Here is a 60,948-nt window from a genome sequence, read left to right as displayed (position 1 = left end):
AGACTTTTATTAGTTCATCCAACCGTCTATACAAGCATCTATTAGTCCAACCACTCATCTATACAAACATATGGTGGTCCATCGCACAATCTATCCATCAATCTAACCATCTATACAAACAGTTATTAGCTCATGCAACCATCTACCCATCCATCCAGCCATCTACACAAACATCTACCAGTCCATCCAACCATCTGTACAAACATCTATTAATCCATCCATCCATCCATCCATCCAACCATGTACACAAACATCTAACAGTCCATCCATGTAGCCATACATTCATCCAACCCTCTGTAAAATCGTGTAACAGTCCATCTAATGATCTATCCATCCATCCATCCATCCATCCAACCATCTACACAAACATCTAACAGTCCATCAATCCATCCATCCATCTATCTATCCATCCATTCAGTCACCTGTACAAACATCTATAAGTCTATCCAATTATCTTTAAAATCATCTAACAGTCCATTTAACCATCTATCCATCCATCCAACCATGTATACAAACATCTATTAGTTCATCCAACCATCTACCTATCCATCCAGCCATCTATACAAACATCTATTAGTCCATCCAACCATTCATTCATCCATCCAATCATCTTTACAAACATCTGGTAATCCAACCATTAATCTATCCATCCATCCCACCATCTATACAAATATCTATTAGTCCATCCAACCATTCATCCATCCATCCAATCATCTTTACAAACATCTGGTAATCCATCCATTAATCTATCCATCCATCCAACCATCTATACAAATATCTATTAGTCCATCCAACCACCTGTAGAAACATATTAGTCCATCCAGGCATCTATAAAATCATCTGCCAGTCCATCCAACCATCTATCCATCCATCTACACATACATCTAACAGTCCAACCAACTATCCATACATCCACCCAACCATCTATTTAAGCATCTAACAGTCCATCCAACCATTCAGCCATCCATCTACACATACATCTAACAGTCCAACCAACTATCCATACATCCATCCAACCATCTATTTAAGCATCTAACAGTCCATCCAACCATTCATCCATCCATCTACACATACATCTAACAGTCCAACCAACTATCCATACATCCATCCAACCATCTATTTAAGCATCTAACAGTCCATCCAACCATTCATCCAACCAAGCATCTATACAAACATGTAGTGATCCATCCAACAATCTATAAAACCATCTAACAGTCCACCCAACCATCTCTCCATCCATCCAAACATCTACACAAACATCTAACAGTCCATCAACCATTCATTCAACCAACAGACACTTTTTAGTTCATCCAACCATCTATACAAATATCTATTTGTCCATCCAACCATCCACCCCCACAAACATCTAAGTCCTTTCAACCATCTGTCCATTTATCCAACTATTCATTTGTTGATCAGTCCATCCGACTATCTGTCCTTTCATCCAACCATCCATCCACCAAACCATTTATCCATCCATTAAACCACGCATCCGTCAAAACATCCATCTATCCAACTATTTAATCACAAAAATCTATCCATCCATAGAACTCTCGTTCCATTCATCCAACCAGTTGACTATCTATATATCCTTTAAACTTTTATCAATGAAGGTACTCATCCATCTACCCATCAACTACAAACGTCAATCCATCCACCGAACCAGCTGTTCATCCATCCAACCAAACATCCAACCATCTATTCGTCAATCTATTCATGAAATCATTATGCAACACTCTATCCATCCAAGCATCCATACATCAACCTGTAAATCTGTCCATCTCATCATTTAACCATCCACCCACTTAACAGAGTGGTAAGTTGTGAACATATTAACTTCAGATATTTGTACACATCCAACAAAGAAGGCTGCAGAATGATGTCGAATACCCTAGTAGAACATAGCACCTGTTTATAGCCATTTGGTTATGCTGTTCTGCTCATATTGGGTCTGTTTGGCAGAATTGAATGTTTTAAGTGCTTCAAAGAAAAATGATAAACTCATTGTGGCTGCTGCTCGAGGTCACTTCTTCTTCCTCTTGCGTCTTTATCTCACAGAGTGTTTGAAGAAACTCTGATAAACTTGCACTTTTGTGAAGAGGCCTAAAGAAAGAGAGGAGGAATAATCTGAAAAAAGCTATTCTTAATTAAAATATGCATTAGCGTCATTCAAATGGCCAAATTTGGTACCAGGAAGGTTTAAATGAATAAGGGATGTACTCAGCTGTCTTGTCGCATCACAGCAGGATAGCTACTTTTTACCGGTTCAGCGTTTATGACTGAGGTGTCCTTGAGCAAGACACCTAACCCCCAATTGCTCCCCGGGCGCCGTGAATAGGACTGCCCACCGCTCTGGGCAAGTGTTCGCCCTATTGTGTGTGTATTCACTAGTGTGTATGTGGTGTTTTACTTCACGGATGGGTTGTGTAATTAAAAATGTATAACTTAACTTCATGGATAAATGAGGGACCTTTATGAGGTCAATGGACCTCTTTTATACCTCAGTCCCTCACCTTGCCTTCTGAAGGACAGCAAAGGGGAGGTTGGTTAAGGACGAGAGAGAGAGAGAGAGAGAGAGAGAGAGAGAGAGAGAGAGAGAGAGAGAGATTTAGCACTAATTCTGATTCGCGGCTGCTCTGACAGAGTCATTCCTGATCCATGCTCTCGGAGTTGCGTGTGGATTTCCTTTGTCAGGAGCTGGGCTGCCTCGCGATCTCCACAACAAACCACAGATACGGAGGTAAAAAAAAAAGATACAGAATTCCTTTTTACTCTAGATTGTTTGCTGGTTGACCAAGGATTTGGTTCTGGTGTTTGTGCCATTAACCCTCAAAGGTCACCCCCAGTGTAAACGCCTCTGATGGCTCTTTCGTTACGTTGAATTGTTTCTGACTCGTGGCTGAGCTAAACAAATGGAGAAATCATGTGGAAAGTGCAGATTCTCAACATTCACTCTTCACCACGTTAGCGTTTGTAACTACCGTTTGATGATTTGAATTTGATGAATAGTTCATGTTGTCCTTGACGTTTTTTCCATGTTCTTGTGATCTTTTTAAAACTTTTTTTTACTTTTACCAAAAGTCAGAATCAGATCTCTGGATAGTGCATGTGAATCGAATCGAATTATAACGAATTATGTAACTGGTTAAGGAATTAATTATGTAATTACATATAAATACTTACGTAAGGTGAAGGTATGGTAAATTACAGTTAAATAAGGTTTAAGAACCTTGCTATAAGTAACGACTGCTTGGCATTAGCAGGACTGTAGTTGCGTAGAAGGTTTTATAGGTCTGGTAAACCAAAGTGGTGAAAGCTGATGCAGTTTTAGTGTCTGTATTTAACTGGTCTGTTTATAAGAAACGCATTCTTTTTACCAGCTACTAGTTTCTCAATCATTTGTCAATTTTCACATCCTTCCGTTTCTTAATGCAATCATGCTCTAAGTTAAAGGAATTGGGATGCAGATCAGAAGGAAAACACTTAACAGCTAGAATTGCCTATTCCTATCACAGGCCACAACATACAAGAGAAGTGATGCACTAATATATGTGTTAGTGCACAATTTCTATTTGATTGCTGAGACTAACTTACCAGAAAAACGGAAAATATAAAATGTACCATGACATTTGCACAGGCCACATTTTATGTTTTATTTCATCTTACATTTAGCAACTAAACAGTAACTGTGCGTTAAAATGTGCAGAAGTGTGTTTTCTGTAGAGGAACTTGTTCTGCCTTAGAAATTCAACACATAAGTGGAACGTGACGGGGGTGCCAAAACTTTTGCACACAGCAGCAGCTTGTGGGCGCCATGCATGAAGTCAACACTGAAAACGCATTTGGGACTTTTCACTGATCTTGGACTTTAGTCTTTTTTACATTTATGGCATTTGGCTGACGCTCTTATCCAGAGCAACTTACAATTTGATAATTTTTACACAGGTAGGCAAAGGGCAGTGTTAGGAGTCTTGCCCAAGGACCATTATTGGTATAGTGTAGGGTGTTTACCCAGGTGGGGATTGAACCCCAGTCTACAGTGTAGAAGGCAGTTCTTTGAGTGACTCTGTGCCTTAATTCTGTTTATTGTATTAAAACAAATGATTCGACGTTCCATTTCGTCCCTGCCGAAACGATCATGACGCCACTGAAACTTTACCAGACGTTTCAGTAGTGACTGTTTCGGAGACAAGTTTGGCTCAGTTTGAGCTCAGAAACACAACGGACACAGCTTTGAACAGCTGTTCACCCATAAGATCATCATATTTTTCATCACAATAAAAAAGAAAGTGTGTCCCGAACTGATTTCCATACTTTGGGACAATGGGGTCTAACTGCTCACCTTGTGGCCATGAGGGACAGGGGAGTCAAACTTCCTGCTCTAAAATGCAGGGGCGTGGCTAAAATAAGGCTCCACCTATGGACTAAAACTCTGTGTTTCGGTAGCGACGTGAAAATGTGGGACAACAGTTTGTCAATTTTAAAATGAAACTTGTGTTAAATCTACGTCTTTTAACTTTTAAAGAACTAAAAACGATCTTTCGAAAACAATGACATTATAAAAAATGTGCTGTTTTCAAGAGTAAATGTAGGGTTAGAGGTCTGGATCAGACACCTGCCAACAGAAAGGGCCCTATAAAAGATGACTTTATATGTATTTAGCCTATTACTAGACTCTCCAAAAAATTGGTTCTTCAAGAGCTCTTTAGTAAAGCAAATGGTTCTACATAGAACCATGAACGCTTAAAGAACCCTTAGCATGATTAAAGGGTTCTTTGCCTCATGAAAGGCTTCTTCAGATTGATGGAGAATGTGTTGCATTTGAAAAGGGCTCTATGTAGCACCAAAAAGGGTTCTGCTGTTGTTACAATGTCAAGCTTGGATACAATAGCAGAACACTTTTTGGTGCTATACAGAACCCTTTTTAAAATGTTTCTTAATAGGACCATCCACAGCACAGTCTCCTTCAAGCTGAACAACCATTTCATGATGCGAAGAAGCTGTTAATTATGCAAAGGGTTCTTTGAATGCTCATGCTTCTATGCAGAACCCTTGAAGAACCATCTTTTTAAGAACGTATCTCTCTTAATGCCTTGCGTTTAAATAAGTCATAACATAATCCTTTAACTACCTAAGATCTGAATACCTCATTGCTCCATGTATGTATGTATATGTATATATATATATATATATATATCACTGTTGTCAGAACAAAACCTTATATCTCCAAAATGGTAACTTTGGTAACTTTACAAGAGAAGGAAAAACCTTGTTTATTTTCAATGTAAGTCAATGGAGGCAGACTTTTTTCCAAGTCATTTTGGGTCCTTTCTGTTGGCCCATTAATCATGAAATTTACACACAATGTAAAGAGCACTAGACATTTTCAAATTATGACAGAAACATAAGACAGAGTGAAAGTGAAGTGCTGTAAATGAGGCTCAGGATGCTGCAGAGAAAGTCAGGATATCAGCAGCTTATTGATCGGATTAAATCGTTAGGCCGACAGATGGACACCATGTGCGGTTTTGCTCTTTCTAACATAGTGGACTGCTTACTTCACAGTGGATTGCTAAAGTCTGCTTACTTCTGAATTTTTCACTGTAGTGATTTTCATTGTTACTTTTCAATAAAGTAAGAAAAACCTTCAGCACTCAGGGTATCAAGGTATCTTCCTCTGTAAGAAAAGCAGGTTTTAAATAAAGATTTGACAGTTTTCTTTTTTAAATTATTTTTTAAAAGCTTATACTGATGCCTTTTTGGCCCAAAGCTGGTTTAAACACCTGAAAGGCTTTAAGTGCTGAAGAGTGCTGACATCACAACAAGGGGATAACATGCAAGCCATTATTCCCAGGGTGGGGCTTCTGGCAGATGTTCCTGCAAGCTTTGCAAAAAAAAAAGACCAAATTGAAACAGCTTTTTATTTAAAATGATAAAATTAGTGCAAGCTAAGAATGAGAACAGGGCTACATATCTCAAAATATTTGGCAGGTGACATACTTTCCTGCCCAACTGGGTTGCAACCCAATTCCAACACACCTGACCCAGATAATCAAGTAATTATCTTGGCTGGGTGTGTTCAGTTACAAAAGGAGAGGTCAGGTTAGAGTGTCCAGAAATAAAGAGGTGACTGCACATGAGTGTTCTGATGCTTTGCTATTATTTGGTGCCAATGCTTTAGAACAAATCTAATGATCTGACTCCAAAGGTGCAAGTTTAAGATAATTTAGGAAAATGTGTTGGCCAAGTTAGAGGCTGCAAGTTAGAGTAGTTTACTTTTATCATTAATTTAGGAGGTAAAGAAGAGCTCACTTCTTTTGTAAATCCAAAATTTCTCATTTTCTTTCTACAATTCTTTCAAGATTTGTCAAATCAAGTCATCAGAGAGGCCATAGAAGAACCATTTTTGGTGTGAAGAACCTAGGATCTACAATTATTTATCTTAAGTGTTATCACCCACTAACGTCAATAATATCTGGAAGAATTTCTATAATGTGTTCAGTGTTTGCAATGTAATCACTAATACTTAAAAAAAAGTACATAGTTATGGTGAGGAATGCAAGTCTTGACCTGCCGACAGTTGGCTTAGAATTGAGTCAAAAACATATGACCAAGTACTTCAGTGCTGAAACTTGTCGAGATGAGCACATGACTGGAGATTAGACAGAGGCCAGCACTACTGTATCAAGCCACATGAGCCTCCCTCACATGAACACTCGAAGTTACTAGGTTACAGTAGAGTACTTTTAAAATTTTAAACTGATAATTCATAACTTGCATGATGTTGCAGTGATTGCTGCATCACATAAGAATAGAAAACGGTTGTGTAATGGAGGAAATCCGTAAGTTGCTGAACTGGGTTTAAGTTGATTAATTGCATTCAGCCTGTAAGACTTCAAGTTCACAGTCTTATTAATGTCAGTGGTAATATAGGGCAGCCCTGCAAAGGTCTAATGTAGTGAATCCCAACCCTGGTCCTGGAGGACCCCTTGCCCTGTACATGTTAGTGTTTGTCCTGCTTCCAACACATCTGATCTAACAAATCCCTCCTTGAGTTAAAGTGGGTTTGTTTTCATGGGAAAACATAAATATGTGCAATGCAGGGGATGCTCCAAGGTCAGGAATGGGATGAATATGTGTAGGTGAGGCTGAGGTGAGGTTTCCCACAACATGCTAAAATCTCTAGTGTGCACTGCACACTGTAGATATTAATAGAGCACCAGAGAGTTTGTTGTGAACACATTTTATTGTAACCTCATGTTAAGTCTGATGACTTAAGTAACAGGTTCCTAAGTTCTTGGTATGTATGGAATGTCTATGGAACAGTTGAGCAGTGCACCAAGAGCTTTTCTATACTCTTAAAAAAATATTGTTCTTCATGGGGTTTTCAGGAAAGATGAAGGGTCTGTATAGAACCATATGGCACCAAAAAGGGTTCTTCTATTGTTAGAAGCTTGACATCATAACAATAACAAAAGGGCTTTAAATACAACACATTTGCCATCAATCTTCATATATGTTTATATATATATATATATATATATATATATATATATAGAACCATTGTCATTGTCATGACAGTGTACCATAGAAACAAACTATACTGGTTATTTTGTCATATTTCATTGGTGTAACATTGGGTAGACCAGTATTAAGTACCTGGTGGTGTCAGTTTTGTGCCAGTATGAGGTCAAGTGACACCGCTAGAACCTTGAAGAAGTCTGGAGTCAAGGCTACTCTTACTCGTACCTTAAGTCGGACTCTTTAAATAATGGTGGCAAAGCAATCCGTTCAAGTTCATGTACTGCAGTGGCCACTGTCCCTGCTCCTGGAGATCTACCTGAACTTCCTGTAGAGTTCCTACCCTCACCCACCACACCTGGTTCTTCTGACTATCTTCTGAACACATTGAATAGATGGACCAAGTGTTTGAGATATGGCTTAGAAATAAAACCTGCAGGAGAGTAGATCAATCTCTAGAAGAAGTGTTGGTAGGCATGGATCTACAGTTATTTATAATAAGTGTTATCAACCACTATCTTCAATAAATTATGCCAGAAGTTCTGTAATATTTTCAGTGTTTGCAATGTAGTTACTAATACTTATGTAAAAATTATATAGTTATGATGAGGAATGGAAGTCTGGACCTGCCAACAGTTGGCTTAGAATTGAAAGAGACAAAAACATATGACCAAGTATTTCAGTGTCGAGATGAGCAGATGACTGGAGATTAGGCAGAGGCCAGCAGTGCTGTATTAAGCCACATGACCCTCCCTCACATGGACACTCAAAGTTAATAGGTTACAGTAAGGTGACTGACAGCCCATCTGCTCACCTTTCACAGATTAGACTGAGAGCAAACAGCATGAAGCAAAGGACACATGTGCCATAGGTAACATTAACATGATTGAATTGGAAATAGTTATCATGCAGACCTTTGCTTAGTTTAATTTGCATCAAATTATGGATTACAAAGAGGTCAGTGTGTTTATTTTCATCAGTATGTGAACTAATACTCTTCCTCCTCTTTTCCTGTTTTCAGGTATTATTATGAGGAAACCATTAGAGGATCTCGACCCTTCGTGGAATCAGGGAGTCCATCCTTTCAATTAGGTTTAAGTGTAGGTGGGGCCATGTCTGGCACTCCATAGATCTAAGGGACTGCACTGGACCTCCGCTCGTCAACCATGGTTCCCATGTTCTCTTGCGTGGAGCTGGGACCAGAGCTCGCCTCTGCGTTGCCGAGTAACAAGCGGCACCTGAGGCAGCATGTGAGGAGGAAGCTGCGTCCTTCACGGATTCTGGGCTTCGTCCTCAGCTTCTGCGCCCTTGCTCTGCTCCTGTGTTGGAGTGCCTTCAAAGGAACGGCCATGTCTCTGTTCGGAGAGCCGCTGTCCCACAGAACTCTGCGCTCCACTGATGGGGATCATAATATTTCAGTGGACGTACCAGTTGCAATGGCATCTGGGATTGAGGGTCAAGGAGACTATCCTGAGGACCTGTTCAGCCTGGAGGAGAGGCGGCAGGGAGCCGTGGTTCTGCATATGTTTGGCATGCTCTACATGTTCATCGCACTAGCCATTGTTTGTGATGAGTTCTTTGTTCCTGCGCTCACTGTCATCACTGAGAAGCTTGAGATTTCAGACGATGTGGCTGGTGCCACCTTCATGGCTGCTGGAGGCTCCGCACCAGAGCTCTTCACCTCTGTGATTGGCGTCTTCATCTCCCACAGCAACGTGGGTATTGGGACAATTGTGGGCTCAGCTGTCTTCAACATCCTGTTTGTGATTGGGATGTGCGCCTTGTTCTCGCGTGAGATTCTGAATCTCACATGGTGGCCCCTCTTCAGGGACGTGTCCTTCTACATCATGGACCTCATAATGCTCATCGTCTTTTTCCTGGATAACTACATCACCTATGTGGAGAGCATTGCCCTCCTAACAGCCTACTCTTCCTATGTGCTCTTCATGAAGTTCAATGCCCAGGTGGAGGGTGTGGTCAAGGGCATTATGAACAGAAACCAGGTGGATGAAATAGAAGCTGCACCAAAGGTGAGTTGACTCATTTAGCCTTGCTTGGGAATGTGAACATTTGTCTTGACAAATAACTCTTTCCAATTAGCCATCATGAAAGAGTCTAGTGTAATGGTGCTCAATTCTGGTCCTGGAGCTCCACCACCCTGGAGACCTCAGATGCAACACACCTGGCTCTAATTGTCAGATGTTCCTGAAGGCCTCCATTACCTGGATCTAGTGGTTCCCAATCCTGCTCCTTGAGGAGCCTTCACTGTCCAGTCTTATCCAACTAATCAGCTAGGTCACAAACTGTTCGTGAGTCGAAGTGATTGTGTTTAGCGCAAGAAAGATCTGGCAATTTGTAAGGCAAAATTCCTACAGGACCATGGCTGAGAACCATCTGACTAGGCATCAGGTGCTTGGCCAAAGAATCACAGACGGGCAAGAGATGGTCACCTGTTTTATCACACGGCCCCGCTGGATTAGGCTTTGGCACATGCGTCATCTGGAACAGTTGAGGAAGGCCTAAACACCTGTTGGGCATGGAGAAGAGGAAAGATAACCTTACATAGAACAAAGCAAGAAGGGGTTAGACTTCTACACCATGGTTTCCCAGGTCCTGAGGTACCCCTGCCCTGCACATCCAGAGTTGTTGTGGGTGTCTTACAGCTGGAAAACACTAAAATGTGCTCGGCAGTGGTACTATAGGACCAGGGCAAGGAACCAGTGTTCCAGACAACCTAGTTGTGCATTTCAGTAACAGGGTACCAGGGTCATCCATATTTGCTCCTAAGTCCTAAGTTCAAGTTATTACTTCACCAAAAGCCTGAATGTTTATATGTAGATCTGATATGAAGTCTATGTCACTCATGTTTTGAATAATAGCTCAATGGTCAGAGTCCTACAATTATTGTGTCTTAGCATCTTCATTATGTCTTAGCATGTCTTAGCATGTCTCAGCCCAAAGGTGAAACTTGCTTCTGTCCTTCTACTCAAACTGTCTCAACTCTCGGTGGGATCTTTTCTTTTCTTTTTGTTTATCAAGTGTTTTTGAAATGCTTGTATTAGAGGGTAGCATTAGCACTAGATTGCATATTAAATGTTTATTCTGCAAAAGACCAATGAACAGCCTATTGGAAAAACTCAAAGCTAATCAAACCTCTGTATTTCAACACAATGAATTCAACTCAAATGAATACATTTGTCAAAGTACAGAGGACTTTTGTCCCCATTGTGGCCTAATCACACAATCAGAAACAGAATGCGAGATTGTGTATTGTGGAGTGACATTCTTAGCATTTGGTCAACTTTTTGTTATTGTTTCAAAGATATAGTAAGGATGTGCAATGACTTTGCCTCTTGTACTCATAGAGTTTGATCAAAAAGCAAAAATATCCTTTTTCATGATATGTAGGGACCTGTATGATGGTAGGCTGGTAGTTGCATAGCTAATGATTGGAAACCAGCCTAAATAAGAGGCTATAACATAAGAATACGATTGCACACTAAGAAAATGTAATGAATGTACGTTTTTATCTTTGTTTGAAAGCTAGTTTAAACAATTTATTAGCATTAATTCCAAGTGTTTGTCTATTGACAGAAAGGTTCTTAAGAGGCTCTGAAGTTTGTTTTTTAGGCTGAGTCTTGATCTGTCCAACCTGGTCCTTTATCTGTCACACAGCTGGAGTCGGATTTGTTGCTTTCCGATGTGGTGTGTCCTTCTTATGGAGCTCAGGTGACTCGAGCTAGCCCCACCGTGCTAGGTGTAGCAGGCTTATAGACGAGCATAGGGCTTAATACCCACAAAAGATTCCTCAGTAGTTATACATCTAAACCCACATTCGCTTTTACCAAGCCAGCATCGTTAAAATTGGAGATCTGAGAATATGATTCCAGCAAGCAGTACTTTTAAGATTCAAGCTTCTGACTAAAGTATTCAAATCAATTGTTAGCGTCTTTCATGGAGATCAATAATTAGTTGAATTCATTCATTATTGCAGAATCTTTATTAGTTTTTCAAGCTCTAAGCTCAGTTTATCTTTGATCTGTCACATTTCGTCTGGTGAACTGAAGTACTTTCATTAATTAACTGTCATATACAAATTATTCAATTTCAGTACAGCATTTTTGTTATAAGTTGTAAATATTGATCTCTACAGTGGATTCTAATAAGAAGTCAATATTTGTAAGTTCAAGGTCTTTAGCATCAGAAGAAAACATTGCATCTTGATTTTTATTGGTTTACCTCGTTTGAAAAGCCGGCTGATCTTTAGATTCTGTCAAAAATCCATGAGAAATGGGTGAATAGAATGGACCAAAGTTGCTAATAGTATTATTTACCACATTATCTTCCATCATTATTTAATAATTTTTTTTTTACTTCTCCTATTAAGTTTATATTTTGGAGCTATATAGTTTTGATCTAACAGTGACAATTCCTATACTTCTAAACTGAAACATTAGATGTCTTAATTCTCTATATGCCACTTTCTCAGTCCAAGAATAAGCCTTAATTAAGACTTAACAAGATTTGTGTACATGAATCATCACCCTAGAAATATTCGTTCTGACAATTTGTCAACACTGTAACTAAATACTGTCCTTTAAAAAATGTTTTGAATTGAACTGAAAGAGCGAAAGCGAGAGACTTATGAAGAGATAGAGGTGAAGTCAGAGAAGCTGAGAGAGGTTTGTGTGTAGAGATGGAGATGAGTGGAGCTGGTGCAGGCAGCACGTGTGCCTTTTGCTGCTCTATTAGCTTCAGCTCTGGGCTAATCCAATAAGCGCGTTAGATCCTGTTAGCAAAGCTAAGTATAGCCAGGTGTCACCTGGAGTCGAAACAGCATGACCCCGTCCCACCGCAGCCAACAAAGCACCTGCTTTTATTCGCCTTTCTGGCGCGTCACTTGCAGGCTCGTTTCGGTGCTGATCGGGAGCCCATATTTGGGTCCAGAGAGTAGAAGATGCGGTCAGTTTCCCTCACCTTTGCCCAAGCCTCCTGACCACCTGCTTGAAATCCCTTTGTAATCCAGAATCACCTGCTTACCGTGGGTGACGACGGCAGCCAAAATAAAAAGACTCTTAGTGCTTAAGGGAATGACCTGCCCACCAAGGATGACATCTCAGAGACACGAGTCTCACTTACGAGAAACGCTACACTCTTAAAAATAAGATGGTTCTTCTTCAAAAGTTCTTTAGTGAAGGCAACCATAGGTTCTATATGGAACCACTTCGTGCTTAAATGGTTCTTCGACCTGTCTGGTGAAATGGTTCTTCAGATTGATGGAGAATGTGTTGTATATGGTTCTAGAAAGCACCAAAAAGGGTTTGTCTATTGTTACAAGCTTGATATTGAGTCTGAAGAACCATGACACCCTGCAAAGAACTATTTAAGCATGCAATGGCTCTATAGAGAACCAGTCCTTGTGCTAAAGAACACTTGAGGAACCATCATTTCTGAAGAGGTTAGCTCATTATGGGTCTGTTTGGCTGTCTCATGCTTAGATTCCAGTAGAATAATGCTAATGTTAAATAATGCTAACATGCTAGGTGAAGCTCTCTCTATCCATCCATCCATCCATCCATCTGTCTGCCAGTATTAGCCTATTGCTTATTTTCCACCTGTAGTCCCTGACTGAGACCTGTTGTTAGCAACGATTCAGATTAACAATAGATAGATAGATAGATATATAGATATATAGATAGATAGATAGATAGATAGATAGATAGATAGATAGTTGGACAGATAGAGAGGTAGGTAGGTAGGTAGGTTCAGGAGACTGTAGCGAAGCAGGCGCTGTCATGGTTAAGGCCTAATGAAGGCCAGTCTGTGGGGCGTTTGGGGTGGCGTCTCCTTGTAAGTGGCGTTTGGTTCACCTAAGAGAACAATATAAGAAGATTAGTGTTTAAGAGAACGGCTTTGTGAGAGAGAGATAGAGAGAGAGAGAGAGAACGAGTGGGCGGGGCATTTTGAATCTAGCGTGTGAATTTATACAGTCCTCTGTTTGATCTCAGTCATACATGTTTAAGATCACTTCCACAGAAGCCTCAACGACACTTAATTGCGTTTATTATTATTAAGACTCACTTTCAGTTCCTCAAGTAAATCTGGAGACACACCTCCAAGGCTCAGTCTCAGAAGCTGGTTTATTTTAGTACCAGAGCTCAGTGACCACAATATACGACTGTTATTAACAGTGAGAGTCAGCTGTACATAGCATCATACACTGAACACTACACATGCAAATGAGCTTGCAGTAAATGATGATTTATGACTGCTCATCTATCTAAACAACACACACACACACACACACACACAGTGGGCAGCCCAATCCGCAGCACCCGAGGACACCTCAGTCATGTGCTGTCGGCTCTGGGGATTGAACCAGCGACCTTCCGGTCACGAGGCTGGTTCCCTAACCTCCAGCCCATGAATGCCCTCCTCCAGCCCATGAATGCCCTAAGTAAAACTCACACTCTGAGAAAAGGTGGTTCTTCCAGGGTTCTATCTCAAAGGCAGTAGTTTTATTTAGAACCATGCACTCTGTATAGAACCATTTCATATTTATATTGTTCTTTGCATGGTGAAGTGGTTCTTCTGTTTGATGGAGAGTGCACTGTGTATGCCATCATAATAACAGCAGAGCCCTTGTTGGTGCTATATAGAACCATTGACAACACATTCCCCATCAATCAAGAACCATTTCACCAGGGAAAGAACCATTTAAGCATGAAATGCGTTTATACACAGCCCATGCTTTAAACAGAACCATTCTCTTTACTACAGAACCCATGAAGAACCATTGTCTTTTTAAGTATAGTGTAGATCTGGGCTACTGTTAATTACTATAAGGCTTTCTAATCTAACCTGTGCTATATAAATGAATATCCTTTGGGACTGAATACAGGTTAAGGCCCTGGAGATTAGAGTCCTGCAGGTTTTCAGAGCTTTCATGTTTGGTGGGCACTGAAAAATGTTCTTCAAAAAAGCGAAGGAAACTGATGTGGAACTCAAAAAACAGGAAAACTCCAACACACTCTCTTTTTTAAGACAAATAAAAGGCCTTTATTGTCATGGCATGGTCCTATTAGCCTATGTAAAGATTTAATACAGCCTCACCATTAAAATAAAGGCTTTTAATTATTTTAAAAAAGGAGTGCCTTGGAGTTTTCCTGGTTTCTTGATGTTTATACTTTTCTAATCCAAGAAGCACCTCAAACCTCAAAGGAAGAGCTCCAATCCAAACGATTACTGATAAGGAACTGTTGATCATGCAGGCTGGTTCAAGTTTCAAAGGTTCCAAACTGTCTTGATGGGTTACTTCGTCTAAATGCAGATAACGTTTCATTTGATATATATTAATAAAGTACAGATCAATGCTAGTGTCTGGAAACCATGTGAAAAATATTATGGCATGAGTGAGACAACATGTGAGACAACGCTCGTAATTCTGCGTACAGTCTTGTGAATGAGTTTCAAACTTCATGGCATTTTTTCTGATACTTTTTCATGCTCAATTTCTGTGCATTAAGAGTTTAACACATTGGAAATGGGTCATTCTACAGAAACGTCAGTTTTTGTGTCCCTAGCATTTGCAGATATGTTACACTTGAGAAACATGTTTGGGTTCAAATATACTTATATTTTAAAATAAAACAATAAGTTACTTTAGCAATTCAACCTTCTTGAGCCTCAATTCAGCAATATTGGTTTTTAAGTGAGTTATCTAGAATTCCAAGCACCACAGAAAAACTCGTCCCCACAGTCGTGTGTGACGGCCTTATTGAGGCCTTATTTTAAAGGAAAAACATTTTTCTGCAATTTTAACTACAATAATCTACACATGACTATGGAATATATAAATTAAATTACATAAAGAAAACAAAAGCCAAATAAATACTATAAAATATATAATGAAAGTTCTCCAGGAGTCGTGTCACTGGTGTTACCGTGTAACAAAAAACTCGTGTTTTGAAATGAAAGTCACACCGATGACATCACTCGGCTTCCTTTTACCCGTTTTCTGAGGATCTATGAAGAAAAACTCATGGTGAGTTCACAGTGTCTTTCAGTTCTCAGAGGTTTTCTCATTCAGCTCCTGATTTCATGTGAAGCTTTTAGCTGACGTCACTGGTGTGACCCACTTTATTCTGAGGTCATTGTGAAAAAATAGAAACACAAATGGATTAAATTCCATATTTTAGTGGATGTTCCATGATTGACAGGACGTGGTTTGATGCTCTGCAGCAGCCGTTTAGTAAAAATGCATTTTTTATTATAAGTGTCTCTGGTGTTTCCTTTATTATGTGTAACACCAGTGACTCCTCTGGAGAGAAAGAAAAGTGAATGTTTCTGTAGAATAATCCAAATACAATAAAGCATCAAATATATAGTGTGTGCCATAACTTTTGCGCAGACCACACTTCGTGCTTTATTGTTTTCCCCCAATACACTAAATCCATCAAAGAAACAGCGACGGTGCAGTAAAGCATGTTCTGTGTAGAGGAAGTTTGCACTTACTCTTGCTCGGAAAATCAACAGCATGTAATATGACTTAATAAAACTTTTGCACTCTTACATCCAGTAATACGGCTCGGGTTAAAGCTGCATGCTTCAGCTTTGTTCGGGATCTACGCTTCGCTCCTACAGAAGTATTAAGTTAAGTGAGAATTTTTAGATCCCCACACAGGGAAATTCCACCTCCGCATTTAACCCATCCGTGAAGTGAAACACCACACACAGACTAGTGAGCACACACACTAGGGGGCAGTGAGCACACATGCCCGAAGCGGTGGGCAGCCCTATCCACGGCGCCCGGGCAGCAATTGGGGGTTAGGTGTCTTGCTCAAGGACACCTCAGTCATGGACTGTCGGCACTGGGGATCGAACCGGCAACCTTCTGGTCACAGGGCCAGTTCCCTAACCTCCAGCCCACGACTGTCCATAACGCATGCGGTATTGCTCAAAGGTTTGGCACCCATCTTTGTTTTTCCCACTGCGTTAAACTCGGGACATAAACGGCAACTGGGCATTAAAATGTGCTCCCTGTAGAGGACGTGTTAACTTATTCACGCTTAGAAGAGTAACACCATCTGACTGGGGCGCACAAACTCTTGCACACAACTGTACTATTGCTAAAATATCCACAAACTTTGTTCCTGTGATGGTACTGACTGTATAGGCGAGGCAAGTTCATTGAAATAGCACCTTTTATACGCTGTGGTCATTCAAAGTGCTTTGCAAATGAGAAAATTTGAAGATAATTAAAATTAGAACAGAAAAAAAGAACTAAGGAGAATAAAAGTAAAAAAAAACATGAGTAAAATATGATTAAACCTATAGATTTAAATGAAAAGACATTAGGCTGATAGAGTGGCCTCACAGGAGAGAAGTAGAGGGTAGGGCTTACGTTGTACAAACTGAGCTGACAGCTGCTCAAATAGGACTGTTCTGAGCCTGGATCTGAAAGTGTCCAGTGTCTGGGCTCTTCTAACACTGTCTGTCAGCTGGTTCCATTTAAGAGAAGCGTAGTCTTCACCTCAATATCAAGTTCAGCTCAGTTTGGTCAGTTTCTTCAGGTCAGTATTAATGTTGTTTTGTTCCAGCCAGTCTGTAAAGCTTCTTACAGCACATTGTGTTTGGTTCATTTCTGGCTGATTCCAGGTTATTTGGCTGTTCTTCTGTCACAGCTGCTGACTGAAAAGCTGCTCAGTGGTGACGACAGAGAGTTCAGATCCATCACACTCTAACATGGCTCTAATATTCAGAGGCTCCTGGAGGTCTCCGTTACCCAGATCAGGTGTGTTAGATTCGGCTTGGAGCTCAACTGGTTGGCAGATCTCCAGATCCAGGATCATATAAAGTGTAGCTCCTGGACACCGACTGTCCAACCTTGGACTCCAGTTGATTTAATGTGGGTTATTATTTGTTACCTGAAGGGCACGTTCAAGAGGTAGAAAGGAGGAGTAGCCCATTTGGAAATTAGCTAACATATGCAGAAAATGGGGCCTAAAAGCATGAGCACTTCGGTGTCCGGAAGTGTTTAATACAAGTTCATTGAACATCAGACATTAAGTTGATATTACAGCTTGTTATTTTGTAAAGCAAACTGTGCTAGACTGAGTGAAACATCTCAAAGCTGGACTCTCTCAGATCCACTCGGTTCAATTCCAAACATTTTTCGTCACCAGGCATCCTTAAGGAACGTGAGGTGTCTGGTAACAAGACTACAGGCCAAGGCATGTTCAAAGTCATACTAAAATACTGATTACCATCTACATTGTTTACAGCAAATATTGACCTTGTTGACATTTATTTGCTGGACCCAGTCAGGCCCATTTAGCCATATTCACGTTTGAGAATGCCCCTTGGGTCTTATCGCTTTAGTACAGCTCCGTGATAAAGGCTAACAAATTCCCTTTCAGGTATAAGCTGATCTGTGCTGGTCTCGTGCTGGTTTAGCTCGGTCACCCAGCATGGTCATACTGGTTGACCAGCATACCAACTTCCAGAACACAGCACACGCTGACCACCCGCTCCAATGTGCACTCAAAAACAGATGGTTCTTCAAGGATTCTTTGGCAAAGACAGTGAACCATTTCATGCTTCAGTGGTTCATGGTGAAATGGTTCTAAACAGAACCAATGTATGCAGGTATATGTGCACTGTATATGGTTTTATATAGAACCTTTTTAAAATGGTTCTATATAGCACCAAAAGGGTTCTGCATTGTTAAGACGCCAAGATTGTTTGTGTTGCTATTTAAAACCGTATGCAACATGTTCTCCATCAGTCTGAAGAAACGCTTCACCCTGCAAGGAACCGTTTAAGCATGAAAATGGTTCAAAGTAGAACTCATGGTTCTAAATAGAGCCATTGTCTTTACTAAAGAACCCCTAAAAACTACCCTTTTTGAGTGTGTAGCTTAATTTTGGCTGTACTTTACTGTCCATTTCAATAGATAACAATAGATAACCTGTATCGACTCTGCACCATTGTAAACGAGGGTCACCCTCATGTTCTTCAAGGTGTAATAAAGGTTGATTGATTGTTTTTAAGCACCCATGAAAGCAATAGAAACGTTGTGAACGTTACAATGAACTAGGGATGTTGAACTTGTGCAGTTCTGTGAATCATGTTTGAATATTTGCTGATATATTGGCTGATTCAGTTCCTAAATTGTATCAGTTCCTTCCGAATGAGCCATTTGAGGGAGGATGAGTCAGCGTTTCCCGCTCGGCCCGGCCGTCCAGTAGCTGCTTAATCATCCTTAATTATCATCAGCGGGTAAAAGGATCTTGCCTTTAGTCTAAGAACTGCTGTTCCTTCTTAACTGCTTATGTAAGTGCAATGTAACGAGTGCTGTGGTTCAATGTTACGGGGCATTTCAAACTGTTATAATCCCGCAGCCTTGGGATTATAGTCGGTTAAACCATTGTGGACTCTGAACTACTTAGCTAATTAGCATTTTGTCCACTTGATATTAGCGCCCGTGACCAAAGCTTTGAAGACGTAATTATGAGGGTGGTGGGAGAGGCGGTGGACGTTATCAGATGTCAGGAGGTGGAACGCTGGATTGGCAGATTCCTGCAGGCTCTGTTTAGCAGAGCTAAAGATAGCTAACTGCTAGACCCCATGCCTGGTTTAGCTCACTAATGGCTAAACTGTAACTCGACAAAGTGAATTAACTGCCCTCTGGGACGCTTGAACCAATTCCAGGCGTCTTTGAGGAATCATCTTCTCTTATTTAACTTGTATAACAATTTACACAACTGTCAGAAAACTGCGACCTTTGTTCCGATGAACATGAAGCGGTTGGTTTGACATCTCAGGTAAGAGTGAAGCCTGAGGTGGCCCACAATGACCACCGTTCTGACTTTGCATAAAGCTCTGGGATTCGTTTTCCAAGCTGTTTCGGTTCTGGAAAACTTAAATATAGAAGGTTGTGCATCAAAGTCCCAACAAATATGCCCGTATCTACACAGAAATCCGAGACTTGACTACCAATTTCAGTCAATGCATTGTGTGCTAAAGCTATTCCAGGGGTAATCCTGTGGAATTTGTTTTTGGTTCTCATGTGAAACATCTTCATCTTCAGTTTTGCTTGGTCTAACGTCTGTCCAGAGTCACTTTTTACCTCAGGAAATGTCTCTTTTGATGCTGCTAATTGCGCTAATGGGATCTCTGCTCATGCTAGCATTCGTAGTTAACGCAACAAAAGTGGGTAAACAGTATTGTGTTAATATCTCTAACAATATATGTGCCCGTGAGATAGTATAAGCCCTACTGGTAATCTGGCCATGATGCAGTGCAACAATGCTAAACTTAAATTAGCAATAAGGAGGTACTTTAGTGTCAGACAGCACTGCTCTCCAGTTGGCTGACCTCTACTTTAAAACCCATCATGGATGCCTCACCCAGGCCTATTTCTATCCACCCTGCAGGCCACAGGCCGTAGCTTATCCCCCACCTGCCACAGGCAGGACAAAGGGTGAGGGACAGGAACGTGAACAGCTCGGCTAATCGCTGCCGGAACGTGCTAGCGCTTAAGATTTCCCCCGGCTGCCAGAACAGCTAGACCTGGTTACAAGCCCTCGTGTGATGGAAGAATCTCGCATCTCTATGTAAGAAAGCAGAATTCAAACGCATGGAGGAAATTTTTTTTATGCTACACAACTTGGCTTTAGAACGTTAGATTTCGCTTCAGTGCAGGAGATAAACTGAAGGTCTGGGTTAAAGTTTGGACTTTACTCTTTATAAATCCTAATGGATTCTAATGGATATAAGCACATAGCCAGATAGATCTGACTGTAAATAACCAAGGCCTAACAAAGTGTTGACTGGTAAAGGCGCTAGCGCAGGAATATCTCACTTTGCGTGAACGCTAAGGCCAGTTCACTTGAAAGTCCACATAACACTGATAACCACCGGTTATTTTGTGGCATTTGATGCCTTAATCTTAATGCTAGTCTAGTATAGCCCAAATTGGCTTCAATAGGCTATTCAGATGCCCATCAATAGCCTGACTTCTAGCTGATACCCTGATATTGGCTGGTCCAGTGAATGTACCAAGAGAACAGATGACACTGGTTGTTCTATCTGCAAAGAAGCTTGAACGACATGGTGTCATGGTCGATACCTTGTACCTCAAAGCTAGCATGAGGATAGCTGATGATAAAGCCGGCAGCCGACTGGCTTGTTGCTCAGCGTTTTCGGAGCGTCCCACTGGTGGTTAAGCAGAGTGTTAGACAATGTGTCACTTTTCATTGCTCATTTTCCACTCACAGTCCAATTTAGTTACTTTTCCTTCATTTTTCCTTTTGTTATAGTTTTTACAATAATAACAGTAAGATCATAAATAAAGCCGGTTATACAGCTGTAACCATCTTTGCAGTGTGTCAGCAACATTTTCAACAAAATCATTTTAGATTTGGCCTACTTCATTGTTTTTTTTTACCAAAATAAAAGAGTAAAATCTGTTTGAGTAGATTAAGGTCTGGTTAGATCTTGTAGGCAGGACAAACCCCCCCGTTTGTCCTGCCTACAAGATCTAACCAGACCTTAATCTACTCATACAGATTTTACTCTTTTATTTTGGTCTGAGGGGGAACAGCATTGGCATACAGACAATAGTGGGCCAACCTTGTTAAGCCAGTGGACTGACATATGCTTGGTGTCTGGGCCTCTAAAAAAGTAGCTTTTAGGGAGTTTTCCTTGGTCTTATATCTGTAGAAATAGTATTCAAATCTGTTTTTACCTCAGGAAATGAATCTTTAGGGAACCAGAAGGTCGCCGGTTCGGTCCCCTGAGCCAACAGTATGTGACTGTAGTGCCCTTGAGCAAGACACCTAACCCCCAACTGCTACCTGGGTGCTGCGGATAGGGCTGCCCACCACTCTGGAGTGTGTGCATTCAGTAGTGTGTATGTGGTGTTTCACTGCAAGGATGGGTTAAATTTCCCCGTTGTGGAACTAATAATCTTGAAAAAATAATGTCCCACTATTGTGCTAATATCTATATTGTATGTAACGATATAGATGCTAACGGGAAAGTAAAAGCCCCCCTGATTATCTGATATGATGACATAATGCAACAGCATTACATTAAGAGAGATGTATGAATTGCAAATACCAAAAGATGGTTCTTCAACTTGCTTCCTTAGTAGGTTTAGAACCATGAGTTCTATGTAGAACCATTTCATGCCTGAATGGTTCTTTCCCTGTCGAAACCGTTCTTCAGATTGATGGAGAAGGAGTTGCATGTGGTTCCATATAGAACCTTTCTGAGTATGGTTCTAAATACCACCAAAAAGAGTTGTTACGACGTCAAGCTTGTAGCAAAAGAAGAACCATTTTTTTTGGTGCTACATAGAACCAATGTCAATAAAATATACAACACATTCTTCAACACACCCTGAGGGACCATTTCACCACGCAAAGAACTGTTTAAAGACAACATGACTCCACACCGTTCTATATAGAGCCTCTGCCTTTCCTAAAGAACCCAGAAGAACCATCTTTTTTAAGAATGAAGTTGTAAATTAGCAATAAGGGGGTCATTTCAGGACAATTGTAGCATAGACAGTAGACTTTAGGTTGTAATCAGCTGCCCTGTTAATGATTTTTTTGTAATTTTATGTACAATAACAACTTACACACTATTGTTTTCATTGTGAAAATAATGTGTTGACAGTATTTCAAGAATTTGTGAACAAGAAGTGAATAAAATGACAAATAATATACTGCAATTATTATTTCTATGCTTACTTTGTCAACTATTTGAACTCAATGATGAGTTCTATAACTGAAATTTTACAGCTGTTTCGGTCATTTTAGACTCTCGTACGGCTCATTTTTATCATCTTTATCATCTTTTATCATCTTGGACACATTTTTATCGTCTTGGACTACACCATACCAATAAGAGTCCTCACCAATAAGACTCCTAACATTGCCTTCACCTACCTGTGTAAAGGTCGCTCTGGATAAGAGAGTCAGCCAAATACTGTAAATGTAAAAACAAAATTAACATTTCTGTGTTTTTATTTAGATCTTCCTAGTGTCATGCTGATACATTGACGCCGTAGCGTCATTTTGTACATTTACCTGCATCCAGATTGGTTTGAAAACATTTTTATTTTTGAAAACATTGATTCCAGATTTTTGAGCCCATGAGCAGTGGACAGTGAAATGGCCCATAATCCTGGATGATTCCACTTGGTCACCACAGTGTGTAGCCATCCTGTGTTCCATCTATGTGTCAAAATCTTCTTAAAACAGTGACAGTTTCTCAGGTTTAAGGTTGTCTCTGCTCTAAAAGGCTGATGCAACTTGGATTAGACGGGACAGCTGTAGATTTCGTACTGACCTGGTCTTTCATGACTGACTCTGTTGAAGACGTTTGTACAGTGTAACCAGTAACATGTCAAGCCATCCATGTTTAATGAGTACACTGAACTAATTATGCCTTTACTAATCCACATCTCCGTTTGGAGCTCGACTAATGCAATTAAAACGGCATCAGGAACAGAACAGCATGTTACATTGAACTACTTTTCTAATCGTGCTTCTGTCACGTTTCATAAGCTACTGTTCACGAATTCGTACACCGACCAGGCATAACATCATGACCACCTCCTCGTTTCTACACTCATTGTCCATCTTATCTATTGTTAGCCCCCTTTTACCCTGTTCTTCAGTGGTCAGGACCCCCATGGACCCTCACAGAGCAGGTACTATTTGGGTGGTGGATCATTCTCAGCACTGCAGTAACACTGACGTATGGTGGTGTGTAAGTGTGTGTTGTGCTGGTCTGAGTGGATCAGACACAGCAGTGCTGCTGGAGTGTTTAAACACTGTGTCCACTCACTGTCCACTCTATTAGACACTCCTACCTCGTTGGTCCACCTTGTAGATGCAAAGTCAGAGATGACAGCTCATCTGCTGCTGCACGGTTTGTGTTGGCCATCCTCTAGTCCTTCATCAGTGGTCACAGGACGCTGTTGGCTGGATATGTTTGGTTGGTGGACGATTCTCAGTCCAGCAGAGACACTGAAGTGTTTAAAGACTGCAGCAGCACTGCTGTGTCTGATCCACTCAGACCAGCGCAACATACACTAACACACCACCACCACGTCAGTGTTACTGCAGTGCTGAGAATGACCCACCACCCAAATAGTACCTGCTCTGTGAGGGTCCAAGGGGGTCCTGACCACTGAAGAACAGGGTAACAGAGTATCAGAGAAACAGATGGACTACAGTCTGTAACTGTAGAACTACAAAGTGCAGCTATACAGTAAGTGGAGCTGATAAGATGGACAGTGAGCGTAGAAACAGAGATAATGTTACGGCTGATTGGTGTATGTTGTCATTTTTCATCATAAGTCAAATGATTCAAATGTAATGATCATACATGCCAACTTGTGAGTTGAATCCATGTTAAATTCAGTCGTAACTTAGTGAACTCGTTTACTCTTGCAGGGTTTCTCCTTTTCTAAGTGTCCCATTGTAGAAGGTATCTGCAAAAACCAAACTCCACTATACACAATGCTTTACTTCATATAATCAGATTGAGTGAAAAGTTACTGCTTGCTATGGCATCATACTGTAGTCGTAGTTTTGACAAGCATGATCATTATCCCATCATGCTCTGGCCTTTGGGAACTGCTCTATACAGTAGCCTTCAGCTAATGTGCAATGCTACCCTTCTGTTGATTATGCTGTTCTAGAAGCTGTTGACGCTTAACATGAAGATAATTCACTAAGCATATTCTGTTTTCTGGGACCCAATCAAATGTAGTCAGTCAGCCAAGACATGCTTGGTGTCTGAAGGTTGCTTCTGTAGCTTTGCAGTGGAGCTAAGAGGCTAACGCAGTTTAGCCTAGCGCTAACTTAAAGCCTATGGGTCATTCTGCAGATGCAAAGTGTCACCGGTGTTACCTTTCTTATGAGGACACGTAACGCCAGTGACATTTTTAATGAAAAATGCATTTTTACAAAACACCTGCTACAGAGGCATCAAACCACTTATCGCCAGTCATGGAAAATCCACTAAAATATGGAATTTAATCCATTTGGATTCTGTTTTATCACAATTACCTCAGAATAAAGTCGGTCGCACCAGTGACGTCAACTAAAAGCTTCATATGAAATCAGGAGCTAAATGAGAAAATCTCTGAGAGCTGAAAGACTCAGTGGACAGATCCTCAGACAACAGGTCAAAGGAAGCCGAGCGACGTCATCGGTGTGACCCTCATTTCAAAATAAGAGATTTTTTGTTATGTGGTAACACCAGTGACACGACTCCTGGGGGCAATTTCCATTAAATGTTTTATAATATTTATTTGTTTTCTTTATGCATTTAATTCATATATTTCAAAGTCATGTACAGATTATTGTAGTTAAAACTGAAAAACCTCAAAATATGGCCTCAGCCTTTACACGTGACCGTGAGGACGAGAAGGTGTAATTATTAAAGTAACTTGTTTTATTTTAAAATATAAATAAATTTTAGCCCTAACATGTTTTTGAACTGTAATATATCTGTAAACGCTAGGGACACAATAATGGACGTTTCTGTAGTATGACCCCTATATTTTCACACGCTTGTCTGAACCCATGTGGAGTTTGTTCGTTGATCTCTAATAGACTTAATTATGCGGTTTATGATACTGTATGGTAAACCGCTATCTGTAAATATGGACTTAAGTGCGTTAGCTTAGCTAATAACAGCATTAGCATGCCTCAATTATATTTCAACTACCACTTTAATGGAGGAATGTGATCGTGATTTGGAGTAGTGGTGAACGATGGAGCACTGGATGGTCCCTAAACATCATGTCCATGGTGCCTCATGGAGAAAACCATAGCCTGGCAGTAACGATGGGATTGGTTCCATTCACATCAGCAAATATGAGTTCAATTCTTGGAGATCTATGCATTCAGAGCAGTTCGGTGTGAAATGGTTCATTTTAGAGACTCAGATTTCTTTACAGTGGTGATAGGAACCAGGGGTCCCCATGACTACAACACAGATATAGTTATTTTATGTACCATCCAAAACCACCAGTGGACCTACACGACTCTTCTGAGTTTTATGCGGAGTGTTGATTGATGGTGGATTTGTGGAAAATCTGAAGTTTTTCTTTGGGACTATTTCGCCTCACAACACCTTCCATATTATGTATCCCTCCACCAGGAATGGATTTGAGGGCCAAAATCTTCTCAAAAGTATTGTGAAACAGTGTCTCAGACATCACGCAGTGAATTCATAACCATTTTGTGTAGTAACTTTCTGTGAGGGAGGTGGACGTCTGGTTCCTATCACTGCCACTGTGAACAGTTCTGACTTGGTAAGTTTCTCTAGAATGGGCCGTTTCATGCCAGAAGTCAAGAGTATGGGCTCATGAATCAAGATTGGAGAATGCTTGCATATCTACCTGTTATGATGTAAGTTTTATTACCTGAGAATTGAAACCAAGTTGCCTGAAGTGATTTCTTACAAATTTCCCTAATTAGGCCTGCACAATACATCGTTTCCTAATCTTTATTGCGATACTGTTTTTTGCTATGTCCTGACAGCTCCAGGTGAGTTTCTGTGGGAATTGTGATAAATCAAAATTGACCCATGGTCCAAAACTATAAGAAATGTGGTCAAAATAGTGCAGGCCAGTCATTAACCATGTTGCACAATGTGCTTTTAATATATTGTGAGGTGTATCGCAATTGCAAAATCTAGCAAAATGATCGCAGTATAGAATTCTGTCCATATTGTGCAGGCCTTATAACACTTACTCTTACAATTGATTAAGTTCTAGGTATTAACCAGGTATGTATGAGGGACAGACTCCAAAGTATTACATGACTATTTTGGCTAGCATGATGCAAGGTTCTGATACAGTTTAACCAAATTACAGGTTCTAACTATGTGTACTGAATAAGTGTAGGGTGCAATTAAAGAAAAAATTCTGTGCACTTATTTTGGGTAAAATGATGGTAAGTACCAAAACAGTCTAAATAAATTACACTGAAACTTACATTTATGCATTTGGCAGAGACTCTAATCCAAAACTGTTAATGTAGCATTAAGAGTCTTGCCCAAGTCCTCTTAATGATATAATCTGGTGTACCTGCCTGAGCGGGGCATCGAACCCCACACCACTTGAAAAACAGTGCTATTACCCACTATGCTAGACCAACCAAAATGATTAATAGGTTATAGCTATTAAACTGATTAAGGACAAAGTAAAGTACCTCATAATGATTTGTAGTAACAAGGTGGTAAATACAAATACATACCAAATAGCACTGTATCATCACATGTTTAAGCAGGACAGTAAATCTGAAACACCTCCAAGATGTGCTGTAACATGACGTCAAAAAATGCAGACAGTTTTCTGAAATAAACAGTAAAAACCCGTAGAATCACAGTAAGAATCACTGCCTTACGTTACAGCCCAGATTCAGTTTAGTCTATAGCTAGAAAACAGGTGCATCCGGTATATGACTCTGTACCTTATTCATCCACAATCTTTTTACATCATGCTGCTTCATACCAAAATAATTACACAGTACTGTGGAGTTTGCACTACACACTTACCCGTTTATATCTAGAACCTGCCTTAAAGAGTGTCTTTGAGGTCTGTGATTGTGATTTGAGTCGTAATCTCACTGAATAATGTCCTCTTTGTCTCTCTGAAGGTCAGCACTGCTCCAGACGATGAAAACAAACTCTCGGTATGAACTTTTACTTTTTTCATGACCCATAAATCTCCATATATGTGTGTATTTATGTCCTCATTTTGCATATCGTTCTACTACATTATACACTCTTAGCAAAAGTGGTTGTGTATGGTACCAAAAAAGGGCTTCGTTGGCTTGTAACAACAGTGGAACCCTTTCTTTGGTGCTAAATAAAACCCTTTTCAAAAACTACAACACATTCTCCATCAATCTGAAGAACCCTTTCACAATGCAAAGCACCATTAAGCATGCAAAAGGTTTTTTGAGTGTTCATGGTTCTATATGGAACCAATTTCTTTACTAAAGGACCCTGGAAGGACCACTTGTTTTAAGAGTGTATGGCGTACGAATACCATTTACATGCTTAAAGGGTTCTCTGCATTGTGAAATGGTTCTTCAGATTGACAGAGAATTTTTGTTCTATACAGCACTTAAAGCGGTTCTGCTATTGCTACCATGTCAAGAACCCTTTTGGTGTTATATAGAACCATTTTTAAAAAGGTTCTATATAAAGCCATGTACAACACGTCCTGCGTCAATCTGAAAAACCACTTCACCATGCTAGTGGTTCTTTGGGTGTTCATGGTTGTATATTGAACTGCAGTGTTTACTAAAGAACCTTTGAAGGGTACAGAAACAAGTAGTTAAACGTTCCTTCTCATTGGCTCTCCTATAGGCCAAGCCCCGCCTCCAGAGAGGAGGAAGCTCCGCCTCTTTGCACAATTCGCTGATGAGAAACAGCATCTTCCAGCTGATGATCCACACACTGGATCCACTCAGTGAAGGTAAGACCCTCAAACACAACACTGTATGGGAATGTAAGGCTACTCTGTCTCTTCCGAAGGTCCCTCCTTTACCATCTTTGGTGGACACCGTCTTCCTGAAGAGCTTATAAATTCTAGGGGTTGTGACCTTCAGGGTTTATTTTGTTTGATGGCAGGCGCTAAGTTGAAACATCTCTATTGGAGATCTAATGACTACGCAAAAACATCAAAGTCTTAAATGAGATCGGGCTAATTTTCATTGTGTTCCAAGTAGGGATGTAACTATAAGACATCTTGTATCGAATTGTAGTTGCAGTTTATTGTATCGTATCATATTATGTCTTTGTGAAGTGCTTGGCATGTTAGCTAGTGGCTAGTGTTTTAACTTGAGGCTAACATTTTAGGTATTGGACAGAGCATTCGATTGGGACACTGTAAGGTTTAGCGCATCTTTTGTTTCAAATAATGTACTTTTAACATATTAAAGGCTTCAATAACATCTGGCATGTTGAGAACTAAATCAAATCTTCACCCCAGAATTAAAAAAATCTCAGCAAGCCTGAAAAAGTATATGGTTACAACCATGTAGACGTGGGCAATATGGTGATATTATATCATTATTGTGATAAATTATGTCTGAGCATATCGTGGACATCGTTAGTACTAAAAGAAACTATTTTTCATTTCAAAATGAACATAATTAGGTTTTTTTAATTAGACTTAATGCAATGCAGTTTGTAAAATATTGAATACATTTTGAATCGTTGTCATTGTGATCATTATTATTATTGTTATTATTATTTTTGTTTGTGTTTTTATACAGTATGTGCTCTATTTTGTCTGTTCCAACTTATTAAATCTCAAAAAAACGAAATATCGTAATCATATCGTGTATCGTGAAAATATTTTGAAGTATCATGATAATATTGTTTTTGCAATTTCGCCCACCCTTACACCCAGGGGTAGCGTACAAACAGGGGTGCAACTACATACTTTCTGAGGTGGATGCAAACATATTATCGGCGCAACCCCCCCCCCCCCCCCCCCTCAACTTAAAGTGACTGAAAAAAATTAAAATTAAAATCAAATATTTAAGCAGGCAAGCTAAAATAAGGAACTTTATAAACAGAATACAAATTAAATGGTAAGAGCAAAAAACAAGCAATGAGGATTTAATTAAGAAGAAATAAAATAATTCAGAATAAACTGATAAGTGGACAGGCTAAAATGTAACGCAATAAAATAGAGATTAATAATTAGAATAATAAAATATAAGCACAAAGAAAGAGGGTTAAAACACCAAGTTTATATAAAAAAGTAAATTATGGAAATAAAATAAACAGTAAAACAGAAGACAGAATAAATAAAAGGAAGAAATAAAATAAATAAAAAGGTAAAACAGAAAATTAAATAAATAAAAGGACAAAATAAATAAAAATGTAAAGGAAAACTCAACTAAAACAGTTACAGGCTGAATGTGTCTGAATGTGGCTAGAAACTAAGAGTTTAAGCTGATTTAGTGCCACCAGCGAGCTGAGCTTTAGACCAGGCTACCACGGTTAGCATATTAACTAGAATGTTGACTAGCTAGGTTAGCTAGCTAAACAGGCTACTATAAAGAGCTGTGGCTCGACTAATGTCACTCGTTTTGAAGTTAAACCGAGAAAATAACCAGTTCAGGGTTAATCAGGTCGTAGCTGGAGAACCAAGTTTAGCTTTAACGTTAGCTTGCTGCCTCACTGCTATCATTCATCTGGCTGGCTGGGTAATATTAATATGGCTAGCCTTAGCTAGCACAGTAACATACATCTTAAACTGAAGAGGCGACCTCTTCTGATTGTGTGAATCTATTCCCGGTGAAGTGCGGGATCTTTGGGGAAACTATGGAACGTTTGACCTCTTATTAGATTCCTTTATTTTGAATAAGTGCGTTTGGGAACGCAGCAGTGAGGCAGCTTTGCTAGAACCCAGTGGTCCAACGCTACTTTCGTACCCTACAGTCTCGTTTTGGTAGACAAAGGTGACGTAGGTGAATAAAGCGAATAAACTGACCAACCTGCTGTCTTTCAACCACTTTGAGAAGCTTTTCTTCATCCCTACATCTTTTTCTCTCTCCCTCTTCCGTTCCCTATGGGGCGCGTTCTCAAGCGCCTGTGTTTGGGAGCAAATGACAGGAGGGTGGGGACGGAGTGGATGGGCGCCTGATTAGTGCTGTGCTGTTTATTGATGTGTATTAGACTTGAACAAGCAGCTCTTACAGAAAATGCAGACTAGAAATAAGCCCCTCTAGTGCAGCGCCCATATGCGCCGCATACGCTGCATACCCCCTTTTTGCGCCACTGCGTACAAAGTGCAAAGCTTCTGTACTTGAGCAAAAAATACAAAAGCACTTGCTTGTGAACGTGCCTGAGCTAGAGCTAAGCGATTTGGGGGAAATTTATAGTTGTGATTTTGTAATTATTTGTAATTAATACGTTTATTTCAGCTTAGCAAGGCGTTTACACCCATAAAAATAAAAGAGGGGGAAAAAAATCATAGCTATCACAAAAATGATAGGTATAAAATGAATGGACATTATAATTGATACAAAAACTGTACTGACTGAAAAGGTGTAGTCTGAAGCTATAACTCTCCCTGAACAATATTCTGATTTAAATTCTGTTTATTTTCTATAAATAAAAGATCCAGGTCCGGTTTTTGTGTCCAAGAAGGCCAGAATGTCCACGTTTTTTGGCCTGAGCCTTGAGTGCTGAACATATTGTGCCAGACTGCCAGTTAGTTGTGGTTGTGTTGTACAGCACATGTGGATGTTGGGTTGCTTTAGTTTCACAGGCCGATGTTATTAGGTTAAATGTAGGTTAAAAATGAGGTTGAATTTAAAACTTAAAACTTGTTAAGACAATGTGGCTAAGTATGTAGACTACAGCTGAAATTACAGCTTAATTTGTCACATAGCTGAGGTTGGTCACGCAACACTGACCGGTTCCAGGCTTTTGAACGTTGCCGTATACCCATACAGGGTAATACACCCACAGACACTGTTGTTATGTTTGTGTTTCAGGGAAGTTCAAGGAGAAAGCTTCTATTCTGCACAAGATCGCAAGAAAAAAGGGTCAAGATGACGTCAATGGTTTGGGTGAGTTCAGTTCAGGCCGTATAATAGAATTGTGACTTCATCACAACATAGAAACTCAAGTGTTGCATCACTTTTAAACAACTGTGTACAACGTTTTCCATTCCATTTATTCCCGAAATACATATTTTGCCCCTTTGCACCAATTCAGCCATATCCTACCTGTATAAAACACCCTGTACTTTACATGCTGGGAATTTGCACATATGAATCTGTTATTTATATTTGTTTGTGTATTTATTTGTTTACTCTTTGTATCATGCACTTTGCACTCTCTTATACTTACACAAGCACCAGCGTAACCAAGAAAACCTGGCTACATGTGCCTAAATGGTTCTTGGCTGGGACATTTGGTTCTTTAACTGGTATAGAACGTAGGTTCTTTAAATCTGTGTTAAAGGTCTTTCAAACTTCTTCATGATCTCACATACCAAGGATGGTTCTTTAGGGAACCAACAGTGGTTCTTCTATGAAACCATTTAAGCATACCCCTGACGTTCTTCAAGGGTTCTCTAGTCAAAGGAATGGTCCTATTTAGAAGCACGAATTCCATATAAAACTATTTCATGCTTAAATAGTTCTTTGAGTGGTGAAATGGTTCCTTACAAGAATGTATTGTATACGGTTCTATGCAGCAGGATGCAAAAAGGATTCTTCTATTGTCACAAACCTGACATCATCGCAATAGCAGAACCCTTTTTGGTTCTATAAAGAACCATTTTCAAACTGGTTCTATATAGAAGAATATACAACACGTATACAAAATCATTTCACCACGTTAAGAACCATTTAAGCATGAAGATGTCCGAAATAGAGCTCATAGGACTGCATAGAACCAGCCTTTACTGAAGAACCCTTGCATACTTGGTCAGTGAAGCAAATCTGATCTCTCCATGTTTTCTGTTGTTTTTGGTCCCGTAGTAGATAAGAACCTGCCCAACAGCTCCAATGTGGAGGTGGAAGTGACTCCGCCCATGAATGGCAGCGTAGGGCAAGAGGTGAGTTCTTTATCATCATCATCATTAAAAGGATCAAAAAGCATCAAAAACACTGAGATCAGAGCAATCATAGTCATAAACATGCCTCATTTAACCGGTCAACAGGTTTTCAGACACTTCCAATTCAGATTTCAATACACAATATCTATTGACTCTATACCAATAAATGTGACCAACAAAGAAAGTATTCATAAGCATAAATAAAGATGAAAGGTTTTAAAAATGAAATTGATAGTGAAAAAAGTATTCGGACACTATATTAATCTATACAGCAGATTCGGCATTGAAAACCTGTATTTTTTTTTTTTCATTTCAAACCTAGAAATAAACAAAAAAAATTGAAATTTTGAAAAAAAAATTAAAATAAGGAAAAAAGTGCAAAATTCTGCACTATTTCTAGGTCACAATTCAAACTGAAGCGAATCTGTGATATTCCCATGTTGCGGCCGTTTGAGGAAAAAGTCTTCCTTCCATTTAAGCTCGTGTTCAGTCAACTCTTAGGTGGATTTGATCTGTTTTTAGAGTGTAGCTTGGGTGTCATTAAAATGGGGAGATAACACATACTATAAAAAATTCTGAAATTCATGTTCAAATTTCTAAATTTCCACTTTTCGGTCAAATTTCCATGCTTTTAATATCATTTGCAATGAAAAGGTTTGTGTTCAATTAGATTTTCGGACCCCACTATATGTAGCAGTTAAAAATGAAACCAAATCAAGGTCTACTTACTAGTGCCACGAAAAAACACAAATATTCTCGTGCAGATTGCACCTGGTGTCACTGTAAAAACATCATTGCCTGGGAAGATTTTACAAGTAGCAATCATAGTGAAGCTGAGAGAGCTTCCTGAAGTTTAGATGGAGAACATTATTAAACAGCACTCGAATAGAAAAAGCTAGAGCCAGAAGAAAGACCTTCAATCTGCCTTATATGGAATGTCACCTATCAAAATACCCCAAAAATCCCAAAACATAGGCTATGGTCTTTTATTTCTGCCATCATTAGCAGAAGCTCACCTTCCAAGAACGATATAAGCACCTGTGAAGACATGGGGCAGATTTACTAAGACAGGTGCTACTCATCAACAGTGGCTGGGAGTCAGTTTAACGGCTTCTTCTGAGAACCTCTGTGCAAATGAACACAGGCACAACTTCATAATTAACATACGATCAGCAGAATATGATCCTGTTGATTTGCATGTGAGATTTTAACTTATTTTGACTTCCTAACACAGGCTGAGAAAGAGGAGGAAGATGAAGATCAGCCTCTCAGCCTGGCGTGGCCGAACACACACCGGAAACAAGCAACGTACCTCTTCATCTTCCCCATTGTGTTTCCACTGTGGCTCACGCTGCCCGACGTCCGCAGAGAGGTACCAGACTCATCTTTGAATTATTTCCAATAGTGATACAAATACACACATTATCTAAGCCGCTGATCCTCCTGGATCAGCGGGTGCTAGAGCCTGTCCCAGATAACAAACCTGGACAGGTCACCAGTCCATCACAGGGCAGACAAATACATCTAAACTTAGGGGCAATTTCAAGTACCCAGAGGATTCCCACAGAAAGGACCCTGGTTACCCGGCTGGGGAATCGAACCCAGGCCCTTCTTGCTGTGAGGTGACAGTGCTACCCACTGTGACTACAATACTATACTATTTTGATATCTTCCTGTATATTACAGAAATAAAGTGGATATACATTGTTCCTCTCATAAGCATTACACTAATGAGCTACACATTAGCACATATAGACCACCGCATACAAACAGAGCAAACCACTGAGCTGAGTCAGGGGTGTTTCAGTCACGTTTCAAATGGAAATGTAAACCCAGCAGACCCTTGATCACCTCCCGCTGTGTAGTCAACTTCATCTAAAATAGTCCACTTTGTTCTGAAGGCAGCTAAAATAAATGGACATAGCATTAACCTAGTAGCACTTCTGTTTCCTCTCGTAACGCCTGAGGAGCCATCTGACTCACATAGCTTCTTAACATGCGATGGCGTTTTAGGGCCACTGTTATTAAAAATGAAAATAGTAGACTTTGAGAATAAAGTCATAATACTCTGAGAAAAAATTTTATGGTATGATATTTCAAGAAGGGCGGCACGGTGGCGTGGTGGGTAGCGCTGTCGCCTCACAGCAAGGAGGGCCTGGGTTCGATTCCCCGGCTGGGCGACCGGGGTCCTCTGTGTGGAGTTTGCATGTTCTCCCCGTGTCTGCGTGGGTTTCCTCCGGGTTCTCCGGTTTCCTCCCACAGTCCAAAGACATGCAGTCAGGCCAATTGGATGTGCTAAATTGCCCCTGGGTGTGAGTGACTGTCTGCCCTGTGATGGACTGGCGACCTGTCCAGGGTGTATACTGCCTTCCGCCCGAAGACTGCTGGGATAGGCTCCAGCACACCCCCGCGACAGTGACGGAGAAACGGCTTAGAAAATGGATGGATGGATGGATGGATATTTCAAGAAAAAAAATCATACTATTTAGAGAAAAAAGTTATATTTTTTAGAGAAAAATGTCTAAATATATTGAGAAAAATTTCATATTTTGATAAAAACAGTTGTACAGTAAGACATTTCGAGAAAAATCATACTATTTCGAGAAAAAATGAACAATATTTGAAGAAAAAAAAGTCATAGAAGTAGGTTAATGCCAAGAAAAGTAGCCAGGAATCTGGAGCAAGCATGTCTATTGGCTCACTGATGCTAAGTCTTAGTACTTAGGTATTGAAATAATGATGATGACGATGATTTAGCCTTAGTCTTGAAACAAGGTGAACAAGAACATGAACCATGTTTCGAGGGTGAAGAATCTGTTCAAGACTCAAGAACCTTCACGTAAGGTAAAGGTTCCACACCCGTGGTCTCCAGCTGGAGCAGGTGTGGTAAACTGGTTGGAACTATAAACTCTGCAGGAAGGTAGATCTCCAGGACTAGGGTTGGAGGTCGCTCTTCTACACCAGTCCAAGAGTTCCTCCTAGAACCTTTACATTATGTGGAGCAGGGGTGTTCAGTCTTATACACAAAGGTCCAGTGTGGCTGGAGGAGCAGGAGCTCATCTGACCAGTCGTTTGAAGACTCATCAACTGTTGTGTTCCTCCTCATTTGGAATGAAAACCTGCAACCACTCCAGCCCTAAGACTGGATCTACTGATTCGGAAGCATCTTAAAACTTTAAAAAAAGGTTCTTCCCAATCAAATATCTCTAAAAACATCTACTGAAAGGCTCTTAGAGGAAGCCAAAGTAGCTCTTCCACCACCACAAAGAAGCAAACTTCAGACACCAAACATGTCTTGGCTGATTGAATAAATATGGGTTAAGGCAGGAGGGAAACTAGGTAAACTGCACTCTTACAAAAGATGGTTCTTCAAGGGTTCTTCAGTAAAGGGAATGGTTTTATTTAGAATCATGAGTTCTGTGTAGAACCATTTCTTGCTTGGTGAAAATGGTTTCATTGCATGGAGAAATGATTCTTCAGACTGATGGAAAATGTACTGCATGTCGTTCTGTACAGAACCTTTTCGAATATGGTTCTTATATAGATATGATGGTTCTATATAGATATAATGGGTCTCATTTTGGTGACTTGGATTCTATTGTAATAAGCTTTACATTAAAACAATACATGCTTAAAACAGATGGTTCTTCAAGGGGTCTTTAGTACAGAAAATGGTTCAGTGTAGAACCTAGAACACTCAAAGAACCCTTTGCATGATTAAAGTGTTTTTTGCATTGAGAGGTGGTTCTTCAGATTGATAGAGAATGTGCTATATATGTTCTATACAGATATAATGGGTCTCTTTTTTTGTTGACCTGTATAATTGAAAATGGAAAGTACCAAATCGGGTTCTTCTATTGTAACAAGCTTTATATCAGCAATACACATTTTAAACAGATGGCTCCTCAATGGTTCTTTAGTAAATAAAATGGTTCTATAGAGAATCTAGAGCACTTTGCATGGTTAAAGGGTTCTTTGCATCGAGAGGTGGTTCTTCAGACTGATGGAGAATGTGCTGTATATTGTTCTTCTTGAAAAGGATTCTGTATAGTACCAAAAAGGGTTTAATGTTGTTACAATTTCACCCTTGGGACAATACTAGAACCCTTTTTGGTGCTATATAGAACTCTTTTCAGAAAGGTTCTATATAGAACCATCTATAACACATTCTCCATCAATCTGAAAAACCATGTCGCCACACAAAGAACCATTTAAGCATGCGGATGGTTCTGTACAGGACTCATGGTTCTAGGTAGAATCAACCCCTGTATTAAAGAACCTTAAAAGGAGCTTTTTAAGAGTGTAGATCTTTCAGTGAGGATAGTTTACAGGCTGTTTGTGTTCATTCATTCATTCATATCTTCTTTCTTTCACACAGACTTCAAAGAGGTTTTTCCCTGTCACGTTTCTGGGCTCGATCTCCTGGATTGCTGCCTTCTCCTACCTGATGGTTTGGTGGGCTCACCAGGTGAGTGGTGTTCTGCCTCTCAGAAGAGGTTCTGGTGGTCTTAATCGCAGACGAAATGTGAATAGTCAATCCGAATGCAACTGATACAGTCGCCAAAGTTGTGGCATACTATCCAGACTATTGGGATCAAATTAACATGGGGTCCTGGAGTGTTTTCCTCTTTTACGGGTGATTTTAATTCCACATCTGTGGAACGACAGGCCTAATTACTGTTCATCACCAAACTCAACGTTGCTCTGATCATTTTAGTCCCATCCAGTTACACATTTCCTTGCTTGCTTTGGAAAAAAAAAGATTTCTGGCCACTCCTTATCAGTAGCCATCTGTTAACAATCCAACTAAGAGCTCAATTGGAATAGTCTAGTCTGATTGAGGCCATTCGGAATACAATTCCTATCCGAATGAAAGAGGTGGGTAATCCTGTAAATTTTCAGTTGAATAGAAGAATAAAATCCATTTAAATGCCTGTATCTGATTACATTCCCTATCGGAAAGTTTAAGTTTGTTCTGCATGTGCGTCACATCATAGTAAAAGTTTATATCGTTCAACACGGCAGAACAGAAACTGGATCTGCAGAGGAGACAAAGTTTATAATCTGATCGTTAAAAGACGGCGGTGGAACAGACGTCCAGCTTATGCATCTCAGAACACGACGTCTTCCTCTCAGCCTTCTTTAATAAGGGCATGTGAAGGACGTTTTCCTGAGTCTGACGTCATTTTAAAGTAATAAAAACACAAGCACTGCTCACTGCTGCTCATCTCACTCTGACTGGACTCACATGATATTCACTGTCATGGTAACGTATTACACTAAGTAGTATTCCACGCATTTTGGACCGGATTACTTGTAGCACAAGAGATTGTCATCACTGCAGAACCAAAAGTCCAACTCCTCCCATGTCATGTTTTAATTGGTCTGAACTAGAGTGGAGCTGATAAAATGGACAATGAGTGTAGAAGTAGGTGGAATGACCTAATAAAGTGGCTTATCAGGCTATATAACATTTAATATGATTTTTTTTGTCATTTTTATTAGATTTATGGAAATGTGTGGCAGGAATACCAAATCCTTTTAAATGTAAATGTTTATATATTAAAATGTTTTATTTTATTAAATGTTTTTTATTATGAAATTCCAGGATTTAGTTGCTAAAAACACACTTACGTGCCTTATTTTGACCTGTCATATGTGCATTCTAGTGTCTAAAAATGTTTTCAACTAGAACTCGTCTATCATAAGTACACTTGAGATGTAGGCCTTCTGACCGGACTTTTCGAGTTTTGACAAACGAGTGTGAACGTCATGAATCGTGAGCAGTTCTAGAGGCTGGGTTGTGGCATTCACGACGGAACAACATCAAGAAAACAAAAACACCAGCAACACCTGCGGGTTTCCCACAGATAAAAATGCGACAGGTTAGACCAATGAAATAAGTCCTAGACGGAAAACGTAAACGACACATACTAGTTTAAAGACCGATAGAAATGCGATGATTTTAGGCGAATGAAAAGAAGACATGGGTGGAGTTGGATCAGGTCCGGCTCCACCCCTTTGGACTTGTGGTTCTGTGGCGACTCTGGGGCATGTAAATGGAGATTTTCCATCAGATTGTTGAGTGGAGTGAGATGTAAACACCTCAGTCTTAATCTGTAATCAGAATGTGTTCAATCTGACTGGCAAAAATCTTGGTCTCTTAGTGTCTCCATTCGTAGCCCAGGAGAGCATCATCAGGAGGAGAAAGAAAAAAATCAATGAGAAACACTCATTGAAGGGCCAATTATAACAGCAGCTACAGGAATAAAACAGTGCTTTTTGTTCGTAGACACATCAACTTTTTTGGAAAGTTTTTTTTTCCCAGAAGGTTCTCTATGAATAATGTCTAGTTGTATTTCTTTGTAACGCCAAAGAAGAGAAGTGAGTAGGATCTGATTGCGAACAATCTTTATTTTCAAACCGGGTAATTTCAAAGATCTTAAAAGACAGTCCATCTTCACCAAGGGTGCCAATAATTATGCAAGTGACCGTATACAAAGTTCCTTTGTTCTAAAAAGACTGGAGCAAGTGCAGTCAGACATGCTTCACTGCAGCCAAATAATCATATGCATTGATGGTTATACAGAAAAGCATACACTAAAAGTCCAAAATTATCCAGTAAGTATCCAGCACTTTACTTGTTGTTGAATATTTGTTGGAATCTCTTTACATGGGCATTCACAAAATAACCTCTAGAAACAGATACTTTAAGAACGTCAGTTACCGCAGTTCAAACTACGTCCAGTAGGTGGAAACAGTGCGATCATAGTCAGGCTGAAGCCCAGCCGCAGCACACACTGTGTTGCTAGCATAGAATCCGTGATCAGTGCCTTTTTGTTGAAGTACAGCTGTTATGAGTCACTTCCTCATTTGAGCTCAACCATAGTTGTGTTGAGGTCAGCCTTACTGCCTTACTGACTCAGTCATTCAATAGCTAGGAGTTGCTAAGACACTGCAACAAACAGGTTAAAGGCTCCAACCTCCCAGTTTTAGCCTCACCCTCACCAGAGCCTCGTGATACCTAGATAAATACGGCAATACCTAAACATCTGAGATGATTCATCAAACCTGCCTCCACATTTATGGTGAGCATTTTTCATCATCTAATAAGTTAAAGTTCTACCATGTATTCTTGGGCATTTGTGCTCTTTTAGCTTAAATGACCAGCAGAAGCTGTGAGAAAATACTAATAATGCTAAACAAAGAACTGAACACTAGCAATGAGCCCTATGAGCCCTAGGTATTTTTCTAGAAAACTGTTGACCAATAGAACTGGACGTTCTGGAGCAGCAATTCATTGGCCTAAAGTCAAAATGCCCATTGCTAAGTGTGGGCTAGAGGGGTATAAAGCCCCCCAGCATTGGGCTGTGGAGCAGTGGAACTGCGATCCCTGCAGTGATGGAGCTCCATCCCGTACCATTCCGTCCCGATGATCTAGAACTGATCATTCAACGTCAGCGTGTGATCTCACTCATGCGCAATCAAATCCTCACCACAATGTTCAAGCCTTCTCGGAAGAGTCGAAGTCGTAACTGCAGCACAAGCTCATTATTAATGCCCTTAATATCCTTTCATTCCTTTCAGAACAGTCAGACTTCACGCTCCACACAGGAATCTCATGCTGGGGGATGACAGTAGCTTTGATTTGACGAGGTGAAGAAAGAGAGAGATAATGACAGACTGATAGCAGGAGAGAGAGAGAGAGAGAGAGAGAGAGGGAGAGAAGGTGTTATGCATTGGTGGAGGTAGCTGCAGGTGAAGGCCGGAGTCTCTTCGGGCCGTGGTGCGGCTCTGAGCAGAACAATAAAAGCAGCCAAATCCCAAAGCCAATTATCCGTTCTTTTCTGTTCCTGCTGCAGGTCCAGTCGCGCTTAAGGCCGTGACACGCCGGCTACTTTTAAAACACCAGGGCTCACGTAACAGGGCTGAGGGACTAACGGGGCAAAGCTCGCTTGAGAAACATCAACTAAACCAATAGCAACTATCAGATCCTAAGTGACTGGCATCACAGTCATACTCCAGTCTAAAACAGCTGAAAGTGCCTCCAGGGCGTGTTTATGGGTCACTCCACAGAAACGTCCATTTATGTGTCCCCAGCATGTACACATATATTAGTTGAAAAAAACATGTTTGTGTTACAATTTATTCATATATGAAAATAATGCATTTTTAAGAATTACACCTCAATTCAGCAATATAGAATATATAGCATTCCAAGCACCACAGAAGAGCTCGTCCCCACAGTCGTGTGTGAAGGCTGAGGCCATATTTTGAAGAGAAAACATGTTTTTTCTGCAATTTTAACTACAATAATCTATACATGACTATACAATCTATGACGTATATGACATAAAGGAAACAAAATAAATCCCCAGGAGTCGTGTCACTGGTGTTACTGCGTAACAAAAACCTCTTATTTTGAAATAAAAGTCACGTCGATGACGTCACTCGGCTTCTTTTTACCTGTTTTCTGAGGATCTATGAAGAAAATCACATGGTGAGTTCACTGTGTCTTTCAGCTCTCAGAGATTTTCTCATTTAGCTCCTGATTTCATATGAAGCTTTTAGCTGACGTCACTGGTGTGACCGACTTTATTCTGAGGTAATTGTGAAAAAATAGAAAACAAATGGATTAAATAACATATCTTAGTGGATTTTACAGGATTGATGATGTGGTTTGATGCTCTGCGGCAGGTATTCTGTAAAAGGCATTTTTCATTTCAAATGTCTCTGGTGTTACTTTCATTATGTGTAACACTGAAGAGGACTGATAACACCAGTGACACCTACGGAGAGCTAGAGAGAGAGAGGACGTTTCTGTAGAATCACCCATATATGTATATTTGGCTTCTCTCGGTTCAGACCAAAGCAGAAAGTCATGCATTGTTACTTTTCAGTTTTGGTTCACTTAACATTCACATTGATGTACAACAAACCAAAAGATGCAAACAAAAGTCCTAAGAGTAAAACTGATTTTAAAACAGCTTTTATGATGTATAATAACTTTGATAACGTTTACCGGACTTTATAAATCGTGCTGTTCTCGGTTCTGTCTGGGCTCGCTGGTTTTATTAATGTCTTATGTCGTGGGTCAGTCGTGGGCTGGAGCTGAAGGAACCAGCCTTGTGACCGGAAGGTCGCTGGTTTGATAACCTGAGCCGACAATACGTGACTGAGGTGCCCTTGAGCAAGACACCTAACCCCCAACTGCTCCCTGGGCGCTGTGGATAGGGCTGCCGGACAAGTGTTCTCCCTGCCCCCTAGTGTGTGTGTCACTGGGTTAAACGTGGAAGTGAAATTTCCCCTTTGTGGGAATAATAAGGGTCACTTAATCACTCATTTGCAATATTACAGCAATAAGCCACAAGACTCCCTGCGTTACTATGGTTACAACCAGCCAAGTGGCTCACTGCTTTTACAGAACTAAAAACTTTGGCACATTAATACATACATAGGTCTGTATTGCATTCACACTTCAAATGGACTGAAGCAGACTTTGTTTTGAATCTGCTCAGGGGCTTATTTGCTGCCCACCAGCGTTTAGATGGCAACATCTCACTAGCACTAACAGAGCAATCACACCAGGGTTCATTTGCATCAAACCAAACCTGTCAAATCTGAACGCCTCCTTAGACAGGATGGTTCAGCCTGGATTACATCAGTTAATACAGGTTTGACTTCTCACAGCAGTGCTGCTGAAGTTTAAACACTGTGCCCACTCACTGTCCACTCTATTAGACACTCCTACCTTGTCAGTCCACCTTGTAGATGTAAAGTCAGAGACGACAGCTCATCTGCTGCTGCACAGTTTGTGTTGGTCGTCCTCTAGTCCTTCATCAGTGGTCACAGGACGCTGGTCACAGGACGCTGCCCACAGGACGCTGTTGGCTGGATATTTTTGGTTGGTGGACTATTCTCAGTCCAGCAGCGACACTGAGGTTTTTAAACACTGCAGCAGCACTGCTGTGTCTGATCCACTCAGATCAGCACAACACACACTAACACACCACCCCCACCACATCAATGTTACTGCAGTGCTGGGAATGACCCACCATCCAAATAGTACAGAACTACAGTCTGTAATTGTAGAACTACAAAGTGCTCCTTCAGGGTCAGTGGAGCTGATAAAATGGACAATGATTGTAGAAATAAGGAGGTGGTTTTAAGGTTATGGCTGGTCAGTGTATGTAAATCTGCATTTGAATGTTAAGTCTTTCCTGAATTCTTAGCTAAAGTGAGCAGTTTGTTCCACCTGTTTAAGGAATTTCGCCTGGTTGTGGTTTACCCTGCAGGTCGGAGAGACTATAGGCATCACAGAGGAAATCATGGGCCTGACCATCCTTGCTGCTGGAACCTCCATTCCTGACCTCATCACCTCCGTCATCGTGGCCAGAAAGGGTCTGGGGGACATGGCTGTGTCCAGCTCCGTGGGCTCCAACATCTTTGACATCACTGTGGGGTACGACGTCGTCATCATTTGATGTTACTGATACAGCTTGAGTTGTCACTCTGTCATCCTTTCTGTTGTGGCGTTTATTATATGCGTTTAATATGTTTTAATGTTCAGTTCCTAACTCCTAATTAGAGCTCCTTAACAAGCAGCTTGTCGCTACGTCAGAGTAATGAGCTCCGCCCACTCGCTGCTCAGCCGGCAGTTCGTTCTCCAGCTCCTTACACTAAATTCCCAAACTGTCGTCACCACTGAGCAGCTTTTCAGTCGGCAGCTGTGACAGAAGAACAGCTAAACAACCTGGAATCAGCCAGAAATGAACCCAATACCAGTCGCCAGCTGTGTGGTCTGATCTTCAAGACCAAGTCAGACTGAGCCATAAAACGGAGCCAATATCAGGTTCAGCTCAGTTTGGTCAGTTGTTCCAGATCTGTATTAATGTTGTTTTGTTCCAGCCGGTCTGTAAAGCTTCTTACAGCCCGTTTAGTTTGGCGAATGGTGTTGGGTTCATTTCTGGCTGATTCCAGGTTGTTCAGCTGTTCTTCTGTCACAGCTGCCGACTGAAAAGCTGCTCAGTGGTGACGACTGTCGGTCAGATGTGATCTTAAAATATTCATTCTCTGTTTGTAGCAAAGTAAGAAGGAAAAACATTCAGTGGCTTGAGCGTCTACAGCTGTCAAAGTCGTGAGTGATACAGTGTTTGAGAAAAAAACGGTTAGAATCAGCTTGTGTGGCCAGAACTGTTGTATAATGTTATCTTTAAAAACATATAAAAGTGCATATAAAGCTTCAAGAATGAAACTCTCAAACTTCTCACAAAAAATGGCTAGCTAGCACCAGCAGCAACCGTTGATTCTGCTTCTTTCTATGTTGTCCAACCGGTGCTACAGCACCACCAAACTCAAGCTGTCACCCTCTAGAGCCAGTGTTTGGTTTGGTCAGTGTTTGGTTTGTTCGTTCTAGACTACTGTAGAAACATAGCGATGAAACATGGCGGCCTCTGTTGGAAGAGGACCCGCTCTCTTTATAAGAATGATGTCACGATTGGCCCCTCCCAGTCCTGTCCATGTGCTTGTGTTTACCTTCTAGTCCTGTCCATGTGCTTGTGTTTTCACTGAGTTCTTCCTGGTCCTGTCCCCTTGTTTTCAGACCCTGCCCTTGCTTACTTCCACTTGTATCTTGTATTTAAGCCCTGTGTTTGTCCTAGTTTGTGTTTGGTCTTGGTTGGTATTGTATTGTTTAGCATCAATATTTAGCATCATGGGGACAGTCGTGGGCTGGAGGTTAGGGAACTGGCCCTGTGACCGGAAGGTTGCCAGTTCGATCCCCAGAGCCGACAGCACATGACTGAGGTGTCCTTGAGCAAGACACCTAACCCCCAACTGCTCCCCAGGTGCTGCGGATTGGGCTGCCCACCACTCCGGGCAAGTGTGCTCACTGCCCCCTAGTGTATGTGGTGTTTCACTGCATGATGGGTTAAATGCAGAGGTGAAATTTCTCTGTTGTGGGACTAATAAGGGTCACTTAAACATTCTTCCTAGCCTCTGTAATTGTGTTTAGTCTATGTTTCTGTTTGTCATGTCTGTACCCCGATATCTCCATGTTGGCTCCTTGACCCTGGACTGTCTAGACCCTGATATTGGATTTGCCCCTAATAAATCTCACTTCTCTCAGCACGTGCGTCCAGCACGTTTTATATATTATCTTCCATTTTGGCCTATAGATTCCAATAAATCTTCTACACTGCAGCTTTCAGGAGTTTTACATAACGCCACTGTCGGAACAAAACCTCGTATCTCCATTTCTCTGTTTTTCAGTTTTTGGCAGAATTTGAAAATGCTTGTTGTTCTTTACACTGTGTGTAAATTTCATGATGAATGGACCAAAAGAAACGACTAAAATGACTTGGACAAAATTCTTACATTGAAAGCAAAGTGGGTTTCATTTCATTCACGTTATCATTTTGGAGATACGAGGTTTTGTTTCGGCAGCGATATTCTGGCCATTCTCACACTAAACAGGCTTGTCTGTTTATTTGTCCTCAGTTTGCCGTTTCCATGGCTCCTGTACTCCATTGCGCACAACCTGAAGCCGGTGACGGTAAGCAGTAACGGTCTCTTCTGCGCCATCGTGCTGCTCTTCCTCATGCTCCTCTTCGTCATCATCTCCATCGGCGTGTGCAAGTGGAGGATGAGCAAGCTGCTGGGCTTCTTCATGTTCATGCTCTACTTCGTCTTCCTGGTGGTCAGCGTCATGCTGGAGGACAAGGTCATCAATTGCCCTGTCTCGATCTGAGAGATTCGACTGGTGCCCCCTCATGGAACCACTCTGCAGCGCACATTACAAAGCCACGGTAACCATACGGAGCCCCCTGGAGAACCTGAGAATGACAAGGACGATGCTTTGGCATGAAAAAAAAAAACTTCTCCCATGAAGGAACTGTGTTTGTTTTATTTCTACTGATATTTTCTTCGTTTTTCATGGGACAGTAGAGACCCATGCAGCGTGCACTGCCCATAGTTTGACGTGGGGGAAGATTCTGTGCACTAGATTTAGGCTGTTACAATTTGTGGGACGGACGCAGGCTGGACACAGGAAACGGGAGACGCCACACCCAAGAAAGGAGCTGGACACATGGCTTCTCTCTCCGAAGACTCAGGGAAACAGCAGGGGAAAAACAATGATGCTGTTAGCCACCCGACCACGTTCAGGACTTGAACTTTACGCTGTTACGTTAACGGAGTTTAATGAAATAAAAGCCTTGTGTTAGACAGCGAACGTGAAAACCGACGATACGGGTGGGAGACGAAGCTTTGCGTTCGCTTCGTCTGCAAACGAGTCAGGGATGAATGTTTCGTTTTCTGTGTATACCATATCATTTTAACACGGCAGATTTAGTGCCATTTAGCGCTAGCGTTCAGACTTCTAGGGCTTCCGCTAACCGAACCAACTCGCGGGTTTGTTGCTGAAAAATATTCTTTGAATATCTATAATATAATCCAACGAAGTTTATTCTTTGTAATTAACTGTGCAACATTTTATATGTTGTTTTCTTTGGAATAACCGTAAACCTGGTTTTCATTTGTCACGTGGAATCAAAGCAGGGCAAAGGTTTGAGGAGTGGGCCGCCCGTCCCCGATCTCTTTAAAAGACTAGTTAAGCAAAATGCCAATTAAACCTCATTTAAACAGTTTTACCCCCTTTACCACGAGCGCAGTCGATCAGCTAAGACATGTTTGAGGCGTCTTTGGACCTACAAGGCGAACAAATAATGGAATTAACCAATCAACCCTAGACCTAAACCATGGCACGCTTGCCTCAGAGCATGTGGGCTTGATCAGTGATCTCTATTAGACTTGATTGTGAGGTTTCTGACGCTGTATGACTCACTGTTGCCTATAAACATGGACTAAAGTACGTTAGCGCAATGCTAAAAACAGTAGTAAGCAGATAGGAGTGGGAATGGTTACAGGCCTGACGATCCAATATTATCACCAGATTTAAGCCATGATGTGGTTTTATGTTTTTTCATATTTAAAAGTATTGTGATATGAAATATTATGATATATTGTCAGTTTATTACATTTGACTGCAAATTAGAAAACTGTTCTATCTAAAGAAGTTTACACCTCAGGAGCAACACTGAGACGCGAGGTAGACATAACATTCAAGAAAACTCTGTCCTTACATTTACAGGGGCTTTTATTTGTGACGTAGCCAATCAGCATTTAGAACTTTATACTTACATATTTAACCAGCAGTGGAGCGACAGCAGGTCAATGAAATGTTGGGAGTCTCGCAGAGTGACTCTGATTCTAGAGGGAATGGTGAGGTCAGACCTGGCTTGGGCGAGATCTAAAAATAATTAGCTTGATATTTTCTAGGTGAAAACCGTGATGACTGATTGTATCGCCCGTCCCATATGATATATAATACAATACTAATCCGACGTGTTGTCGATTTTAAGCGACGTTGCTGCAAACGTGCATTCATGAGCTCCTTCTGGTGAAGGTTCACGTTGACTTGTTTGCTAACAGCAAGTCACCATGAGGCTGGAGAACCTTCCAGCTGCAATCCACACCTTTAATCTGCTTTTCTCATTTAATGACATGTTTTTTTCCCAAAAGTATTGCAGTGTTGCGTGGTATATGTATATACGCTCAAGCCCGAAAAGCAAATTTTAGACACCAAACACCAAGAGAGCAAACTTGAATGATGTTGAACGCTGTTAAATATGTATCGATTTCAATCATCGTATTGGCCACTGATTCAGTGATTGAATGACTGGCTATTCAAGCATGTTGATCAGTGAATATAAACATCAGTGAATATAAACATCAACCCAACATTGCTTGAATCAGAGTTTGTTATCTGGGTTGTCTTGGTTGAACTACATCTGGCCTAAGTGGGCAAACTGGGTAAATCTGGTTTTCCTCCAAACTATTCCTTTAAAGCTTTCGAAGACTGGGTTCTAAGTCGGCTCTAAGGCTCGAATCACATACATTCCGAGCTTAAAAACCCAAACATGCCCTGAATGTGTGAAACCTGATTGTGCGGTGGACGTAAACACAGCCTTAGTGAGCTTCTAATATCTAATTACTCTCTTTCTCTCAGGCACACTCTCTTTACTCTCACGCAACAACAACGATAAAGAGATTTTTATATATACGTTAGGTGCATCTTCATCATCATCATCATCATCATCATGATCTACTGTATCTAGGCTATTTAACTACATCAGTTACTCACTGTATTGTTCCTGGGACTGCCGAACTGGACTGTAGGAAGCTGGCGTGAATAGGCTCATGCTGTGTTTCACCCGTACGACCTGCACGTAGCAGATGTTCATGGATTTACGGGATCCCAGTTTCCTGACGGTGCTCTTAGCGTTGCTACACCACCTCTGCAGTCCGATGTTATGCTTAGATAAGAAAGCTCCTGTATCTATCCATCTCAAAGTGTTGTATATGAACACTGACAGAAATAAAAAAATGACTTTTAAACTTGACTATCCAAGGAGTCGTAATTCCAGAGGTCAAAACAAGCTGAAATATGTCATTATCGTGATGCATGATGGGCATTTCCGAGTGCGTTATGGAGACCATTAGTCCACTGACCACCTGCAGGCTTCATTAAACAGTGTAGTGCAGTTCATTCACCATGACTGTGTTGATAGTTTTTGATAGCGGTTTTTAAATGTGACACAACTATGAACGTTTGTCTTATTCTCTGGGTATATTTTGTCCACCTGAATTTTTGTGACCAAATCGTAAGGCAAATTATTCAGTAACTGCATGAAAGAAATGGACATTTTTGTTTTATTTATTTATTTATTTTTTTGTAAAAGCTCCCCTCAAATTAATAAAGTGTTTTGTGATCATAAACATATCGCTACATGCTCACAATTTACTGCTGAAAGCCAAAAGTCTCCGACGCTCTTTGTGTTATTTTATAAAAGTAGTGTTTCCAGAGCAGATCACTGAAGAGACGCCATCTGTTTATAGTTTATAGCCCAGATTTGGGGGAAAACGGGTCGAGTTACTGAACTTTAAACCTTCAAATGTGGTTCTAGCCAATTACAGACACATCATAAAGAAAACACTCAGGATAATCGTACTCGGATTGATTGATACCGCAGGCTTTGATAGGCTCTCTCCCGCATCAGCAAGGCACAGAGAGTTTCTATAAGTTATACTTTATTAATCCCACAAACGGGGAAATTCCACCTCCACATTTAACCCATCCATGAAGTGAAACACCACATACACACTAGGGGGCAGTGAGCACACTTGCCCAGAGCGGTGGGCAGCCTTATCCACGGTGCTTGGGGAGCAGTTGGGGGTTAGGTGTCTTGCTCAAGGACACCTCAGTCATGGCCTGCCGGCCCGGGGGATCGAACCGGCAACCTTCTGGTGAGAGGGCCAGTTCTCTAACCTCCAGCCCACGACTGCCCCTAATAAACCTGTGAGACGAGGATGCAGACTAGCACCGAAACACGAGTCTAAAGTCACTGCTGGGGGGGGTGTTGGGATAAAAGAGTCTATGAGGACCACTCTACTGATTTAGTTCATCTGTAAAAACACTATTTAAAAAGCTATGAGGTATTCAGAGCTTAGATATTCTGATCTCTTTACCCCAGGGCATTAATAGAAATAGTCATAAGCTAAACATATATAACTTTACAGGAGAAGGAAAAAACATACTTTACTTTTAATGTAAGTCAATGGAACCAGACGTCTCTCCAAGCCATTTTGGGCCGTTTCTTTGGGTCCATTCATCATGAAATTTAGAGACAACATAAACAACAATATGTTTTTTCAAATTAAGTCAAAAACTGAAAAAATGACATAAATGGAGATACAAGGTTTTGATCCGACAGCAATATATATATATATATATATACACACAAAATCATCATGTATACCCAAACCCTAATCCAGAAACTTACACTTACTTACTTTCTTTGTATTTTTTCCAAATATTTTTAATGATATTTTTCATTTCTTTTACGATGAAGTTGAAAGACGTAGATTTGTCATGAGTTTAATATTTGAATTAAGTGCTGTCCTAAGTGTTCATGGCACTCGCAACACACCTGATCCGAAGGGCGGTGAATGAGCAGATTATTAGGATCTGGTGTGTTGGGAGCAGGAAAACACTAAAAACTCCAGGACCAGGGCTCAGAATCCCTGCGGAAACCCTGCCGTATATGAAAGCAACAAGCCATGAAAGGCTGCGGGTTACAGCGGCTTCATCACGGGGAGGGGTGTTGTTAGGCACGACGCAGAGCCAAGCAACCATGGACCGCTGCATTTTCAAAATCTGCAAACAAATTAAAAATTGTGCACCGAAATGAGCAGAAACTTGCTTGTAGAGGTGTTAAGTGTTAAGTTATTTTCATGGAGAAAACTGATAAAGTGTGTCATTTGATCATTTAACCCTTTTAACTTCTGGGCATGTTGGCTGTATGTTTAGGAAACTAATATTTAAACACCTGTATCTATAGTGCCCTGCGATGGACTGGCCACCTGTCCGGGGTGTATCTCGCATTCCACCTGCTGGGATGGGCTCCAGCTCACCCTGCGGCCCTGAAGGAGAAGCGGCTTAGAAGACGTGTTTTATTATTATTATTATTATTATTATTATTATTATTAATATTATAGTTGTTGTCTTTTGTTATTTAGTTTTTTTACACTGTAAATTATGCACTATGTGTTTATATGGACATGTTTTTAAAAAATGATGCATTCTTAGTCACCCAGAGTGCTCCCTCCTCCCTACCTAGTGCACTACATAGGTCATGAAATGACGCCTTCTGCACACAAACAGTGCTTTGTAAGTCTAACAAAGGGCTCATTTGGGGATTTGGGATTGAACCATGTGTGCACGGATCGTTAGTTGACGTTCAGCGCGCCGTTTGAGCGCAGAAACCCTGATTTAATGACTCACGGAGTGCACTACGTAGGGAGTAGGGAGCTGTTTGAGACACAGCCATACAGTGAGAATGGCGTCCGCTCCTCCAGGGGGCGCGGCTGAGCTCCAAACCTAAAAACAAGCGCGCACAAGGAAGAGGAAGTTGCGACGTGTATTAGTTTGTTTTCATCGGGTTACATCACGGTCCACCTTAAATAAGAGCTTTTAAACTCGTTTAGAGCGTCTCAGGTCTTTCAGGCAGCTCTGTAAATCAGCAAATCTCCTTAAGCGGACATGGAGGCCGAGCTGTTCCTGCTCAATCTTCTCTTTCTGCCCTTCGTCCACGGCTGGAATAATAATGGTACAGTACATATTTACCTATTTATCTAATCGATAATCATATTGAAACCTTATTGGAGGGGTTTGAGTCTGTATTTGGCTTTTAAATGGCTCAAACTTCACTGATAGACTGAGTTTGGCTTCTTGGTGGAATTTTCCGTTCCACCTTAAGTGGTGCAGCAGTTACATTCTGGCGGCTCAGGCGTTGTATTAGTAACTGCTGCGCCATTTAAGGTGGAACGGAAAATTCCACTTAGATCAGCGATTTGTTGGCACATCTTTCATTTCCAACCCCCCCTTAAAAGGAACAACACTATACATAACACACTCTTTTAGAAACATGGTTCTTCAAGGGTTCTTTAGTCAAGAAGTTTATTTCAAACCCTTGAGTTCTAGATAGAACCATTTCATGCCTCAGGTAATGGCTCTGTGGAGGGCGAAGTGGTCCTGTATAGCAAATGGGGTTCTTCTGTTGTAATAAACTCAGCATTGTGACAGTAGCAGAACCTTTTTGGTGCTCTGTAGAACCTTTTTCGAAAAGTACTATACAGACCCATATACAGCACATTCTCCAGCAATAATTTCACCATGCGCAGAAACCCTCAAGCATTAAACGGTTCTAAAGAGAACCACTGCTTTTCCTGAAGAACCTTTGAAGCTGTAATATTGGTGTAGTGCTCTATAACACTTCTATAATGCATACTTTGTTAAGCCCCTTTTACCCTGTTCTTCAGTGGTCAGGACCCCCATGGACCCTCACAGAGCAGGTACTGTTTGAGTGGTGGATCATTCTCAGCACTGCAGTAACCCTGATGTGGTGGTGGTGTGTTAGTGTGTGTTGTGCTGGTCTGAGTGGATCAAAAACTCCAGCAGCACTGCTGTGTCTGATCCACTCAGACCAGCACAACACACACTAACACACCACCACCTCGTCAGTGTTAAAGCAGTGCTGAGAATGACCCACCACTCAAACAGTACCTGCTCTGTGAGGGTCCATGGGGGTCCTGACCACTGAAGAACAGGGTAACAGAGTATCAGAGAAACAGATGGACTACAGTCTGTAACTGTAGAACTACAGAGTGCAGCTATACAGTAAGTGGAGCTGATAAAGTGGACAATGAGCGTAGAAACGAGGAGGTGGTCAAGATGTTACGCCTGATTGATGTAAACTATAATCACAGATTCCAGGTGTATGTTATATCATGTCTGTCTATCTGTAGGTGCCGTGTTGCTGCGTGATGTTCAGGCGCTGACGCTCTACAGGGGGCGCTACACCGCCGCACGCCGCACCAGCCCCATTCCTCAGCTGCAGTGCGTCGGCGGATCCGCCGGCTGTGGCTCCTTCACACCGGAGGTGGTCCAGTGTCAGAACAAAGGATGGGACGGGGTGGACGTGCAGGTCTGTGAGAACATTTAAAGCTAAAGTTTAGATTCCCTCAGTCCTTCAGCCCTGTAGTGTAACGGGCTGGGCAGTGCGACAGCTGGTGTTACTGTGATAAATTCTGTCGTGATATAATACAACATGCTTTTCTGAACATATCGAGGTCATCGTCGGTACTGACCTGCGTGTTTCATTGGAAAGAGAGCCAATAACAATTACTGTGTTGACGGTTTTTGATAAGATGTATTTTTACATGTAGCACTGCTGTTTCTTTTTCGTATCCTGAAAGTTTCTCGAAGCCTTGCAGTGTCTGCATTTTTGCCGTATTGCCCAGCTCTACTCCTGTACCATCACATATGGCCACTCGTTCTACAGGCGTAGGCACAAGGCCAAAAACTGATTCACAAGAAGGAGTAACTCTGATCTAGCATTGCCTGACATCCACCTAACAGCTGCCTAGCAACCAGCTGGAATACCATAGCAACCGCTGAGCACACATTAGCAACAAGCTGGAGTGCCATACCTAGCAACAACTTGCGAAAAAAACACAGCAGCAGCAGCACAAACAGCACGTCTCCTTCAGGCAGCGCGTCGCCTTCAGACAGCGCGTCGCCTTCAGACAGCGCGTCTCCTTCAGACAGCGCGTCTCCTTCAGACAGCGCGTCTAGTTCAGGCAGCGCGTCTCCTTCAGGCAGCGCGTCTCCTTCAGGCAGCGCGTCTCCTTCAGACAGCGCGTCTAGTTCAGGCAGCGCGTCTAGTTCAGGCAGCGCGTCTCCTTCAGGCAGCGCGTCTCCTTCAGACAGCGCGTCTAGTTCAGGCAGCGCGTCTCCTTCAGGCAGCGCGTCTCCTTCAGACAGCGCGTCTCCTTCAGCCAGCGCGTCTCCTTTAGCCAGCCCGTCTAGTTCAGCCAGCGCGTCTCCTTCAGCCAGCGCGCGTCTCCTTCAGCCAGCCCGTCTCCTTCAGACAGCGCGTCTCCTTCAGGCAGCGCGTCTCCTTCAGGCAGCGCGTCTCCTTCAGGCAGCGCGTCTCCTTCAGGCAGCGCGTCTCCTTCAGGCAGCGCGTGCTTTAAAAACCCAACTAGGTTTAAAACCCTCAAGCCAAACTTTTCCCTACTGATTATTTCTGTGATGTCACTGAAACATCCTTCCTACTCAGCCTAAAGTGATGTGAGTAGTAATGTGCATCATGATTATAAGCATGATTTCTGTCTGTTATTAAGATTATCATAAGAGGCTTATAGCGGGTTGGAGATTTAGTCGGACTGTCGTTATTGGCGCTCATAGAATGTCTTTCAGCCAATCACCTCCAAGATCTGGACTGTCTGTGTTGTAGTTTTAACAAGTGTCTGTCTGTCTGTCTGTCTGTCTGTCTCTGTCTGTCTCTCTCTCTCTCTCTGTCTCTCTCTCTCCACAGTGGGAGTGTAAAGCTGACATGGATAACTGGTACAGGTTTGGTCGAGTGGAGGTGTCGTGTGAAGGTTTCAACAGTCCTGACGACCCGTACGTGCTGCAGGGGTCGTGTGGTCTGGAGTACACTCTGGAGCTCACAGCAGAGGGCCGGCAGAACCAAGGGTCCCGCGGCTCCTCCGGCTCGTCCGGGTTCGCCGGGTTCGCTTCCAGCTTCTTCCAAGATAAAGGCCACAGCGCCAGTGGCGGCAGCGGATATTATCAGCAGGGCGGTTCCTCAGGGGAAAGTGCTGGAGGTTTGATCGTTATCGCACTCTTCCTGCTGCTCGCTTACGGCATCTACAAGCTGTTCCTGTGCAATCCCACCCATGGCCACCAGGGTTCCCAAGGAGATGGATCTCAGGGGTTCAACGGAGCCTGGACTAATGACTACGGCAACACAGGGCCGCCTCCACCCGGGTTTAAGCCTGATTATACTGGTATGGTACCGCAGGGGTGCAGTCCAATTACATCCTAGTAACCGCCTGGAATACCCTAGAAACCAGGTTAAACACCTTAGCAACTGCCTGGCAACACCCTGTTAACAACCTGGAATACCAGGTATCAACTACATAGTGAAACCTCACAACCACCTAGGATACTATAGCAACCTGCCTAGCAACTCCCTAGCAACCACCCGGAATGCTGTAGAAATAAGCTACTGAGTGCTTTAAATTTATTTATGAACATTATTAGTTGACTTAGTCAAGCCAAGAAAAAGTTCATTTGCAAGCATTCTCGGTTTTGTGATGTCACAAAATTACATTTATCCCCCTCTTCGACCTACAGATGCTGTTTCACTGCATGTTGATCACATATATCGCATGCAGGTTTGTGATTTTTCTATGCTGACAGCGTTTATTTCTCTTTTTTTCAGCTCATTCTCCAGATTACACCTCCTCTGGACCCAGTTATGGTTTTGCGGACGCGTACACCAGACCCCACGCCGCGGGGACAGGATTTACCCGCCCATCTGGGTTAGGAGGAGGTGGATTCTGGTCTGGCATGGGCACTGGTGGACTGCTGGGATATCTGTTTGGAAATCAGAGGTTAGTACAAAACGCTGATCATGTAGTCATTTTTACTGGAGCTGCTGTGTTGGTGCGCTGATAGCCTTAACCCTTGTGTGGTGTTGATGTGTGTGTGTGTGTGTGTGTGTGTGTGTGTGTGTGTTACTCAGTGGTCTGGTGGACCCACCACATTATTGTTTGTTTTTTTTTTTTTTAATCAATACAGCCATAATAATTAATGTAAAAATACCAGATGTTTAAAATGCCACCAGTGGTCGGCGTAGGGTTCTCCTTTAGCAGCTGTAGCCAGTCAGCAGCCTGTCCATGTTGTCCTCCCTCTCTCTCTCTCTCTCACACACGCACGCGCGCGCACACACACACACATGCACACTAACAGCAGGCCATGTAGGAGGAGAACAGAGTGAAGGACACAGCATCTCCACACTTTCACTCCCCACAGGTTCAGCTAACACCACATGTGTAATATAGATGTGTGGGGGGTGAACAGAGTGAAGACCTTGAAAATGGGTTATTTTATATGTTCTTCACAGAAAATGAGCAAAGACTAAGAATCTGAAGATGAAAAAATAATAAATGGCATCATTTTTTTTCTTTTGGTAAACATTGGAACCGTGGGACCCATTTTCAGACACCACACAAGGGTTAAATCAAGAGGCGAACGTTAAATGCACACAGTTTTCACCCCAAAATGTGGTCCTTCGTCTGAGTCATGCTTGGTGTCTGAGGTTAGTTTTATAGTGGAGCTCTGAGGCTAATGTGGCTGAACAGCATAGAAGAACTTGGACCCCACCAGTTATCGTTGTGCTAACTGCGCGGTCTGGGCTCGATTAAGCGATTCCATACCTCACATTTCTGCGCACAGCTTTTCAAAATGGGAAACTTGAGCTTCATCGGTTCTTTGCTTTTTATTGTTTTCCTCAAGCAGCAAAAAATCGCCATCATCAAACCTGAAAACGGAAGTGATGCGAAACGTCACGTCACAAAATGAACCAATCACACAAGCCCACAGGTGCTGCCAGGAGCAGACAGCTTCCACACGTGCACCAGAGTTAGATGGGAACGAACCCCGGAAGGACCAGAGATCGGTCCTTTGGGTCGCTTCCGGGCTTGACAACAGCTTTCACTTGACCAAATATGCCAAACTCGCAGAGTGAGACCCAAACCCATTTCTCCTTTTTACCCCTAACCTCTTGGAACAAGGGGTGATGGTTGAAATCTTGCCCTACAAAATGAGACCCTCAAATAAAAGAACACGGCTTCATTAAGAGCTACTGCTCTGTAGGCCACCGGGCCCGTCTGCAGTGACAGCAGAGGAAAATTGAAGTGGTACTTTTTTAATCCCACAAACGGGGAAATTCCACCTCTGCGTTTAACCCATCCGTGAAGTGAAACACCACATACACACTAGGGGGCAGTAAGCACACTTGCCCGGAGCGGTGGGCAGCCCTATCCACGGCGCCCAGGGAGCATTTGGTGGTTAGGTGTCTTGCTCAAGGACACCTCAGTCATGGACTGTCCACACTGTGGATTGAACTGGTAACCTTCCGGTCACAGGGCCAGTTCCCTGACCTCCAGCCTCCACAACTGCCCCCAAAGGGCTTTAGTTACATTTATTAGCACCCCCCCTCCTATTCTTCAGTGGTGTGAAGCTGAAGTCAGATATTCACCAGATTCTTGTTCAAATTTTCCCGTTCCACCTTAAATGGTGCAGCAGTTCCATTCTGGCGCTTCAGGGGTCAGAACTGCTGGACTATTTAAGGTGGAACGGGAAAGTTAAGTAGCTAGCTACGAAGACATTCGCATGCTATTAGCAATTGTTTATGCTTGTTATGAAGAAAAATGACCCAAATACATTAAAACAACATTAAACCAAGATAAAACGGTGGGTATCGTAATTTTTTAACACAGAAAATTCACATTTGTGTGTTTCTTGCCGTTTTTTTTTTTTTTTTTTTTTCTTTTTTTCCCCTCATATCACTCTGAAAAACCTCTGTTTGGAGGCCAAGTAGCCCCAACACCTCGCCCTCCTCCTCTATCTCAACAACAACTGGGACGCCCTACCCCTAGACGTGAATACGCAAAACAGGGCTAAGGGCTCAGTGGTTGGGCCTTAGTGGTCCTGGATCTGGGAAAACCTCTAGTGAGAAAACGCCCAGGTAGATTTCATGACATGGTTTCTGACACACTGTAATAGTAGCAGCAGCCGTCTTCGAGTCTGGATCAGCTTAATCCGTCCTTGAATTCTTTTTTTATCCTTTTTTATTTCTGTTGTAGACGTCAGCCCTATAGCGGCCCCACCGGACACTCCAACTTCACCGCTCCTTCTGCCCCCAAAACGAGCTCCGGAACACGAACCGCCTCAGGTAAACAACAACAACAACACACGAATAAACATTTCAGAACGGTACATTGAGATGCTTGTCGGTCTGGTTGTAATATGTTAAACAAACTCTGGTCTTTTGATGGTTTTTCTCCTTCAGGCTTTGGCGGGACGAAAAGAAGATAAGTAGCAGTGAAATGCGGACCGTCCTCCTGAGACCACAACTCATCGCAGCTGAAGTGTGAAGACATTGAAGGAAGACACGAGTGGGGTGCTTTACTAAACTGATCTTGGGGATTAGTGAGCTAACTTTCAGCACATGCTGAGCTCAGCTTTGGGCTCTGACAGTGCTGTGTCAAAAGTCAAGTTACACAGGTCCACTGTGTCATATCATAAAAAAAAAAGTAGAATTTAGTTTTTCCCCCAATTGTTGATTATAGTGTACACTGCAAAAATGATCTTGTCAAGTAAAATGATCTTAAATATAGTCAGTACATCTAATATTTCTCCTGCTGAGATTGTTGTGGTTGGTGGATCATTCCCAGCACTGCAGTAACACTGACATGGTGGTGTGTTGTGCTGGTACAAGTGGATCAGACACAGCAGTGCGGCTGGAGTTTTTAAACACGCACTAACACACCACCTCCATGTCAGCGTTACTGCAGTGCTGGGAATGAGCCACCACCTAAACAGTACCTGCTCTGTGAGGGTCCATGGGGGTCCTGACCACTGAAGAACAGAGTATCAGAGAAACAGATGGACTACAGTCTGTAACTGTAGAACTACAGAGTGCAGCTATACAGTAAGTGGAGCTGATAAGATGGACAATAAATATAGAAACAAGGATGATCAGCCTAATCGGTGTATCTCACTATATTGGCAGATCATTTTCAAGAAATGTGCTTGAAACCAGCAAAACTATCTGCCACTGTAGTAAGATAATTGTACATAATAATAAAATTCCTTAAATCAAGTGAAAGGTGTCCAGAAATAAGCTAGATAATCTTATAATGTGTGCACAGCCATCTCAAAGTAGGGAATGTTGGACATATCGACCAGATTTCAGATCATTTCACTTGACAAGGTGGCCTTTTTTTGCAGTGTAGTGACTTTTGCCACCGTCTAACATTTGGCTGCGCCGCTGTGGTCCAGCATGCAGGGAACGTTTAAACTGTCCAGGAATATTTTAGCATGTTTTCCTTCCTTCTCCCACCTCCCTGACCGATCATCAGCGAGAACATCCGGCATCACCTCCGCTTCGAATGCACGAACACGTCTGTCAGCAGACAACCTCGTCTTATTCGCCTCACTTTAGTCTCTTTCATTTTATGTTATTTCAGCTCAGTTATGCTGGAAACTTGTTTTCATGTTAAAAGGAGTGATTAGTGATATTAGTGGGGCTGATATCTGGCAGCATTTGTGCTGATACACAAACACACACACACACACACACACACACACACACACACACCCCTCTTGATCAAACGTCAGGTAATTACACTCATACAGGGGTTTATTTAACCTGACTTCTTTTTTCGTGAAGCCTTTTCTCTTGTTTTTGCAGAGAACGTGCAAGAGAAGTGAGGGCAGCACTGATGCTAATAGATGATAATGTTAACTACTGTTTTGCCTTGTTTACTTAAAGTAAAAAAAAAAAAAATTTAAATTTAAGCTTTCAACAATTAATGATTCCTGTTTCAGAAACTACAGTAAATATGCATCAAAATTTAGTTGTAGTTAATCTTTGGCTATTGTGTTTGAATATTGTAGTACTTTTTAATGATGTATTTATTGTTGTTTTCGTTTGGCTTTTCTGTAAAACAGACCGGTTCCGCTGACCAGTAGTGCCCGACACTTGTTCCAGAACACGTACTTTACACGATCCAGTCAAATCCTGAAGAATTAAATCACGTCCCACCCACGTTTATTTCCCACCCGAGGGAAGATTTTCGGTTCACGTTGACTTTAACTATTTTAAAGAGGTCGCCACTGAAAATCAGACTTGATGCTGTGACTTGCTTTTTCACCGTGCTAACTGTAGCTGTATGATAATTATATTATTTCTTCAGTAATTATGTATCTCTGAGGAGGAGGAAGAGGAGATGCATATAGGTTCACCATATTCAGAGAGGCACGTGGTGATTTGTCTAGATTTGTCTATTTATTAGCCTGGATTGTACATTATAGCATTAATACTTCCTTTTTTTTTTTTTTAACTGTTTCAGCCGAGAAACTGCTAGCACGCAGTGCACAGCCTGCAGAAAAAATAGACTCAAAGCTTATTCATGCTGGTTACCGCCTCAGTGTCGTGTGCCACATGTTGCCAGTGTAAAAGGTGATAAATGTAGGAACGTATAGCTGTGTTACCGCCTATGGTTTAAACTGGGTTTAATGCATTTAAATCACACTGCTTTCATCTTTTGCGCTTTAACTATACAATATGAAAAGACGTATCCATTCAAGTAAGAACTATTAGCAACAAGCCAGCCAGCTAAGCACAGTGACGAGTGATAACCTTAATATTTGTGATGCGTTTACCTTCTCAAAACTGAACTTTATGGTCTGTGTTACAGATGTAACCAATCAGTGTGTCTGTTGTCTGATCTAAAGCTAACTGTGCTGCAGTCTCCTCTACAAGTACTGTTACTTTATTACAGGTGGAAATGACATCTGGCACTTTCCGTGAATAGAGTTCATTTTAGGCCTCTACCAATTAAAAATTTACTTTTTTTTTCTTGGGTGTTTTTGATAAAGTATTAATAAATGTGTGCAGTTAATCTTCTAAATATGTTATTTTTCCACCTCAGGCTGTTAAATCCGAGACTATGAGCTGTTTTTTCTGAGAGGTACAGCATTTTTGCTACCAATTTTTTTAGGTAGATGTAAAAATGGCATTTAAAAGCCTGTGTTTATTAAATTCATTATTTTCTAGCAAGAAATATAAATATTTATGAAATACTTTTAAAGCTTTTCAATGAAATAATCCAAAGTTTGTTTTCTATATTTTTATATATATATCTAGATTTCTTATATACATTGCTTTAAAACCTTTGAGTTTTGTTTTTTTTTTCTCTCTAAACAAAAAATGCTATATTTCTTGTAGTAGTAATTGTAACGAATGACTCGTTACCAAATTGACACTTCTGGTAAAGTAACCTACTAAATTGAACACATTAATGACTGTTTTCTTCATCAACAGTGCTTTTCAGTCATGTGGATGCTAATTTTAAGTTTTTAAGTTAAAGCACAGATCCTGTCACTTTTCACAGAAATAAAAAAACAACAGTAATTTTTGCCGCTTTGGGGGAAAAAAAAGGGATATGGAACATAAATTGAACTCTGTTCATGAAACGTGCCACCTCTTGCTGCTGATTGGAATTCCCAGTTTATGGAGCGTTTTCTTTGTTTTTTTTCCTGTAGTCAGAGGTTGAATTCCACTAGAAGTTACACGGCAAAAAAATTGGTACCTTTCTAGTGAAATGATCTTAAATGAAACTGGTATATGTACGATTTCTGATGTTCATATTGTTGCAAGCTTATTTTAATTTTTTTTTCCATAAATTTTGACTTGTTTTAAGTAATTTTAACAAGTAAAATGTTCCCATTGTATTGGCCGGTAGATCATTTTACTTGTTGTAAGAGGTTTGCTTGAAACAAGGAAAGTTTTATGCTGATATTTACAGGAGGGAGATAATTTGCTCAATAATATGACTAAAAACAAGTAAGAAAATGTCTAGAACTACAAAAAGTTCTGTAATATTCCTACAACCTTTGCAGAAATAGAAGCGTTGGATAGATCAGTCGGGTTTTAAGCTCATTTTACTTGACAAGATATCATGTTTTGTGGTGTATGATCGATAGTCAAGCGCAGGAATGTTTGGTCTGGGAATGAAGCCAAAGTTAACGTGATCTAAACCAGAAGGATGTCGCTCCCTGTCCGACATATTGGGTGGTTGAATTGGCCCTTAAGGCTGAACCAGTCAGTTTGCCAACCAGCGACTCCAGCTTTGTTTTTGTCCGTCTAAGAAGAGTACGAGTGCAGCAGGAGGTGAAAAGATGAGGCCGTGTTATTATATTCCCGGTGATGGGAGCCTTTCCGACGCACTGAGAGCTTGCACTGTGTCTGACGTGTAGCCTTTCCTGAATTATATGTGTGTTTATGAAAGCTGTTCTTAGTTTTTCGAAGATTCCTCCTTTTGGTTGATTTTAAAGTTGCTGTTTTGTTAAAGATGCTAGATTGGCTTAAGAACTGTGATGTTTATCCACTGCCAAAAGTTTAATGGCTCTGTTGGATTTGGAGTGGGAAGCTCTGTATCATCAACTGTCGCACCAAAAGCTCGTATCTCCATTTTAGTGTTTTTCACTATTTTTTATTTTTTTTGCACAGTTTGAAAAGTCTAGTGATTCTTTGCCTTGT

At 41.3% G+C, this 60,948-nt stretch overlaps 2 protein-coding genes across 4 annotated transcripts; both read left to right on the top strand.

Moving 5' to 3' along the window:
• The first annotated feature begins 2,640 nt into the window (after nt 1-2,640).
• slc24a2 (solute carrier family 24 member 2) lies at nt 2,641-47,610 on the top strand. Of its 3 annotated transcripts, none has more exons than XM_017720795.2 (11): nt 2,641-2,740; nt 8,543-9,551; nt 11,197-11,250; nt 27,213-27,248; nt 27,931-28,039; nt 31,080-31,154; nt 32,076-32,149; nt 33,384-33,521; nt 36,528-36,617; nt 42,445-42,611; nt 44,648-47,610. In XM_017720795.2, exons 2-11 carry the CDS (start codon nt 8,688-8,690, stop codon nt 44,895-44,897), a joined length of 1,857 nt encoding a protein of 618 aa, XP_017576284.1. In that variant the 5' UTR covers nt 2,641-2,740; nt 8,543-8,687; the 3' UTR covers nt 44,898-47,610. The 3 variants fall into 3 exon arrangements, with proteins under 3 accessions (XP_017576284.1, XP_017576283.1, XP_017576285.1); XM_017720794.2 differs by having other exon boundaries at nt 32,073-32,149; XM_017720796.2 differs by lacking the exon at nt 11,197-11,250 and having other exon boundaries at nt 32,073-32,149.
• Nucleotides 47,611-50,146: 2,536 nt separating this feature from the next.
• saraf (store-operated calcium entry-associated regulatory factor) lies at nt 50,147-57,028 on the top strand. Its single transcript, XM_017720812.2, has 6 exons — nt 50,147-50,376; nt 51,575-51,753; nt 53,149-53,620; nt 54,058-54,229; nt 56,486-56,574; nt 56,692-57,028. The coding sequence occupies exons 1-6, from the start codon at nt 50,310-50,312 to the stop codon at nt 56,715-56,717; spliced, it is 1,005 nt and encodes a 334-aa protein (XP_017576301.1). The 5' UTR covers nt 50,147-50,309; the 3' UTR covers nt 56,718-57,028.
• Nucleotides 57,029-60,948: the final 3,920 nt, after the last annotated feature.

The sequence above is a fragment of the Pygocentrus nattereri genome, chromosome 22, assembly GCF_015220715.1.
Source record: "Pygocentrus nattereri isolate fPygNat1 chromosome 22, fPygNat1.pri, whole genome shotgun sequence".
NCBI classification, from domain to species: domain Eukaryota; kingdom Metazoa; phylum Chordata; class Actinopteri; order Characiformes; family Serrasalmidae; genus Pygocentrus; species Pygocentrus nattereri.
Note: the sequence above shows the minus strand (reverse complement) of the source record. Positions and strands in the feature narration are given on the sequence as shown.

Excerpts from the sequence above, each read along its gene's own strand:
- slc24a2 (XM_017720794.2), top strand. The coding sequence starts at position 8,688 with ATGGTTCCCATGTTCTCTTGCGTGGAGCTGGGACCAGAGCTCGCCTCT. Across the intron at positions 27,249-27,930 it reads ACGATGAAAACAAACTCTCG|GCCAAGCCCCGCCTCCAGAG; the intron begins GTATGAACTTTT and ends GCTCTCCTATAG. Across the intron at positions 42,612-44,647 it reads ATCTTTGACATCACTGTGGG|TTTGCCGTTTCCATGGCTCC; the intron begins GTACGACGTCGT and ends ATTTGTCCTCAG.
- saraf (XM_017720812.2), top strand. The coding sequence starts at position 50,310 with ATGGAGGCCGAGCTGTTCCTGCTCAATCTTCTCTTTCTGCCCTTCGTC. Across the intron at positions 50,377-51,574 it reads CCACGGCTGGAATAATAATG|GTGCCGTGTTGCTGCGTGAT; the intron begins GTACAGTACATA and ends GTCTATCTGTAG. Across the intron at positions 54,230-56,485 it reads TATCTGTTTGGAAATCAGAG|ACGTCAGCCCTATAGCGGCC; the intron begins GTTAGTACAAAA and ends TTTCTGTTGTAG.